The sequence below is a fragment of the Molothrus aeneus genome, chromosome 1 (assembly GCF_037042795.1).
Source record: "Molothrus aeneus isolate 106 chromosome 1, BPBGC_Maene_1.0, whole genome shotgun sequence".
In the NCBI taxonomy this organism is placed as follows: Eukaryota; Metazoa; Chordata; class Aves; order Passeriformes; family Icteridae; genus Molothrus; species Molothrus aeneus.
This window is the reverse complement of record NC_089646.1, coordinates 15347967-15404061: the sequence shown is the minus strand read 5'-3', so window position 1 is coordinate 15404061 and position 56095 is coordinate 15347967. Positions and strand designations below refer to the sequence as shown.

Here is a 56095-nt window from a genome sequence, read left to right as displayed (position 1 = left end):
TGGTGCTAAGCCCTGCTTTGTGCAGGAGGCTGGCCCAGCATCCCCTGCAACCTGTTTTCCTGACACATTCTGCAAAGCAGTGGTCAGAGCTACCCAGTCCCAGGGTTTGGATGATGAAGAAGAGGGGCAGGGCAGGGCAGGGCGAGGTGAGGCCAGGTGAGATCTCAGTCACTGTGTGTCTGTACTGCTGCTTTATGCCATCACATCTGTGTGAGACACTTTCATGGAACTTCTCTGATTCCATTCTTCAATTCTAAACAGGTGACAGGACATTATAGTCTTTTACAATGGCACATAAATACCCCAAATCCCATTCAGCAGCTGTTTTTTCTTATAGCAACACTTCACTTTTTTTACCCTGCTACTTATCAGTGTTGCAAACTGCAGGAAACTCAGTGAACCATTTTCCTACTTTTTAAAGCACAGATACAGCTTTTGATTTCATGTTTATGGACTAAAGCTAAAAGATGTTTTCCTCAGAAAGCTCAACAACCACATTGCATATCTGGCAGCAGCTGGTCTCAGCAGCCAGCACGTGGCTCACCCAACTACCAGCAAGTCCCTGAGACACCAAAAGAAGAGGACATTGGCAAAGGAATCTGTGCCATTTGGAAAAGCTCATGCCTAAGGCAGCTGAGGGTGCTCCAGACTGAGGTACCTCACATGGAAGCAGAGTCTGGAATGATGGAACAAAGGGGGTGGAATGGAGAAGTTTAAGGCTCCAGGACACTTCCACCAAAGGCCAGTCACACAGAAGCTTGAACTTACATTCAAAACATTGTGCCAGCCTCCATCACCACTCCTTCCCTCACACATTCCCTTCCCTTTCCTCCACTGAAATCTGCTCTAAAGCCCCTAGAAAGTGCTTGAATGTCTTCATGGCTTGGACCACAATCTGGATTGGTACAACGGCAGAAATACTTAGCAGAAAAATTCAAGTCAAAAAGAAGGCATGGACGTTTTTAAATTCTTATTTCCCTTGGCCAAGCTAAGTAACTCTAGATAAGAACAAACTGTTTGTACCATCAGTAGAAGACCTGTCCTCTATAAACATCACCCACAGCAGTGTAAGTGTGCAGAGCAAGCCTCATATGGAACACTTTGCTCACGTATCTCTTTCCTATAGAACTTGCTTTTTCTGGTTTCTTCTGTTATTCTAGATGAAAATGGGAGGTTTCTGCAAAGTAGCTTCAGAATGGTGTTTCTGGGTTTGTCAGCAGCAAAAATCATAATTCATCCCATCATTTTTAATGCTTACACAGAAAAGTCAGTAACATTTTAAAAAAAGAATGAAAGGGAGAAAGCTTCCTTTGTACTCGACAGCATCAGCATTATCATATTTTACAACACCTCTGGTACCACCACGTCCAAAAAATTGCCTCACAAAGCACAAATAGAGAAGTATGTTATTGCCATTTTTCAGGATTTCTTGAAGGTTTGTCAATAAGATACTAGAAATTCACCCAAGTCTGAAAACCGAGTTATTTTTACACTGAAATTTCTAGTTCCTGAGAACTTGAAAACTGCAGAATGCTTGCTCAGCCTCATGGAGTCATACACTGAACCCCAAACCTTGCATGTTTCCCCACATTTTGCATATATACGTGCATATGTGTGAAAATATATATATATATATATATATATATATATATATATATATATATATGTGTGTGTGTGTGTGTGTGTGTGTGTATATGTATGTATGTATGTAATCCCACCAAGACTTTTGAGTCATGGAACATGTCTGCTTGTTTAGAACAAAGGGAACACATTTTTCACTGAAACTTGCTTGCAGACTCAGGTCTTCTTCAGTACTCCTCACCAAGAAAAGTCATGGCAATTTAATAAAAAGTGGAGAAAATCCTGCAATGTGACAGATCAGCTATAAAAGTGCACACTGAAATGAGGACAACCTTTAAGCCATTAGACTTTTCTTCATGAGACCAGATTTTTTCTGTGTCATACTCAGCACACAGAGATTTTCATTTTTCAGAGCTATAGGAATTTGACAAGTAAACCTACTAGAGTTAATAGCATTTTAATCTTTATGCATAACAATCCCAAACCTGCATTGCACAGGTTGGATAATAGTAACTGACAGCTGAATTTGAAGTACACATTTCGTTCCAAAATAGATGCACGTGTAGGTGGATGTGTTGTAGAAATACAATGTACTACAGGGCTGAGCCCAGATAAGCTGGTGATCCTCAAACATCAGCATCATCTGCATGAAATGGGCAGAATTCTGCTCCTTTAAATACCTGTTCATCCTTCTTATGACACCTTCTTCAAAGAGCTCAGTGAATAATAGATAAAATAAGAATCTAATGAGGTATGACAGAAACTCCAACTGAGCTAAGAAGCAGCAAGCTGAATTCTAATAAATAAATGAAGCAAAACATTTACTGCCAGCAACTATGTCAGGTTAGACATAGGAAACTGTAGCTCTGCAGCTGGAGAAGGGCAATACTCTGCAAGCCAGAAAAGTGATGGAACTCCTCCAGCTTTGGTTATTTATGGTGTGATGATGAAGGAACAACTTTCCATGTGAGGAATGGCTTTAAAGTTGAACAGTGGAGCTGAAAGAGAGACTTAATGAAAAATCAGAGGGGAACAAAACTACAGCTACAAAAACAATGACATTCGGTTTAACAATTTAAAAACATAATTTGTGTGCAAAACCAGATGTGAACTTGTCCAGCTTCAAGGTAAACAGCAAACTGTATTTATAACAATCCTTCTGCTGGACAGCAAACACACAGTACTAAATGTTGCAGTATATAAGGCTCACTTTGGGCCTCCAAATCTTACCAAAATGAACACAAATGCCAAACAAACATTTTAAACAAAGGATACATCTGTATTTAATGCAAAGCTATTTTCAAAAAGCCCAACCTTTCATAATCTACCATAATTGCAATAGCCTGAAACATAAGAATGCTTTCAGGCTCATAAAAAAAGGCTTCTAATTTTAAACATTTATGAGGACACTGAGAAGTGGCTTAGAACCATGCTTTAAAACATGTTTTCAGGTTTTAAACTGCTGAAAGCTGAGACCCCTTTACCCATTTGGCCTGGAGAAAGGGAGAGAAGTACAAAAATATGATGAGAAGACTGCACATGAAAATTTCTACTAAAGAAAATGCAACTGACTCCTTCATTCCAGCCCCTTCCTCCCATCACCACTGCACCTCCCCCTCCAGGGAAAGTGCACCTCTTGCCTGATGACCACCCCCAGACAAATCATCTACATCACTGGCTCTGATGCACCACTGTTTTAACAAATACCTTTTGAAAATAATTTTAAAGGGCCACTCTGCCATGGCTGCTGCTGTTCCTGAACAGAAGGAACTCTGTTGCAGTACTGAATTTATGTCAGCTCATTTTAAACTATACCTTGGGATGGGTGATTTAATGTTCATTCTAAAAAATATCACGATCAAAACTTTTAAATGGTTTTTCCCAACTCATAAAATGCATGCTTTATGCTGGGAATGAACCTCCCTTTGACACAGTGTAACTATGGGAAGGAGGGATTGTTCTCACATTTCTGTTTCATGGAAAACACCCTGCTGTTTGATTTTTAAAGTTTAAGTTGCAGGGGCAAAAAATGCTGCTAAATGCAGCACACTCTACTAAGTTAAATACAGCCTCAGTCTGATATGAACCACTGACTTTAAAAATAGCTGTTCCTGACCAAATATACCAGTGAAAATAAATATGAATATATTGTAACATTATAAATAATGTATAATATATTGTAACATTAAAAGATGAATGTGTCAAGAATAAATACTACTTTTAGGGTAATTCAGCATTAAAAAACCCCAATATATGAAAGCAAAGAAACAGCTACAAATCTGAATTTATAGCAACAGATAGTAGGAAGAAAGTTTTGAAAATCCATGGGAAAATACAGTTCTGTGGGTATTTTCTTTTTGTCTTTTGTTATTCTTGATTCCTACTTTACAGTTCAAATTCAGGGCAAAGCACCACACAACAAGAAATCACATTCAAAACTATTAGGTAATCAAAATTGCCTTTACTGTTTAAAAACAAAACACATACACAAAATATTGCAGCAGCTTATGGAATCCCACTCAGAAAGCTCAACACTTTTAGACCTCTTCTTATGTTTTCATCACCATAATTTTTGCAAAACTGTGAGAGGCAACCCAGGCCATTTTAGGAATTACTCTTTTATCACTGCAATCCCTCCATGACAGCTGAGCACAAGAAGGAATGAGTAGAGTGGTACTGCAGGGACACTACTGCTGTATCTTTCAGCTTGTGCTCCTCTGACGTGCTCTGACTTCTGCTGGAGAATGATGTGGTGATTCTTTAGACTTGCCTCCATTATTGCTCCCAAAATAATTCAGAGGAACATAAGGCTTTAAGCAGTTTAAACATCAATTTCAATTTGGATTCAGTGGTTTCAAGGACCTTTTCAGCAAAACCAAGCTCCAGAACTCCACCCTCTCACAGCCTGACAGGACCTGCCCCTTGGAGATGCGCTGGGCTCCATCTCAATGGGTGGCAACTCACACTCAACCCAAAAAGCTACAGGCATATAAATACATGTGAAGCTTTTACTTCTAAAATACAAATATCTTTGCTGTTACCAGGACAGAACTGAACACCAAAAACACCTGCAAGCAATGAACATGTTTGAAGACACTGAAATCAAGAAAACAAGAATCAGAAGTTCTTAAATTATAGACTACAAAGCTCCTGAGTGCTGGCTGCATGAATGCACATTTAAGTGATTGAGAGAACTGCATGGAAATATTAATTTACCACAAAATCTGGGAGCACTGTCGGAACCTGAATTCCAGTCAAGTTTTTAATTTCATTTAAGACTGAGATTACTTCATATAAATTGATTTATTTCTGAGTGTACAGTATATTTTAACTTGCAAATATATTTCAGTGAGGTTAATAATTAGTATTGAGTATTTGCTGTTATAAAGTTCCTTAAGCATGAATTTTAAGTACAAGGATTCATAATCAGCTTCCGTGTACCCATCTGGAATGATACAGAATAAACACATTTTCTAGTCACCAAAATAAAGGTTAATATGGCTTTGTAAAAAATCCCCTACAAACCCAACTAACAAACCTTTTAAGTGATACATCTGTTGAGTTAGTTTAGCAAGACAGTGAAAGAACAATTTGTTAAGGTAGTTAAGGTTTTTCATAGCATAGCAGAGTCAAGCTTCAATATTCACCATTATCAGAAAGTTCAATAATTCCTTGTTTTGATACCAAAGTAAAAATTGTCCATAAAGTGGAAGGGTCTTCACAATTATGATGACTCTGCCAATGATTACAAAGATCCTCTTTTCTTCCAAATAACTGTTTGCATAAGATGCAGTTATAGCCTGCTTTAGACCAAAATTCTATTTTTTTCCTTTGTGTGCCAAACCCCACATTTTGCATCTCCTTAGAGGCTTCACTACTTCCTGACTGGGTTGGTTCACTTTTAGGTACAATATTGACATTATTTTGCTGCTGGAAGTACATCTGTCTCTTTGGTTTTGGAACATTATACAGCTCCTCCTGACGGGCACTGCACTGTGCTAAATGTCTTCTCTCTTTGTGCTGTTTCCACACATGGGTTGTATGTTTGACCAGTTTCCCCTTCGTTCCTCTGTTTTCTTGCAAAACCCCTTCCTTCACTCTTCCCTGAATCTCTTCTCCATGACAGCACAATAAATGAAATTTCATTTCACCAAAAGACTCTGCAATAAACTGGCATCGACCACATTTGACCTGTAATTTCACTCCTCCTGGGTTATGGAACAGGTCCTCAAAATTGCACTTATTCCCCCTGTTAAAAAAAGCAAATACAAACTATATAAGTATTAGCCAGGCAGAGAAGAGGGATGGCAATTTCTGTCCTTACAAGTTCCAAGAGATGACAGTCATGAAACACTTCTAATTAAAAAAGGGCATTGCTTCTACAGTATCTAATTCATTTGGAAGAGGAAAAAAAAATAAATAAATAAATACTAGCAAGGCTGATTAGTAAAAAACTGAAAACAAATGACACTTCTGAGTTTAAGAATTGCCTCCAAAATTAGCTTTGGTAGAAATAACCTTTCAATAACCCTTTAATAAAAGGCTGATAATTTTTGTTAAAGTTCTGATTCAGGGAGGTCAATCCAAATACTTCTAGTGCTGTGCTAGAAAAGTGAAAATTACTATTACCTGCAATGTACAAGTAAGGGAAACCTACTTGTTAACAGTGAGTGATCTAGGTCAATTTGAGACAAAACCACCTCCCTTTCCAAGATGGAAACTGAAATTTCAAAGTTTCTTGCCTTTTTTTTTTTCTACAAGTGGGTAACATGGTTAGGAATAGTTTAAATACCTAATAGGCAATTGGACAGCCCCTCCCCTGATTTAGGACAGCTCTGTAGTATAAAGGATACACAGGCAGTCCTCGGTTAACACAATGAAAACAAGATCTCCAAACACATCCTCTCACAACATCTACAATTAGGACCTCACAACACTGTATTTATACATATTAGACTGATTGCCAACAAAACAGATAAACTGAATGATTCACTGTGTGACAGCTACTAAGACTGACAGAAAAGGACTGGTGTTTCTTAGTCTCAAACCATAGAAGTTTCTGACTGCTGCTCCAGAGAGTGGAGCTATGAAAAGTAAAATGAGCAGAATGGAACTGCAGCGTTGCAGTGAGCAGTTACATTGAAGCCCCGAGTGTTCTTCAGTAAAAATAAATGCACTGGAGCAAACAAAAAAGGCAACATTTATACTGTATCAAGAGATTTCACCTCAAAATCATAATACAAACATAAAGGTATGTTCTACCCATCTTAATATAATGCATGTTAACTTTTCTACTTGGCTGAGTGATTGCAAAAGCAGCAGTAAACTCAGGTCAGATTAGCTCACAGCATTCCCAGAAAGGAAGTGGGATAATGATATTTAACAGAGAAAGCAAACTACAGGCTAATACTGAAATATTGTTTTTTCCTTACTGCAATTGGTTCCCTTATCTTCTAGGGAAAACCCCAAAGTGGGTAGGACAGAAGACAGAGCACTAGCTACAAGAAACCAACTGACCAAATATGGCAGGATATCGGGTGTTACTAGATTATATGCAAATTTATTTTGGATATTCAGGTGTCAATAATGATTTATAGTCAGTAAATCAGCTAAAATACACTAGTTTGTCTAATGGATTGACTAGATTCAAATGGAATATTTAAACCATTAGGAATCTCACTTGGTGGAAAAAAGCAACAATTTTCATAGTGGTGAGGTTTATTAATTTCCACTGACAACCTGAAATCCAGTTTTCATTAGCATTTAATTAGTGAAAACTCTCACCTCTCTGCAGCTTCTTCTGCCTCTTTTATATTCCTGTCTCTCTTCTTTAAAGTATCTTGCACCTGCTGCTCACTGGTGTGGGGCTCTGTGCTGATAACAACCCTGTGGACTTCTCTGAGGTGCCCAAAGTACACTTTCGCATGGCCAAACACTTTAGCACAGAATTCACAGCACACCAGCTTTTTCGATTTGCCTTCATTGTGATGAAGCTTCATATGGGTGCTCAGGCTCCCAGAGTGGATATATGCCTTCCTGCAGATCCTGCAGCTGTAGGGCCTCCTGCTCGTGTGCGTGTTCATGTGGTCCTGGAGGTGGTGCTTGAAGCGGAATGTACGGTTACAAACATGGCACCTGTGCAGCCCCTTAGGGACAGCTGAGTGTGTGTTTCTGCTTAGATCACTTGATTTAGCTGCTGGAGCACCACTGTGCTTGGAACTCACACATTTACTGGTGAGTGAACCATTTAAAAGTGAGTCCTGCCCACGAGACGGCGTCTCCACGATTGCTGCAGGAGTCAGCGGCGCGAGCGCCTGCACGACCACCACGGGTTTTGGTCTGATACTGCGGTACCGTTTCACTGCTCCTGCTTTATTATCTTCAGGTGTCTCACTACCAACCTTTGCCCTCTCTCTTCCTTCTCTAAACTTATTAATGATGCATTTCCTTCGCTTGGCCTGAAAAGCCAATAAATCTTCCGGGGCTCTTTTTTTCCTGCCTCTTCTTTTAGAGGTTGCACTGCCCAATTTTTTACAACTGTCGACATCATCCTCTTTGCTGGAGGGAGAGAAGGTGTTTTCTCCAATGGATTGTTTGGGGACTTGTGTAAATGATACACTTAATTGCTTATCAAAGGCTCTGGTTTTCATCAGAGATGGTATCTTTTCACATTCAGATTTTAGTGAATGACCAGGTATGTCCATAACATTAATATTCTGCTTAGATTTACAGAACACTGAATTTTTCATTCTGGAGTAAGGCAAAATAGGAAGTTTTCCTTTTGGTGCTGCTGGAGTCATCTGAATTGTACTGCCAAAAACCGCTGGTGACAAGACAGCAACAGGATTTGCAGAATTTGTGGGTTTCTCCTTTAGTTTCTCAGATGTCAGGAGTGACTCTCTTGTGGTTTCCTGTGCTGTCTTCACAGAGTGTAGACTTAGTTTCATGGGATTAGTTGTACTTGCTGGCTTGGATAGAGAGTTTTCAAATACAGATGGTCCAGAAGTACTATTGCTAACAATTTTAGTTTTGTTCATTAAAAGAGATCTAGACTCCACACAATTGCTTTTATTCATTAATGTGACAACTCCAATTTCAGCTAAGTCACAGTCTGCTATCATCCCTTGCTCAGCTGAATCTGAACTACAATGAGCTTCAGGACAGTCTTCAGGTAGAGCAGTCACGGGGGAAGTCTGTGATGAGATCAGTGTTTTGGTAAGAATCTTGTTACGTGCACTCAACCCAGAGATTTGCGCTGGTTTTTTGTCACTCAGCAATTTATTTCTTACAGATTGGTACCTGGGGATGGGCAGCTTTAGATTTTCAGAGGGGGCCACAGTCGACTGCTGAACTTGCTGTGTTAGGGCAGGTGCAACACATGGCACAGCCAACAGGGAAAATGTGCCCTTGTGAGCAGCCACCTGCATGACAGCATAGTTCTGAGCTGGCACCACCAGGGGCTTAGAGCCTGAAGCTGAAATTGGTGTCATTGGCTCAGGCAAAGATGACTGAAGGCAAGAAACCACTCCAGATGTTAAAATTTTTGGTACCATTTTTGGAGCAATGGTCCTAAACTGACTTTTCTTCTGAAAACTTTGTATTATATCCGAAGGGGATTTGTGTTTATCTGTAAGAATAACATAACACAGATGTAAAATGATACACTGTATTTTTAAAAAATTACTCTGTCAAAAATAAAACTGCTTATGAAGGACACTATTACACCCAAGCTTACTAAAAATAAGCTTGACCACTAAATGACCACCAAATTAAATCTAGAATTGCTAAAGTTTCATAGACAAAAGTACTGTCTGAAGCAATGTACTTGAACAGAGATTTGCAAAATAAACTTCTCTTAATCCAATCTTCATTGGATGTTTCATTCTAGGTTAGAAACTACAGACATTTCAGAACAAATACACCCATAAGCCTCTTCAGCCCTGGAAAAACTGTGAGAGCATGCTGGCAATATTCTGCTGGAAAAGCAGGGACAGGATTTAAGCTCCATGACACAGAACTTCTCTGAGCACCGAACATGTACCTCAAAAAGAATCATGCCATCTTTCACACATTCTCTACTATTTAGAATTTGTGGGTTTTATAGGATACAGACCAAAGTTTGCCTGATGAAGTCTTAGAAAAATTCCTGCTACAAAACATGCAAATAATGTATAATAAAATCAAAAGGACTTGAAAAAATAGGTGAATATTAACTACTGTTAAATACCCAATCACAAAAATTACTCAGGTGGCACTAATGCACAACAAAACTACTGCAGTTAATTGTTTAAACACTTCCTTGAAAGATGCAATTTATCAAGGTTATATAACAATTTCTTCCTGTTTCTGTTTGTGCTCATAAAAGTCACAAATGTTTTTAGTAAAAAATGTGAGGATAATTAAAACAAACAAAAGGAAAATTACAAAATCCATATGATATAATATGCACTAGGTAGCAAAGACACCTGCTGACCTTTCAGACTCCCCAGAAAAGGAGTTGATACATAGTTAATTTTACCAATACCATTTCATCTATCAGTCTCATTACCCACTCTCAAATTCAATTATTGACGCCTCCAGTTATCCAAACCTGAAACAGGTTTCCTGGAAAAATGGAAATTGCAACCACTGAAAATTCAGCTACAAAGATTCCAGGCAGAAAGGCAATTTGGACATAAGCAAAAACCATTTGAGAGAGGAATCACATTTGAATTGAATACGTGAAACTAAATGCTGCAACCTTGAAATATTGTAGTACGATAATTCCATAGGAAAGTTTCCATTCCTTGCCATTTTAAAGACTTGTATTACAAATGCATTTATAGGTGATTCTGGACTTAAAAACATAACTGTGAATTAGTACCAACATGGCAAACTCCAGTAAATTTATCTTAATCCTGGATGTTCTTCTCAGATGTCACACACTTTGCAACAAACACCACAAGCTACAGACCTATCATGTTTCATGACCAGAACTCCTGGACACATACATATGCATATTCATGGTGTGCACATGTGCAGTAAAGCCACTGCCTTCAGGACATGCTGGATTCACTGAGCAATCACATATAAACTGAACTGTTCATATTTAGTGGATCTGATGCTTTTCAAAACTCTTTGATCAGCAGATTCATAGAGCAATAACTATGCAGGGCATAAGCCTTTGATCCTTTTATTGCCTTCTGTTGCATCAAACCCCAAGTCCATTATGCACTTTATACTCCAGTTAAGTGAAACTACTGGGCACCACTGTAACTTTCTCTCTGCTCAATGGCTGTAGAGACCTTTTGAATTTCTAGACATTCTGTGCAGACTGGGTTACTGTACACCGGGAAGTCCTACATAAATAGAGATCCCTGCACACAGGGCTAAATCCAGGTTTGTGCAACCTAAAAAAAGGAGAGACATGATATGTTTAAAATTATTTCCCTACAGCGTTTTTAGTCTCAATTTTTATTTTTTTTAAAATCTAGTCACTAAATATATAGAAATCTTTACATTTTCAGCTACTAAGATTTCTGCTAGTCAGATGATGATTTGTTTCCTACAAGGTATCTTCCTGCTGCTTTTGAGTAAACAATTTAAGTACCTGTGAGAAGAAAAATAAAATTATGTGAAGTATTGTAATCACTAACCAAACTAGCCCTGATCTTTAATGATAGTTACAGGTCAAACCATATAGCTTAAATACAGCAGACAACAGAATAAGAGTACTTTCCTTTTAGGGGACAGAATCAGTTCTTATTTATCCAGATTATGCTTGTGACAATAAAGACTTTCTCCAAATCAGCAGCTATTCAGCTTGCCACAATATTCAACATGAAGCTGTTTCAATTCTCTTTCATTTCTCTTTTTCCTCTCCTTTTTTATTTCAAAATTTCATTCATTGTTTTGCATAAACCTTTTAGGAATGCTGGAGTTTCAGCAGATTACTACCCCTGCTACTTCAAGTTACAAGGCACCCACTCCTCAAGCAATGGTAACAGGAAAAGGTGGAAGGTTTGCTGTGGACATGTCATCTCTACAAATGGCAGCCATAAAAGCAAGGTTAATTTGAAGTTAGGAGGAAATATGTGTAGAAATAATGTATGGCATTAACTTTAAAAAGAACCATATGTTTCTCAAATGCATTGACTTGCCTAATGCAGAATTAAGCAGTAAAATCACTTTTCTATAAAGAAAGTATCTCCACTTATTTTCTCAGCATTCCACAGGAGAGTGTTGCTCTAAAAGCCAAGACCTTCACCGATATCAAACACAAGATTCTCTTTGAAACAAGGTCTGTTTAGATCAATACCCTTCTTACACAGGTAACACAATACTAAGAATGGATAAAACTGCTTGAGAAGGGATTTTTATACAAACACTTTTTCCAACTAGTGTAATTTTATCATAAGTTTTCCAGGCAAACTGTGTTTGGTACCAACCTTCAGTACATTTTTTTTTTTTCCCCTCCTCTTTCACAAGTTTACATTAGACATTTTAGTGCACAAATATTCATTGCAGTGCTTCTGGTAAGCAAAGGAATACTCAGCTCTGCATTTCCCTCCCCTCCAACACAGCTACTGTAGTTAAGCTGCTTAGCCAGTGACTAAATATAGAGCAGGGCTAGCTGATCAGACTAGCTGCCTGATGATGCTCCAGGCTCTGATAACATTTTGCCTGCAGACTGGGAAAGCTAATTGGAAGAACTGGTGCAAGATGACTTAGCATCCTGGATCAGGAGAAAGCAGCCAGTCAATTCACAGACTGGAGGTCCTACTGACCCCACCCAGAGCATGCAAGTATCATCAGTGACTAAAATTCTGTTTTCAGTTTATGGTTGGTGAAAAGTTTCCTTTGCACACAACTCCCTTTGCACACAGCAAGAGCTATGGCAATTCATGTCTTCACCACACTGAAGGACTTGAATATGCTCTGGCTGGCTGGCTTGTGCAAAGGCAGCTTGGAAACCTCATATGCATCTCTCAGGAGCTTTCCATTTCTTCCAAATTATTTCTGTCTCTGACTCAAAGGACTCATTTTGACTTGTCATCTGTGAGCTGAGGAAAAGCCTTTGTGCCTATGCAATCCCATGAAGTCTTTCACCTAAGAAGGGGAAGTTTCAGTTAAGGGAGGCTCTGCAATGGCATTTATGAGGATGGTCCTTCATTTTAGACAACATTCTTTACACTAGAAAATCTGCAAATCCTTCCCTGGAAGGCAACAATCTTTATACTTTCTTTAAAATTTTCATTAATAACAAAGGAAATAAATGAAAGCATTAGATTTAGTATCTGAAGGATGTGAAGCTCATTTTTAACTGCTGTGTCCTCAGTCTTTCAGATGAGTGTGAAGGTGGGGCAACAGGTAGACACTTTTACATAATTACACACAAGGCTAAACCAAATGCAGTTCAACCTATTTACTTTAAAAGTCTCTGTTAAAAAATTAATGGTTACCATGCTAGGACCTGCAAGTATCAAATCCCTCAGATACTTGCAGGATGTCATAAGCTTTCATCCCTTCTAAATAACCTTAAAATTGTGTAGAAGTGGACAGTGACACACCAACACAAAAATCAATGATGCATTAAATTCTCTGACAGGTCCATGCTGGGAAGACTCCTCTGGAGGAAATGGAGTTTCCATGGGTTGCTGCTTCTTCATGGTTCCCCTGTCTTCCCAAATCATCCAAGTCTGGTCTACCTCAGCCTAGTCTGCCTTATTTTGTGAACTGCCTTTAGTCTGTTCCTATGTAAAGCACACAACATTGCTGAACTCAGATGCCATAGAATGTATCAGAAGAAATTTAATTTTCAGTACTATCGCTTCAATTTTGAAAATAACCACCAAATAGCCACCACAGAAACCAGTGAGTAATAGTGTTCATTTTTTAAATGATCCTTGTAGGTCCACCTCAGCTGTGCACGTATGTACTTCATTTATGTATGAATTGACATATGAGAGAAAATAAAACTAAAAAAAGAATAATCTTGTTTTGAAGGACAAGGCAGAATACTGATGAAGATTAATGAGTATTCAATGAATATTAATGCTGCTGAGTCTTTTGCTGACTTTGAAAGGAAGAGTATCTTTTCTGTGGGAAAGAAAAAAATGCACAACTGTCTAACACACAACATTAGATCTTTTTCTGCCAATGATAGTTAATCATTCATTTTGCCAAATCTCCATACACACTAAATACCTGTGGATACTGTCTTTCCAGCACAAGTTTCTTGCTTTTGCTGACCCAGCATACTTTGTTGGACACAATGTTTCTCTGCAGGATTAGCATGCAAAAAAACACCACCTGCAAAAGTGCTTCAGTTATAAATAGATCCCAGGACAAAAAACCCAAAACAACCAAACCCCCAAAACCAACAAAATCCAGAAAAGACAATATAAAATGTTAATAAAACATTAACTTAGCGTTAATGCATTAAGAAAACTATGGCTTTTTGCTCTTTGCCATTTTTCTCTCCTCAAAATACACTTTAAAATCTAATATGTTACATGCCAAATGCAAGGTGATAGCTTAATAACTGAGTAAAGCTGGTTAATGTGGCAAACAGATGGGATGGTTTAGCTTCAGTGTCATGGCAGACAGTCAACAGCAGCAAAACAAAATGCTTAAAAAAATGAAGATCCAGTAGCTTTACTGAGTAGCTTTAACACAGAGGCTAAATTCTATGCTCATTTACACTTTCCACAATTCCATACAAATAAACTGCAGATTTTACAGAAAACAGAATTTGGACTTTATTCAAAACCAGTCTTCCCAAACACCTGTACAAAGTAAGATCAGTAATAAAGCCTACAAACCATGAGTTTCCAGGTCTATACATTACAGCAATTAATTTGTAGTTGTTTCTACCTTTGCTAGTAATAACTACCTGGGTAGAATGTTCTGGGTATTTGCATCAGAAAATTTTCTAAAATTAATTTCAGCAGAAAATACCAGCCATTCTCAGTATGTCTGCATTAAAAAAAAAAATTAAAAAGAAAGAAAAAAAATAATCTAGTGACACATCTGTGCATCAGGTGAAGATTTTCATATGTGACACATCAATGTCTCTTTGATCTGTGAAAAGCTACCCAAATTAGGCAAAGCTGTAGACTCTGGGCATGTGTTCAGTAGATACTTCAAGCAGCTAACTTTTCCAAGGATTACATTCTATTGAATGTGCTCCTGCTTCAGCCTGGGCCGTATTTTCCCTGAACTATGGCTTTAGGTCCAAGCACCCAAGCTGGGAAAAGGAAATGGCCTCTCCTTATCTCTGAACTGCAGAGCTGTCAGTGTGGAAGAGAAACAGGAGAATATACAGGGCAAGCAGAAAAAGGACAAGACTAGAAATGAGACTTGAAAGGCCAAAGAGTCAGGGTGGGATATGGGAATTAAATGCAGACTTAAGACAGGTAACCAACATTACACATGAGGTGGAAAGGAGAAGCATTTAGGCCAAAAGAGGAATCTCACATTTCTTAACTTTTCAGTACTTGATTTTTTAAAGAGTATTATAACTGTGTTTACATAAGAGTGTTTTTGTTTAATTTAAACTGGCATAGAAAAATAAACAATACAACAAAGTATTTTAATGCAAGATTGGAAAAGCTTTGTAGATCATTCACATAAACACTAAGATACAGAATGTGCAAATACACTTAGAAAACTTATTCTGGTATTCCAAAGGAGGAACAAAATAATTTGTTAAAATTCTAGAAGCTTTAAGCTGTATCTTTAAAGCTATATATAATTAAATCTGATTTAAGCATAATGTGATTTGCTAGTTGAGCAGTAAGCATTTTATAATTTAGAAAAGTCCTCTTTACAGACTGTGCAAGTTTATTATTTTAAGGGATTAGGATTATAGGGCATTTCAAGAAATTCTGTGAGCAGTGGGATGCTTTCTGGATTCCTTAAATGGTCTCCAAAAGACTCTCCTTAGCAGAAGAGCACATTGAAATAACAAAGGTTCACTTTTTTTTTTTACATTAATTGGACTCCATTGAAGAGGATATTCAACGTTAAAATTTCTAGTGGCGTTTTTCAGCATGGGGATAAGCTACCACTATTTTTAGCACAAAGTGTCACCTTGCAGAGGTAAGTCGTACAGTAATCCAAGATCATGGGTATATAGTTTGCATTTAAGAAGTTCTCCAGTTTCCTCTCTAATTCACTCTTTTGTTTTTGCCTGAAACATCCTTTCTGCACTATTAACCATATATGCCAAAGTTTATACAGATCTAATATAACTTAAGAAAAAAAAATTAGATTACACTACTTTCTCAGCTCCCAGAATTGATTTCCTCTGTTGCTTGAAAGTGTACATAGGAGAGGCCTTTCTCTAAATTGGAGAGGTATAGACTCTGTTGATAGCTGGACTATTGGATGGATAAGGAACTGGCTGATGCTCATGGAGAACAGCTCAATGCCCTTATGGAGATGGATGACACGTGGTGTCCCTTGGGTCCATACTGGGTCCAGTGCTGTTCCATATCAGTGACACAGACAATGGGATTCAGTGCACACTCAGCAAGTCTGCAGGCAAAACCAAGCTGAGAGGTGCAGCTGGCACACCTGGAGGATGGGATGCCCGAGGCACCTGGACAAGATCAAGAAGTGGCCCCATGAGAAGCTCATGAGTTCCTGCACGTGGCTCAGGACAGTCCCTGGTATCAATACAGGCAGGGCCAAAGTGATTCAGAGCAGCTCTGCCAAGAACTTGGGGGTGGATGAAAAGCTGACTGTGAGCTGCAAACGTGCACTCCCAGCCCAGAAACCAAAGCCCAGTGCCCTGGGCTGCATCCAGAGCACCATGGGCAGCAGGGGAGGGAGGGGATTCTGCCCCTCTGCTCTGACCTGGTGAGATCCACCTGGAGCACTGCAACAGCCTTGTGGTCCTCAGCACAGGAAAGACATGGACCTGCTGCAGCAAGTAGAGTAGGGCCACAAAAATGATGAGAAGGATAGAACACCTCTTGTATGAGGAAAGGCTGAGAGAGAGATGGGGTTATTTAGTCTGGGGAAGGCTCCAAGAAGACCTAATTGGGGCCTTACAATACCTGAAAGGGGCTGAAAAGAAAGAAAGTGACACTTTTTTATAGTGCTTGCAGAAACAAGACAAGGCATAATGGTTTTAAACTAAAACAAAGTCGATTCAGACTAGATCCAAGGAAGAAATTTTTTACCTGCCCATCACTCTCACCAGCATCTTGGCTCCAGTATCTCCGCCCCCAGAGAAAAGTATAACATAAAAAGTACCCATACTAAAGCAGACTTGTTAAATACAAGTTAACACATTGTGAGATATTTAGTCACTATATTAGCAGCATTAGCAACAGGAATAATTAAGATATAATTTTTGATTTCTCATAGATTTAGATTTCATGGATCTCTGTACTGTCCCACCACAAATAACTTTTAAAATATGTATGAAATACTATTTCTGCAGGGAACCACAAGTGGCCAACAGCTTTGAGGCAATCTTTTGAGTTGAGACCTGAAATGTATTAGCCACACTATTCAAAAATCACTATAGGTAAATTACTTTGGGTAAATCACTATAGTAAATCACTATTCAAAAGCAGCTTCCTATATATAATGTGGGCAATGCATGGCTTAACACAGCCTCCTATTATAAATAGCCTTTTTTGTGCTACTGTATAAAGGAAGAAAGTCTTCAAAGTCTTTCCTAAGAGTCAGAATACATATACATAGAAGATTTTTAGACATTTTTGCAGTGATTTTAAAATACATTTACTAGCAGATCTAAATGCTTTTTTAGCATCTCTCAAGCAGTGTTTGTGAACTTTAAAAGCTTTCCATTTTTTTGAAGGCACAGCCTTTCAAGTTATAAGCTACTCATTTCATATTAAGGTCAACAAAATTAATAGGTCTTAAGCAGATCAAAATATTTTCATATCAAGAAATGAAAACTGGCATAAAGAAAGCTAGATATAAAGTATCTGTAATTACTAGTAACCTTTTCCACCTTTACAGCTGAAGAAACTACACAGACTTTTTACACTATGGCAGTATAAGAACTAAGGGCTCAAAATGGTGCCTGGCCTATGCAACCACACAAATAAATGATTGAATTTAATTCCTATTTAAGCACAGAACTTCTTTTTGAGAGCCACTGTTAGATACATCATCAAAGACCGTATTTCAGCTTCTTTATGCCTCTGCTAGTTTCAGCAACCAACCATGTCAGCCTCAAAGTGGGCATCATCTAGAAGCCCTGGTGATCTGACAGGATGCAATTGAGTGGAATGGAAATTATTTTGCTATAACCACTGCAAGTCCAGAGCTTATCTTTGTTAGTTTTGCCCAGTCATTCTGTTCCATAGAGGACACCATCCCTGAAGATTTGCAAAGCAAGGCTGCAGTGATGCAGCCACTTGGGGGAACTAATTGTTCAGAAAATAGTTAAAGGAGGTGATGGAAGCATTGGTCGTAAACCAGTAATTCATAACCCCCCAACAGCATTGCAAATATAAATTAGGTATTTTAGAAAGTGGGGATAAACACCTGTAATTGGATTTTTCAAAATTCCTGAGAGAATTGTCAGTGGAAATTTCTTTTAGTGAGCTTCAGGAAAGATATGGACCTAAATAATAATTCATCCCCTGTAAAGTCAATGTAAAGTTATTTTTAAAGGGTCTAACAAGATCAAATCAACATGGACAAAATTTCAATATGCCTAATATAAGTAGTAATTAATGGACTTATTTTCTCTTAAATACCAGAAACAGTAACTACCAAAACTGCTACAAAAATCAAGGAAAAATTCTTCAAGAACTATGCAGCATGAAAAGGTCAAGTAGAACCATTTAATGTATAAAATCATAAAATAGTTTCTGATTAGATTTTTGCTCTTCTTCCAAAAAAAGATAACATACATCTTACTGAGAGTTCAACAACACTCTTTGGGACAGAAAACATGTATGTCTTACTTCAGGAAGGGAATTAGGCCTCTTACTCCCAAAATTTAATCTTTTTAAATACTGAAGTGCAAAGAAAAGAGAACACAAGAAAAAAGCAAAAGTTTTATTCCTGTTAAAGAGTACTTTTTCTTTTTTGTGAGAATCAGTGCACTTTCTTCTAAAGAAAGACTATATGCAAGAGAAAACAATTAATTTGCCACTTTGCCTCAATATAGCAACCATATTTTACTTGAGGCATTAAAAACATCTGCATGGTGACTTCTGTAGTACAAACGTCAAAAACATTCCCTCATGAACAGAGGATCAAAAGACTGCCAGTCTTGCCTTGGACTATTCTGAGTCCTCTGTTATAAATTATACACAAATTTATCAATCTCCAAGGAAAGGAAAAACTGTTAAACTCCAAGAATAGCCAGAGAGTATCTTCTGGGGGATTTCTTAAAATTGATAATTTCACTGAAAATTACCTAAGTGGTCTAAGTTTTGAATGGGAAATCCCTATCTAAGGTTTTTGTTTGCTCTAATTGTGCCCCCTTTTCTTTCTTCAGGAGCCAGATTCCTTCAGAAAAACTCTCCAGCTCTGGCTGAGATACACATAACATTGCTACCTGTAGTTAATTCCACTGAAGATTAAAACTAAATTAAAGGATCTCCACAGTGCTTCAAATAGGTATGTGTATTTTTTCAAAGACAGACATGACTCTGCATAGCACAAGAAAACTAAAACATCTTCTGAAATACTATGGTCCTAGCTAGGCAAATATAAGTCTTCGTAATATAAAAAATTATCACTTGCTGCTGAACTTGAACACAGCTAGACCTTACTGGCAGTAGGATGCAGCAGAAAACAATTTAAATTACAGTATCTGACTGGTTTTCCTCCCCCAGTGCATAATTACAATAATTTGCAATGCTTATTGACATTGCTAGCTCGCCCGTGCCAGCCACCATGCTGTTTAAAGGCAGAGCTGGCTCTCCAGAGAAGGGGCTGGATGTGCTGTAAAGGAAGGGTGGAATACACACACTGCTGACAGGTGATAATGTTGAGAAGGCCTGGCAGTGGGAGGATGGAAAGGAGAGGATGAAGCCCTTAGCCGGCCGTGTGCCGCAGCCCGGCCCGGTGCTGCCGTGGCCGTGTCGGTGTCGGTGTCGGCGCACGAGGAGCCCGGAGCGGAGCCAGCAGAGGGAGACGGTGCCCGTCCTGCCGCTGCCAGCCTGGCTCAGACCGCGGCTCACAGTGGGCCACTGCCCCACTGGCAGTTTCCAACAACACACAGGCCTAATAATTTGCCCAATAATCTTGTAATGTTAAATACAGCTTGTCCTGAAAAATCCCCCGAGACACAGAATCAGGTACAGAACCGCACCCAACCTCCGAACAACTTCATGATGAGTTAGCTTGGTTTTTCAAAACATTCCACCTCTGCAAACTCTTCAGTCAATTCATTGTTTTGTATAACTTGAGAGCAGCCTAAAGCTAAGCAGTTGAACCTTCCCATTTGAAAGTAATAACTTCAATTAGCATCTTCTATAACTGCAGTACAATTATTGTGCCTGAGGTTAAAAAAAAAATCCTTTACTAACCTTGTGTTAATCTGGTCAATGGCTGAAATGGCACGTCCATGTTACTAGAACCACCACTATTTACACTAGATGTTCTTCTTTCATTACACATATGAAAACAAAGCACTGCTACCAACAGATTTTCCCATCCCAAGGAATACCCTGAAATCTTTGTCAAACTTTCTCGCTTTCATCATTGCTCAGCTCATCACACAAACCATCTGCATAAATAAAGATGCAAGCATCTGCTGTATGGCAAATGGTCTCAGGGGCAGATGTTTTTATCCTTGCATTCATGTCACTGGCTTGGATACATTATTTGAACAGATGTACACAATCTGAAAGTGTCGTGTCCCACAGTGAAACGTCTCCAACTGCTTTCTATCAAAGTATATAAATGCTATTTGCACCTGCATTTATGTTAATGATACAAAGGCAGCAGGGGTTCCAGCAAAGTGAGAGCTGATGCTAAGAAACACATTTACAAGGCTAATGGAAGTTTGAGATCTCCCAGCACTGAACAACCATACTAACATGGATACAAAATGTGCAGAACCACACTTGACCTATGATTCTAAAAAAGTTAAAATAAACATACTTGAAGGAAAAAACTATTATTTTAGCATGTGATACTCTTTTTTAATGGATATTTTAAAAAGACAAAACCTATTAGATAAATAAACCAGGACAGCCTTATATTTTGCAAAATATTTGTCTAAGATACACAATTCTTTCATGTTTGAGTCATTTAACAAAAATATTTTATAAATCTGACGATGCCAAGGGTATTTCAGTTCACTAAGTCACAGTGGTATTGTATGCCATGGTGGCGCATTATAAAAAATACCAACACTTGCTCAATGGTAAATATTTAACATGAGTGTGAATAGTCAAATATAATGCTTCAGTGTTTGTTGTCATGTCATATGTTGTCATATGAAGGAAATGATAATTTCATAATCCTGAGGAAGAAAAAAAATTTGACAAGTTCGATATTTATTGTTCAGGAAAGTGCACTAATTGAACATGGTGTTACAATTGCTTGCTACTTAAAAGATAGTCACGCTTCTTATAAAATATTTTAAAACTGAGAAAAATACAGATGTCTTGAAGGAGTACGGATTAAATTACAGAACACCTGCTATTACATGACAAATGGCAGCAGTGAAGTGTTTAGCTGTCACTCAAGGAACTTGCACTAATCATTACTTCCATACTTAACTGAAAAATAATACGCATACCCAAAGTACAGAAACACTGACAAATATGCCACATTGAATGTAACTGATGGACAGGTTCTATTTCCAATCTAATCTATTTCCAAAAGTTTTATTTGTAAGAAATTTACCAACATAAGAGCTGTACATAAATCATCACAAATTACTAATACCCTGCATGTTTTCAAAGTGCTACATTTAAGAAACAAGTGGAGCTTGATAAAAAGACAAAAAAGTATCAGAGTAAAAAATATACAGAGACTAATGTATTTGTAGAGTATCATCATTTTACACTGATATCGCTCCTGGTCATGATCTAGGGAGGCCCAGCAGAGAAATCTTGACAGATTAGAGGTCTGGGTAACCACCAGCCACATGAAGGTCAACAGGCAAAGTGCTGGATTCTGTTCCTGGGATGGGGCAACCCTGGATGTAGAGACTGGGCAATGGGAGCCTGGAGAGCAGTGCCGTGGAAAGGGACCTGGGGGTCCTGGTCCATGGCAAGGTGAACCTGAGCCAGCAGTGCCCTGGCAGCCAGGAGGGCCAACCCTGTCCTGGGGGGCATCAGGCACAGCATGGCCAGCAGGGCAAGGGAGGGATTGTCCTGCTCTGCTCTGCACTGGGGCGGCCTCACCTCGAGTGCTGGGGGCAGGTCTGGGTGCCACAATATAATAAGAATATAAGGCTCCCCAGAGCAGTGGTCACAACACCAAGCCCAATGGAATGCAAAAAGTGTTTGTGCATTGCTCTCATACACATGATGGGACTCTTGGGGGTGGTGCTGTGCAAGGCCAGGAGCTGGACTTTGTGATCCTTGTGAGACCCTTCCAACTCAGCTTATTGTTATTCTGTGACTTCTAACATGGAAGCTCACTTCCAAGTGATCTTTACCATTCCCTCTGGGTACAAGTCAGTACCAGGATACTGACTGGAATGGATTTTGATTTAGGAGGAAAAAGAAAAAGCCTTCAAAAAATTTTCAAAGCAAATGCTTAATCAATCTGAAGTTTACATACAGCTTCACAGTCTCTATTCTCCTATTACTATTCAAAAATGGCTTTAATGTAAGACTATAACCAGGGGCAAATTCCTGTTACTTAAAGAAAAAATTGAATTAATGCTTTTAAGTATTAGAATTGAGTACTTCAGTCACAAGCATGGGAATGTAGAGCACACTCTGGGGTGGGCAGCTTTACCCAACAGGAAGTACTGTCTTCCTTGAAAGAACAGTCCCAAGAGACACAGAACTCATCAACTAAGATCAATCAGAATGACATGCTTCTGCAACAGCTTCTCAGAATTATTACAGCATCATAAAAATACTCAGTCTTCACAAAACAGGTAAAGTATAAACTTACATGACAGTAAAAGCTCAAGGCTTCAAATAAAGTAATAGATAGTGCTATTCCTAATTAACATAAGTACTAACAATGGAAACTTAACTGACAACCAGCAATGGTTCTGAAAGGTCCATTAGAGCTGATGTCATACCCATCAAACATTCACTCACATTTAAGTATCATTAAAAATGACATTCATGTTAAAAATCATACTTAAACATTAGCATTGAGACACAGATCAAAAGAGAAAGGAAACTGAAGTTACAGCTACACATTTAGAGGCTTGAGAATACATAAATACCCTTACTAATAACAGAGGGAAAAAATCAAGACATCAACCCTAGTGAAAACTAAATCATATGAAAGACAACTTTTGAAGAAACCACATAGAAGAAAGAACTAAACACACAAAAAAATTTGTAAGGATGGGAATGCTGAAGAAAAGGCATTTAAAAAAAATCCAAGTTAATGCTTCTTCCTGTTTCTGCTAACTGTGTAGCATAATTTGCAGATAGATTTAACCCCATTTAATATGAAGATCAAATATAGCAGGGATTTTCAAATATATGAAGATTAAAAAAAATTAATAAAACCTGAATACTTAATTCTGCTGAATCAAAGAAGAAGTAGATTTATGCACTTCAGGTGTTAACAGTAATTAGCAATGCCCTAAAGAAGAATACAATTTTAGCTATTGTAATTGTTTAAAGTGATAAATGCTGCAGTAATGGCTTTTTTTTTTCAAATCATACCACAGCAGAATACTAGACACAAGTAATACAGTGGTTAATAATGATGATATTTCTTCCACATTGTGAACCACAAGCATCTAATTTCTAAATAAAGTATAGAAAGCATACTATACCTGCAGAAACTGTTAACGGATTCTGCATTATGCCCTTTAACAGTTACGACAATGTTCCTAGAAAGAAATACAGATACTTAGAAGCTCTGATAATTTCTTACAAACTAACAAAAAAATGAACAGGACAATGGCAATAGTTTCCAGACTTGTATTTCAGAATGGATCCCAATATGCCCATAGCTCTCAAGAAAACACCACCAGAGATTTAAACCAAGGGTTTCTCTGGACCCCTATATGTGCTCTCCATATTTCAACACTACTAACTTAGGCTTCTTGTGATTGAACAACCTTCTTAAAGCCAGGAAAGAGCACAGTCATGAATCCCAACGTGGCAATACATTCTGAAGAATCACAGACAATACAGGGTAAAGCAATCATTTCCCTTCAAACATGTGGACCTGTCGGGGAGGATCCAGAGGAGAGCCCCAGTGTTGATCACAGGGCTAAAGCACCTCTCTATGAAGACAGAACTGGGGCTGATCAGCCTGAAGAATGGAAGGCTCCTAGGAGACCTTATAGCACCATCCAGGACCTAAAGGCAGCCAGCAGAAAAGCTGGAGTGGACTTTTTACAAGTGTATCTGCAGATAGGACAGGGGGTATTGGTGTTAAACTGAAAGAGAATAGGTTTAGATTAGATACTAGGAAGAAATTCTTTACTGTAAGGGTGGTGAGGCACTGGAACAGTTTTCCTAGAGAAGCCATGAATGCCTCCCCAAGGCCAAGCTGGATGCAGCTTTGAACAATGTGATCTAGCAGGTTACCTGCCCAGGCAGGGCTGTTGGGACTCAGTGGGGCCTTTAAGGTCCCTCCCAACACAAATCATTGTCATCCTATGTGACTGCATGGATCCCACATAACTGTCTGACCAGCAGAATCCTTCATGGATGCTACAATGAAGATACTACCTTGCTCTTGTGAACCAAACATTACACTGCCACCTGTCCTGAATGTGCTGTGCTGTTGGTAATTACAAGATGTGATGCACTGCATTTGAAAAAATGGCTTTACATCAAATGGCCACCCAGTAAATGAAGAGTTGGCTACTTCTTTCCAGTGCAGCTGAGTGTGCTGTTCAAGCTCTGCTGAAGTGGGATTCAACAGCCAGGGAGGAAAGACACAGGATAACACAATGACAACATAAAACTGTTGTTATCCACTTAGATTTATTTTTCATAAAATGGCGTAGCTTTTGGAATGGCTGCATCATAGTTTGGTTCAAATGAACACCAGTAACATGTTAGGCATCACAAAGGGTATGAAGCTCTTGTTCTGATGCAGCCAGAGGCTTTGGGAAGGTAACAGAAAAGTCCATTGACCGACACAGATGGAACTAAAACTTCTTGGGGGTTTACTCAGATCTTGGCTTTCATACTAATGAACATCTACAACATTTCCACAAACAAAGCCAGCTGCACAGATGTGGAGATTGCTGATTTTCCTGACCAATTTAACAGCCAGGAGAACCTTACATAAAGAACACGCCAGACATGTACTCAAGACACATCTTCTGAGCACATGAAGTATCAAAGATTAGTTTTGCTTAAATACAGAATGCATAGGACAAATAGTGATGCAAATACCAAACAAAATGAGCCTTGAACATGTTTCTTTACTGTCATGCAATTGACTCTCAAAAAGCAATGGTGAGGTTCTGGAAGACAATGGTTCTGTAGGTAGCAGTAAAGTAAAAGGAAAACCAATTCCACTTTCCGAAAGCTCAACATAAAGCACAGAAGAACACCAAGCATGGCTGCTGTGAGGAGACCTCTCACACAGCAAAAAGGTGAAGCTCTCTGGTAGCTGTACCTTCTGTTCTGAGCCATGGTAACATGCATGCTGGTACATCAACCAGCACCTCCTGGCAGTGGCTTCCTGATGCCCATCAGCAGATCCCCAACTGCCTCAAAGAGCCTCTGTCCGTGGTACTTGAGCAGCCAAGCCATGAGCTGTCAGGCCCAGCACTCAAACACACACTGGCTCATCTAAATGCAGTTTGATGTTGTGGGAACATACAGACAGCTCCCTCTGCACATCCAAGAATGGAACACATTGGCCACATTGATGTAATTCTGGAATGGCGAGATATGTCCAGAAATCAGTGTGGGTTTCCAACTTCTGTCACCCACATTGTAGGACATCCTTCTTTAACGCCATATTGATCAATAACAGCTTTGCAGAGAAACAAAGTCTGAAGTTTTTCTCCCCCCTCAGTATTTACAGGACTCCAATACACACTGAAACATTTAAAGCAACACATATTCTTGTAAAAACAATTTGAGAAATTATATTCAAATAAAGCTTCTCAAAATTATTATTTCAAAGTCACTTTTTTTTTTTTAGGTTTCCGTGGTTTTCCCTGTGTATGGGAGCATTAAATAATGTTAAGAGGGTGCCTCATCTATAGTTACTATCTACTTTTAGAATTACAACAAACCAGACGTCAGGATACAGATCAACAATTCTTAGAATACTATGTGGAAATAGAAGCTCCAGACATTTTTCCAATGTTCCTCCCAGACACATTCACAAACCCTAACACTACAACACAAAATTTGATCATATAAATCCAAACATTTTCCAGAGGCATCTCTGATTTGAATCAAACTCTAACTGCAGCAAGGTAATGGTATTAACCTAGAAAATCAGTGCTAATTTGACAGACATTGATCACCTGCTCTTAATAATAATCATAATAATTTTAAAAGAGTACAATTTCGCCAATTAACATTGATAATTTCTTTTAGCAATTCATGAATAGTATTTTTATTATTGTTGTCATATGAAAGAACCTTTCACTACACTTTATTTTTGGAGATATTTAATCAAGTAACCTCCCTTTTTGGAAAAACTGAAGAGCTCAAGATTCTGAAATCAGGACAAATTCTAATCCCTTCATTTTTTTCTATCCATCCTTATATGTATTATGTGTTAAAGCATGTTTTCTTTGACTACATATAGTTTACAAAGCAAACCATAAACATTGTGCATTGGTCCCATCTGTGTTTTACACTGTTTTCAAATACATCAATTGTGATTCTGTCTTTTTGATCCTTTCTCTGACAGTTTTTGACACTTTTCTGCTAGGCTCTAACATGTTTAACAGATATTTATTGTCTACACACATTTTATGCATGTCCTAAACAGAAAATGCAGGCTAACTAAAAAGTTCTGTATAGTACATTGATTCAAACTTTTAGAATTTGAAAATTATAACCACAAAAGTACTTATGCCTGCCCTGAGCAGGTTTGGAAGTTTTTTTCCCATTTCACTATAAATCTGGTTTGGTATGACTACTTCCCATTAAAAAAAAAAAAAAAACAAACCATGCTGATGTTCAAAAAAAGCTATGCTTAGAACTAAAATTATTAATTAAATTTTGCACCTCTTTTACATTCTTATATCCAGAAAAAGATTTAGGCTGGTCAGCAACTAGTAATTCAGTATATCCCGATGCTTTCATTGAGTACTGAAGAGGCAAATGTTTTTCACTCTTCTCTGGTTATATTTGAATCCAATACTGGCTCTTTCCAAATACATGAATTTCTATCTGCCAATATCATAAATTCTTCTCCACCTGAGAGCTTATCAAAATGATAAAGATTTTTAAAATTCTATATAATCTTAAAATTTGTTTTGCTCAGTTTATAACTCTACCATAAGGCCCTAAATAAAATCATTCAAGTCTCAGTGTTCCAGAACTCAAATTAGTTTTCTGGAAATCTGCTGCTGACTACTCAGAGATGAAAAGAAATCTATTATAAGAATTTCAAGTGAAGTGGAGTTGAAGCTGGACAGAATTAGAAAGTAAGTTCTCTCTTAATGCCATAAAATAAGCTCTATCATGCCTGTACTATTCCTCATGTTACCAGAGAATGAAAGAATAAACTTCATTATTCCTAAGAGGTAAAAATAGCAAGCAAACTGGAAAAAAAATCCCATACTGTAACTCAGTCTTTAACAACCAAAGGAAGCAGAGCATATACATGTAATAATTTCAAAGCAATTTTCACAGGAAGATACCCACAGGTCTTTTATAGGAAACAGGTGTCCTGATAGACACACCGAATATGAATATCAGTTGAACCCAATTAACCTAATTCAATGCTTGTCCATACTAAGACATTTATCTTAGATGTTACACAAAATCCTTCAGGATATTACAGAGAAGCGATAAATAGGCTGTAAAGGTTATGACATTAATTTTACTGTCATCCTCATGCTTTAAGCAGACATCAAAACTAAAAACCTCATCCTCTGGGAAGGAAGAACTACCTGAAAGTAATTATAGGACTTATTATCATAACAGTATTAAACTAGACCACTATGACCCGAACCAAATTTATTTTTGGTACCTTTTGTTAAAAGAACAAAGCGTCTCAATGACGACTGTACCTTCTAATACAGTGTACATTAGTACAGGCACTAGAAGAAAGCATTAAATCAAATCTTGTAACTTCAAATTAGGCTTAATTATGAATTTTAATTTAAACTAAGCATGTGAAGAAATATTATGTAATTTAATTTCAGAAGGAAAGCATCCAGCTAAAAAGAAATATTAAATACTTATTACAGTTTAGAAAAGACATTGTCCTGACAGAAGCCCATGAAATGCCCATTTGTATTTCAAAAGCAATTTTATTCACTTCATTTTTCACACCTGTTCTTTCACATACCATGCCATCTTGTAAATGAGTGACATGCAAACAGTATTTCCCATAATTTAGAAACTTTTCAACTGAAACCAAGTTCCCCAAAAAGCCTGAAAGTATTGAATCAGCACAGCTTCCAGCAAAGTTGGCAAAAATCTTTGTTATATAAAGGCCAAGTTAGCCTTGAAATAAAAGATTAAAACATTGAAGCTATGAAAAAACAGAGAGAAAGATAAAAATGACAGACACAATGACTGACTAGCGTAACACACAAAAGCATTTGTTCAAGCAAGTGTATTTGCCAAAAGCCTGCAGTGCTTGGCTACTTTATAAAAATCAAGCACAAGGCATTAAGCCAATTTGTTTAAAAAAATAAAAACCCCTCCAAAATTCTAAACCCCAATAACCAAGCAACAGCTGATTTGCATTTCTGAAAACCTGCAAAATATTCTGCATTTCGCTATTCGCATCTTCAGTCTCAAATGTCTGATTTACTCCATGTTTTCTATTTTTCATATTTTTACAGCAGGAGTTAATCCTGTTTCAGATCCTAGTCTTCCTATTCTATACCCAAAGAGATATGCATGTAGTCACAAACAACAGCGTGTGAAATTGCTCACTGCTTATGTTTCCATACTTAGATAATTCATCACGGAGAAATGTGTGTCCATGGCAGAATTCTTTTGGCTGAGCCCATTAGATGACTTCAGCAGAACCACAAAAAGAAAGAGAACAGTACAAACCCAGCAGAACCTAAAACCCAGGCTATTTTTAAACTTTTGGTCATCCTGTGAGATGGACCAGCCCGAGCGCATTTCCTGAACTTCAAGCCTTACATGCACTGAATGCCACAGTGGCAATCCTGGACAAAAATGCTTCCCTTCATACTCTGCTGGGTGATGTGGGGAATGGTTGGCTGGCAAGCCTACACTCTGCCCATCTGTCAGAGTGGAACTGTGCCTACACGACAGGTTCTATGCCACTTTCAGTAACATGTTGCTGAGAATAAAAGCTTATTTATGAAACAACATAGGGCAACATCAACATTCGGCTTAAAATAGCAGGCAAATGAAAAATGATTGCTTTTCTTGAGGAGATAAGTCTTTTGAAATCAGCTTGGAGGTTTTTCACTTGCATGAATAAAGACTAGCACATACACTGCAAGAAATGAGGCTGTTCCACACATTTTCTCCTATTGTGGCCAAACTAGCATACAGTCTCGCCAATTATTATTTTATAACTATAACTATCTCCAAAAAAGCAAATTCAAGGACCTGAAAAAAATGTATTAAAGTGAAATTTCTCAAAAAGACACTGGGAGAAGAGAAGGCTAAAGAAGGTGCAATATTGAGTCTTCATTTTATGAAATGTATGTGTATTAAAATAAAGTGTACTGGAACAGTTTTTATGACTATAAATAACCCCAACTATTTTCCATTTAAGAAAACAACTCCATTCTGAAAAAATTCAAAAGAGCCTGGTCACTATTATGCCTAATATTAACCAATTCATTGAATGTCAAAAAATAACATCTTTTTTTTCCAAATTTCCAATTTAAAAGGACAGATTGTCATATTATGTTTTCCTTAGTAAATTCCTTCTTGGTAGGAGTGCTCTGGAGAGCACTGGAGACCCATGTAAGTTCCATGTCTGGGTCAGACATCTTTGCTATTTCCTTGTATTAAAAGGACAAATCAATCTTGGTTATTACTGGTGTAAATGTAACTGTGAAACGATGAATCAATACAAACGGATAGATTTTGTTCTTGACTCTTAGGACAGCTAAAAAATTAGTTCTGGAAAATACAAATTTCATTTTTATAACATACTACATGAAATCTATGCTGCCCACAGTTCTTACAATTTAAATTCAAATTAACTTAGTATTTAAAACAAAACAAGAAACAGAAATATGCACCATTCTTAGTAGGTAATGACTAATCTAGAATTCACTTTATAATTCAAACAGCACAATTCCTTCTACTCCTGTTCCTCCCCACCACCATATTATCTTGGTTCTTAATTAAGCACTCATTTATTGCTTGGGTCCAAACTGCTTAGAAGCTTTGCTGGGATTCTCAACAATGCAGTTTCCTAAGACACAATCTGTGTATCTTACACTTCTGTTAGCAATATATTATGTCATTCATAGCGGAACTGCAGCACACCACTATGGTTTTCAGTTTGTAATACCTAATTAAACTCTGAGACTTTTTGGCTTTTGATCGTAATTAATTACTGATTTGACCTATTTTATCTCTCACTGTGCTGTACATTAGCTTTCTTTTCAGATAAACAATATCACAAACACTAAAACAGCAATTTCATTGGAGTTACACTAAAACTTCACAGAACCAGACAAACATCTGTGGCTGTGTAAACAGCTACTCACAAAATCATTCAGGTTGGCAGAAACTGCACAAGGTCATCCTGTCCAACTTCCCTGCTGAAAACAGGGTCAACACTGGCCTTACAGCTTTGTTTGGATGAGTCTTAAAAACATCAACAACTGCCTCTCAGAAATCAAATTGTATTTACTAACTGACAGGAAAGGGTAGCCTGAAAATGACAGCAAAATTTGGTCTACATACATAGGACAGATTGTTCCATCAATTCCTATGGCAATGCTCTTACCATACTTCAGAATTACCTAAGCCTCCCATATTTATTATTTAGTTATGCTGATGGATTAAAGAGAACTTCAGATTGATTGGCAGAGAATAAAGACATTTTGTAATAAAATGCCATATATACTTTTTATTTACCTGATGAATAACTAGTTTTTATACTAGAGAAGTCCAGATTATTTCAAAGAGCAGAAGGAGGTTAACATACAAAGGTACTAACCAAAATAATTAAAGAGGACTACAGGAAAGATCAAAAAGACAAATTAGTTGTATTTTACCTGGTTTTTTTTATCTTCCTCTACTTTAACATTTGAAGAATAAGCTATTACTAGTAGTGTTACAACTTCCAGTGAAAGCTTTAGGTTTCTGTTGATTTTAGACTACAGAAAGAACAAGGTCTGCAATGCTGAAAGGAGAGCAAGTTGTGTTTAATTTGATAGTCCTAACATATTTTAGAGCTACTTGATACTTCAAAACATAACCACATGTACAAAAAATTTATTTGAATGTGTCAGATAACACAGACCTAAAAATTCCACTAATAATCAGAGGATTAAGAGCAACATTCATCCGCACCATTTTGACTGATTTAAGTTTGAAATGTGATACTGAATTCTTCACAGAATCACAGATGGCCCTGAAGTTTTGTAGATACTAAAAAAGAAATAGTCAATCACTTCTTCTGACTGAAGTATTTTGGATTACTTCAACACCAAGCTGCATCTTTCTGATAAAACTTCCTGTGTCATTCAAGAAGGATTTTCTACAGGGTTTCATTATTTTCATATACTCTGGGTATGTTGTTAATGTTCTACTTAGAAGAAAAAACAACAGCTGACAAAAAGCAAAAAAACACTTCAGGCTTTGCAAGGTGAATTGCTTTTGCAATTCTCACTAAAATAATGGAATTATTTCTGATTTTACAGCTGCAAACTTGAACAAAGTACTCCATTTTGCTATGGTACCAAATAGCAGCATCATCTACAGCTCTTTCTATAAGAATTTCCATTACAAGTTTCTTAAAAGGCCAAGAAAACTACATTGTGGCTTTTATAAAGTTTGTGTAGCAATATCCTCTATACTTCATAAAATGCAGTGTATGTTTTTTAAGTTCAATATATTGTATTCACAGACCTAAGCAAAACAAGCATTCAAGAACTAATATATAAAAATTAAAAATAAAAATAAAATTAAAATAACATCCATTTACTATGACTGTGCCCAATCAAGCAATAAATCACCTATACCAAGATGGGATGTACTTCCAAGAAGTTAAAATTCAGACTGCCTACCAAATGATGACTTTCTGTTTAAATTCCCTCTCAAAAGGGCTCATCTCTAACACAAATTCAAACTCAAATTCAAACAAAAATTCAACAGACAAAAGTTGAAACAAAGAACAGGAAAATGGTATTAGCATCAAAAAAAACTAACGCTACCACATGCTTAAGACCATTAAAGCAAACTAAATTCTAAGGCCTAACAAACAAAAAAAGCTCTTAATTTGAATTATACACTGAACTATTTAGTGATTTATGTTGAGGGAAGAAGCCTGTTTTCTTCAGCTGAACTCAAATGCAAATTTAAGTTCTACTGAAGAAGCAGAATTCATTTCAGCACATGTAACTGTTGTGAGGCACAACTGGTCCTTCAGACAGCCCTGTAGTAAAAAATATTCCAGGTAAGGAATCAGATGTTGTACTAAGAACTGGTTCAACTGTTTTGGTGTTACACTGATTCTGCCCCCAAACTCTGCCTGTAATACTGCTAGCCCAGACTGTGCCAGGGCTAAGGATGGGTTTTTTCTGGATAACTGAGTGTTCAGTACACTTCAAGAACACATATGCTTTTAAAACTAGAGATGCAAATACAATAGTAGGATTTTTTTTAATACCCAACATTAAAAACATTGCTCAACTGCGAGTTGTATCTTATGTTTCCCAAACACTATCCTACTCACCAGAAAGGAGTATGTGTTTAACAGGTCATATCTAAAAATCCTGTAAATATCTAATGACTAGCATAAGCAGCTTCCACCTTTACTGCCTCTCAAGCACATAATGAACTGTTCTGCATTAAAAGAATCATCAAACAGTAAGCTGACAAATTAGAATATAATCTCACTGAATCACCCTCATAAAACCCAGAGTTCCAAATTTAGTGCAAAAATTAAAAGGTCACATTTTATATAAGTTCTGTCACAGCTGGTGCTTAAAGTGTTAAAGAATATTGTGTAAATTTTATATTTGTAGATAAAAAGAATTCCCAACATGCAACCAATTCACTCAAAATTATGTTGCATAATTAAGGGCAGTTCAACATCCACAGTTGAAGATGTGAACTACAGCTCTGGAACCCTCACGAGAGCTGCAGCCAGGGAAGTGACAGCGCAGCTGAGAGCTGAGCACAGGCAGCAGAGGCAGCATCTGCCCTCCCTGCTGCTGCTGTGCCCAGACTAATTCATACAGACCCCAGCAGAGAGGTTCAGCTGCTCACCCACATTCTTTGCTTGGCCACAGCCCTCTCACTCTCTGGGAGAGGACTGTCACCACTTCGACGGATTCTCCTGCATGGAATGTCCCAGTTCCCTGGCTGGGAGCTCCCAGAGCTCTGACCCAACTGAAAAAGCAACTGCTGGGCTGAAGTGACTAATGTGTCATTTACTTTAAGGACAATCAGAACATAATAGAGTGTATTTTCTCATCAATCTGGTATACATACATTTTTTAATACAAATAGTAGAAGTTAAATAGACACAAACATTCCAGATGTAGCTAGTTTTGGTGACAAGCTTTATTGAATAGCATCAAGGAGCACACAAAATATCAAATGTTGTTCAAAACTGGTACGCCATTCCTACAAAATACACAGGACAACATATTCTGTAATTTATTTAAATGATTCTCTTTCTTAGTGTCTATTATTGTCTATCAGCACTGTGTTACAGATGAACCATACTTACTACAAAAACTTTCACACAGTTAAAAATACAAAAAAGAATAAATCAAAATCCAACCTGACCTAGTTTACTGCCTTCACTCAGCTTGTGTTGTTCTCATTGTGCAAATAGTCCTTGCCAAAATAATTTTCGTTTTTGTATCCACCACCCTGTTTGTTGTCTGAAAAACGTTAAAGGCACAGAGCTTCAAAGACTATCGGACATTTTTAATGAAGTGTCCTTAAAACATGTTCACGGAGAAAAAATGTGAAATAAACATGTCAAAATTATTCCTGGATGCTGTCCAGCAACCAGCTGTGGCGTGCAGTCTATGCTAACCCTGGGAACATTCTTCTTTCTCTATGGGCCTCCAGCTTTGTCTTCTGTTCCTACGGATATTTGTATTCCAAATGCATTCAGTTAAATCTCAAACTAAGCAAGACCAAACTGAATTAGTACTTCAAGAGGAAAACAATTAAGCATGACCAAGCTTTTAAATCAGCTAGGTTTTTTTGGTTTGACACACAGTACCTTTTCATTAATTTACCATAAAAGCCATGCTGTGGGACACCTACACTGCTCGAGTCATGTCAAGCCTTCAAATTCTAACACTCAAGTTCTGCTGACTTAGGGCAATTAAATAACCAAACATCTATTTTTTGAATAGCAGTACTAATTCCTACTTTATGTCCAAATCCAAACTTTGCTAGTCATGCTCAGTGTCTTACAGCAGAGTTCTAATTATTTAAGACACTACTCAAGCATACACATAGAGAGTGAAAAAAAGGCAAAGGTCACAAAAGAAAGGCTAAGGAAAAAGTGTCTAATGCTTAGCAGAGAAGGTGAATGAAGCCATGGAAGAGGCTGAGGCACTGATATAACATTACCAAGAGTAGATGAAGGTGCAGTGGTACAAATCCACAGGATCAGAAGCATGCTTTCAGCAGTGTGGAGAGAGCTGATCAGTGTCACCACAAGGATGCACTCTATCATCTTCCAAAAATCATGGCATCAAGGGAGATCCCCTGAGACTGGAAAAAGGCACATAGCCATCTTCAAGAAAGGCAAGAGAGAGGATCTGGGGAACTACAGGCCAGTCAGTCTAATATCAGTTTAGAGAAAGAGTAACCCCATGGAGCAGTACAATGTAGGTCTGACTTGCCCATTCTCATCAGCATTAATTATGTAATTCTCCTTTAAATCTTTACTGACAGCATACTACTATCAGCCTTTTCAAGGTGGACTTATTATACTTTCTAAATTTGGGCACATTAGTTCCCCTTCACCTCCAGCCTTCTAAAATTTCTCCACTGTTCCATGATTTGTTAAAACTCAAAATGAATAATTCATACAGCTTCTAAGCTTTTTTTTCTTTTTTAGTATCTGTAGGTGTCAGTGCAGCAGATTTAAAAACATTTAACATTAATAGTTGCTGGTACAGTGATAATACATTCTTCCCATCACTAATGATGGAGGTGGTGAGATGTAAAAGCATCATCCAGCCTCTTTCTGAATACAGAACAAAATATTTATTGAATATTTATGCCTTTCTCTGCACAGCAGAAATTTATCATCCTTGCCAGTATTGGACTTCTATCACTACTAAGCTTCTGTACCCTTCAAGAACATCCTCTATATTTAAAGAACTCCATTGTACTCCACTGCCCACAGATTTTTATTAATAACTTTACCTCCTTAATCTCCTGTCTCCAAGCCATACAGTGCTTGCCATCATCAGCTCCCCATTCTTTAAAACTGTATTGCTTCACTCCCTTCCTTACCTTGTTTCAACCAAACAAATCATGTTTCCTGAAAGAAGAATTGTTCTGGGGGTAATAACAAAATGAACAAGTAGGTGTCAAGCAAGTCACATTTTTATGCTCAAGTACTCTTGTTTTTTAAGCCTGCTCTTCTTTTAAAGATTAAAGCAGGAGGTATGTGCATGCAGAACTTGTTCTTGGCTCCCAACCTGCAAAATTAGATCACAGCTCCTAACACACCTGCTCTATTTATTCTACAAGCCTCAGAAAGAAAAACCTGTACAGAAGACAACAGAGTGGCTTTCATTTGTTTGAAAACTGTCAGATAGATGTAAAGAATTATTTTCAAAGCTTCAAAAATTGATTAGTGGCCAAGTGATTTATCAGCATAAACTCTCAATACCTGCAACAGGCTGAATTTCTCATCATTTTTCTTTACTGAATACAGAATGACTTTAAGAAACTGCTCATCTTTCTAGGATCTGTATTACATTAAAAAGTCTCCAATAAATTTTTTCAGAAAAAAACACTGTCACAGTTCTGCTCTACTTGTCTTCTGAATGGTGAGAACTGTTCAAGCAGGCAACAGAACATTTAATACACAAAACCACAGAAAAGTCTGTAAGGTTTTGCTGTGACATTTCATTTTTTAGAGGTTCTCTAGTGAACACTCATTAAACATGGGTAACATACAAATTATTTCAGTCAGCTATAGTTTTCTTTACACAGCTGTGCTTTGATTTTTTAATCTATCATTTTGCTTTATCTCAAAAACTGGCACTAAATAGCAAAATATACAAGCCTGGACACAGAACATGGTATCTTTTAAGATTTAGATAAGGGTTTTAATATGGAAAGAACATTGCCAAATGTATTTCTGTAAAACCAAAAATCAATGCCTCCCTTGCATCAAAGCAGAAAACCCTGCGTATTATTTCTACCACATTCACTTCTGCTCTTCAAAGTCATTCACCTTTCACTAGTAGTGAAATAATGCAAGATCTGTGTTGTAAACTTTGTAGTTTTGAACTGTGTACTGGGTGAATGCCAACAATCTGCATCATCCTCTGTATCAAACATGGATTCATCCAGCTCAACTACTTCTTTTTAGGGCACTGGAAGGGAGGAGGGGAGATTAAAAATAATGGTGATAAGCGCCAAAGACATTTTGCACTTTTCTTCTAAGCTATTTCTGATCTGTGTGAATTCACTTGCTGCATGCAGGCCTCATGGCCCATACCATGTAAATGTCAATGATCATGCCACAAGTCAGAACTGAATTAACCTTAAAAATGAAACACAAACTTGCAATGACAAAGGGTTCCCTTCAAACCCACAGTCCTGTGATGAATCTAAAAAATTAGGTATTTCCATTGATGACAGTTACCTTCAAAGATAAATAAGTACGTATTTCTTTCAAGATTTCTGGCTATATATGTATTTAATTTGCAAGTTTCTTTAAAACTGTTTACTGCAATAGCTGTAGCACCTACAGTATTCAAGTACCACGAAAATTCACAGACTGGAAGCCAAATTCATTTTATACAGATGTAAGAATTGAGCTTAAGTTTCTGAAATGTAAAGTTTTGGATGGGAATTTTAGAAGAAGCCTCCCATAAGTAAAAAATTTAGACAATATATATACATTTACCAGATGACAAAACATAAAATTACTTCAAGCATGAGAGCAGACGACAAGAACAGAACTCTTTCTCTACAAGACAAACACATAATAAGGATAATAAGGATATAGTGTATTCTGTTTCCTAACATCTTTCAAATTGCTAAATACCTTGTAAGGTTCTCTGTTTTCCTGACTGTTAATCTAAAACCATAAAATTAACAGGACTTAAAAAATAAGAATCACAGAATAAGCCCCTGAGTTGGAAGGGACCCACAATGAGCATGGAGTCCAACTCCTGGCCCTGCACAGCATCACCCCCAAGAGTCACCCGCTGTGCATGAGAGCGTTGCACAAACACTTCTTGAATTCCATTGGCCTTGGTGCTGTGACCACTGCCCTGGGGAGCCAGTCCCAGTGACCAACCACCCTCTGGGTGAAGAACCTCTTCCAGATATCCAACCTAAAACTATCCTGACGCAACTTCAGGCCGTTCCCTCATGTCCTGTCACTGGTCACCAGAGAACAGATCAGTGCTTGTCCCTCCTCTTTGCCTCACCAGACTGCAATGAGGTCTCCCCTCAGACTCCTCTCACCCAGGCTGAACAGACCAAGTGATCTCAGCTGCTCCTCACACGGCTTCCCCTCAAGGCCCTGCACCATCTTTGTGGCTCTCCTTTTCATGCTTTCTAACAGTTTAATCTCTTTCTTATATTGTGGCACCCAGACCTGCCCCCAGCACTCGAGGTGAGGCCGCCCTAGAGCAGAGCAGAGCAGGACAATGCCCTCCCTTGCCCTGCTGGCCATGCTGTGCCTGATGCCCCCCAGGACAGGGTTGGCCCTCCTGGCTGCCAGGGCACTGCTGGCTCAGGTTCACCTTGCCATGGACCAGGACCCCCAGGTCCCTTTCAGTGGCACTACTCACCACCCTCCCATTGCCCAGTCTCTACATCCAGGGTTGCCCCATCCCAGGAACAGAATCCAGCACTTTGCCTGTTGAACTTCATGTGGTTGGTGGTTGCCCAGACCTCTAATCTGTCAAGATCTCTCTGCTGGGCCTCCCAAGGGTGCATCAGGCACAGCATGGCCAGCCAGGCAAGGGAGGGGACTGTCCCACTCTGCTCTGCACAGGCACAGCCTGCCCTTGAGGCCTCTGTGCAGTTTTGGGCACCACAAGGAAAGAAAGACAAAGCTGTCAGAAAGTGTAAAAAGAATCCTTCACCAAAATGGTGCAGGGCCTTGAGGGGAAGCTGTGTGAGGAGTGGCTGAGGTCACTTGGTCAGGAGGAGACTGAAGGGAGACCTCATTGCAGTCTACAGCTTCCTCGTGAAGATAAGGGGAGGGACTGGCACTGATCTCTTCTCTCTGGTCAGGACAGGACCTTAGGGAATGGCCTGAGGCTGCATCATGGAAGGTTTAGGCTGAATATTAGTAAAGGTTCTTCACCCAGAGGGTGGTTGGGCACGGTAACAGGCTCCCCAGGGAAATGTTCACCGAGTCTAACAGAGGTGAAGAAGTGTTTGGACAATGCTCTCAGGCACAGGGTGTGACTCTTGGGGCTGCCCTGTGAAGGCCCAGGAGCTGGACTTTGATGATCCTTGTGGGACCCTCCCAACTCAGGATATTCTGTGATTTTTTTCTACGCACCAATGGCAAACATTTTAGCAGTACTTAAGACTCTGTCATATAGAGTTCAAGTCAAGAAAGCCATGGAGATAAATGTGCCCTTAAAAATCCAGTGAAGAGGAGCTCTGTGACTGAACAGCTTGTGAACACTGAAAGTGAGAAACCACTGCATTTGAAAACAAAGCGCTCTCAGTTCTACTAAACGTGCTGTGACACCGGATGTGTGTTAAATTTGTTTACATGTTACTTTTTATAGCCAGTTCCAAACTGAGGCACTTAATCTATCCTTAGATAAGTAAAATGAATTAATTACTATCAAATCCTAGACACATTTATGCATTTTGTCACAACAGTAATTTACATGTCCTCCCTAAGAGAGAACAACTCTGAATATGAAAATACATTTGACTACATTGTCTGAAAGCTTAAAAGCTCCCCTAATACAAATCATTCCTTATTTCTATAGCAGCATGTTAAAACCTGAGTTACTTTCTCTGCATTAAATACACTTAAGGTTAGGTCCAATTCTTCCCTGCATCACAGCTATCTGCATCACCCTACCTCTAGTACATTACAGACACCAAAGTCCACAAGAGTTTTATGTTAAATCACTAGATCAACATGGACACACACACAGAGGATAAACAGAACCAGCTAACATCCTGTAACATGACTTCTACACAAAAAGCAAGAGGCAATTCACATAGACTCTGAAACCACAAATTTTTCATGGAAGAAAATTCATTACCACTCAGGGTACTTTCCACCATGAAGGTGAAATTCATAATAGAGAGTCTGGTTGGTTACATTCTAAGTATTTTACAAAACAAATTCAAAACAGGGTAGCTTTAATTACAAAATAGTGAGTAATTCTTCTCTGCCTTCATCTAAGCAGATGCAAAATTAAACAGGTAAAGTGAATGGTAAGATGAACTATACATCCTGTGAGATGGAAAACAGGCCTCAGGAGGGTCTGCCTCTCAACTAACTCTAAATTCATCCGTGTTTTCATAATTTATAGTCAAAAGCAAGCTGTTTTGGAAAAAAAACTTTAAACAAAGTATTACCCTGCTGTACAGAAGCCTATCATGCTTGCAATATGTTGAACACATACCCAAGTGGATATGCAAAGGTAAACCCACTTCATACAAAGTGTTCTAACAAATCTCAAGCATCTGAGGATGACAAGCAGTCCACAATAAAATGACTGTGTAAATGGAAATTACAAGCAGCATCCTTTTCTGACCAGTTATACTCACCTAGTGCTTCATTGTTTTTTTCACGTAACTACTGTACAAATACTTTATGCCAGGACTGGATTTCTCTATGTTGAATAATACCCCATAAGAACACCAGGTTCAACAACAAAACCAGATAGATCTGACAGCCATGTTCCCAGTTACATGATGGAGTATGCAATTAACAACTGGGCAGCATACTGACTGCATTCCAATTGTAACTAAGGCGTCAAATTTAAGACTTCCTGAAAAGATTAAAGACATTTTCATTAAAATATATTTTTCCTATCATTCACTAGCATTGCTGCACAGTCAACAACACACATGCCAGCTGTTTTAATCTCTATTTATATAGTAAATCACAGGCATTGGAGTGCATGAGAATTAAATTAAGAAAAGGGCTCAAACCAATACCATTTATTACCTACAAACCATTTTCTTCCAGGTATAATCATATAATCCCCATTGAGCTCACAGTTATACATTCACAACACTTCAGTCAGTCGGTTACTGGGAACACTGCTGAGTATCTGTGCTGCAAGTACAATAATACAGCTAAACAAAATAGAATTACTTACAGTCTGAGAATTTCACAAAGCAGCCAATTAAATGCATGAGTAAGTAAGACTAGGATTATGACAGAAAAGTTATCTATAACAGAATAATAAGGTAATGAGATTGCTCTTAACTGAAGTATCAAAATTCAGGCTACTTCTTGAACCAATAGAGCACAGAACTTCCAACTACTTTCTCTGACATTGTCAGTAAAAAAAAAAAACCACAAAACTAACCCAACATTCACCAGTGTCAATGTATCAGCACATTACAACTCCTCACACCCTAAAAAAACCCTGCCATCACAACCTTTCATCTTTCTTGGCACTGTGAGAAAACAGCATAAAGGTCATGGAAAACAAACTTCACTCACATTCTTACAGGTGTCTCCTCCACATTAAAGCTGAAGAGCAGCACAGAAAACCTTTTGGTGCCTTTGCAGAACAGAACACTTCAGTTCCCACACCTCTGAAGTCAACATTTTTCAGTAGTACACAGTCACTTCTATTTAAAAACAAAATAATACCTTGGGTTTAGTGTTTATATACTAAAATTGAAAATCAGAAGAAACACAGGATAACTGAACTATGTAAGAAAGACAGAACTGAGTAAGATTCTGGGCTTTTTCTTTTTTTTTTTTTTTTAATATGCTGCTACTGCAAAGAATTCAAAAGATTCCTGAAGGCTCAGCTAAGTAGTTCTACATTCAAACAAGCTTAAAAAGATTGGCCAATTATATGGTCAAAAGTAAGAAGCTACAGTCAAAAATCTGTCTTTTTTATATCATAACCTATTTTCCAAATGTATTAAGAAAAAATAATCTTCAATGTGAACTCGCAGTCATTCAACCAAGATTCAGCAAATTCTTAACCCACACAGTTGATTTGTGATGTATTTTGGCTGCTAAGTCTGACTCTAAAAGAGTGATGTGCTACCTTATTATTATTTTTTAAAAGATTTCTCTTGGGATTGCACAGCAAAGCAATGAGTATGTAGCCTATCTTACACAGGAAGGAGAGATTTTTATCCTCAAAAACAGGAGGTTCGCCCACATGTTCACCTGGGACAAACTTGGCCAGTGCAAGCAGGCTAGAAGGTTATAGGAGCCTGGGAATGTTTAACATCAAGAAAGTAATTACAGCCCAGCAAGATCAGAAGGAATTACACAGGAAATGTGAACAGTAACCCTTTCCTGCCAAAAAAAATCATGAAAAAGTGAGCTCTCAGCTGCCAGACTATAAGGCTGCATAAACCAATTGCAAAATGCAGGAATGGAAAATACACTATATATTACTAGGCTATAAATTCCCAACGATGTGGTAAAGCTACACCTCCATGAAAAGAACAAAACCCCTGGTCTTTCTTCTTGCCATGTAGATGCAGTATAATTAAAGCCCAGAAGAAACATGAAAAAGTTGCAAACATCACACAAGAATGGTCAGTTGTCTCTTCTGGAATTTTCTTTTAAGTTTACGCTGACCAAACAGTGCCCCCTTTAGAAGATGGTCAAATCTCTTGTTCTCATTTAGTCAAGAAAATCTCTGTCCAAAATATATAGGGCATTATTCAAGCAAGAATGCTAACTCTCTCAGTTACCTGTTCCATAAAAATTAATCTCCCAAATTCTGAAATAAACACCGTAACTCAGCAGAATGGGCTCAAAGTATGTGATGTATTTGCTGGTGAAACAATCTCTATTCTTTAGGGACATGGGGGAATTTGAGTGACCTGACTGTAGTTCAGTCGACTTAGAAAGCCTTCAAGTGTGATATTGGAAAGTGAACAGTGATCACATGCCTGTCCTTCACACAGAACTGGGATCCATTTTAGTGAGACGAGATTTTTTCTTAAGCTACTCAATAAGGAAAATAGCATTCTTTCAAATCTACCAAGACATAATGCTGTACATAACCCCAGTCAGATACGAGATAAGCAATAAAGCAATCAAGCACTACTGTTTTTATTAATTTATTGATTAAAATTACCATAAACCTATCCTCATTAAACAAAAATATGCTCCCCTAAAATGACTCCTAGTGTGTATCTGCTCTATTGAAAAATGGGATTAAAAGATACTTTTACAATTTAAAAAAAATCAGTGAATTACCTTATTTAAGCAACACACCTCTTTAGCTATTCTTAAAATTACAAATCAGAACAGTATCATGACAGATTGCGGTACCAAAACCAGTGTATCACTTTAGCTTCTTTTCTTCCAACCTTGTGACTCAGGTGTTCCCCTCTACCTTCCTTTACTACCAAAGCCTTTCTTTTCTCATCTCATCTGTTGGATTATGTTATGTTTCCTTTTCCTTGCCTTCGCATCTAAGGTGGGTGGGATTTTGCCATCACTAAAGCCACATGCACAACCAATTCCTGCACGGCTGAAGTCTACTCAGCTACCTGCTCAGTGGAATCTCTAAATAAATAAAATCAAGGGGCAAAAAAAGAAGAAAATACAAAGGCAGCACATGAGAATTTCAACTACAGGTATGCAAATAGGGCAGGGACAGCGCAGTAAAGAAGCAACAAGGACAAGAAGTAATTGCTGACATTACGGCCTGCACAAGTAACCATAACTCCCATTCTTCAGGAGATAAAACTGAAGCATGAAACTATTATATTTTCTATTATTTTACTGAGATGGAAGCTGAAAAGAGACAAGCACTGTGACCTCACTCTGGAGACAAAGGGAAAAGTTCCATCTTCTCCTGCACTAAACTTAATCCCACTTCTAAGGGTTGGTGATTTGCAAAAATAAACTGAACTAGCTTTCCCAGTCAATACACGTTCTTCAAAGATTAAAGTCACTGCTCCTAAATTTGTCTGTCTCCACAGCAGATTAAAGATTTAGCAGTACAGTATTCAAACAAGATGTTAGCCAAAAAAGCTGCAGTAGTGGATGAGCCACTAGTTTTTCAATAGCTATAAATGCAACATGAATCCATCCACAGCAGATAACACTGTGTTCTGTTTGTTCATCAGTCAGAGAAAACCATTTCAATATTGTTGCAAGATACTCTGTTTTCAAAGGACTTGTACATGTGAAGCAAAAATACTCCCAGTGATAGAGTGTGGTTTTTTTCAGTTCAGTGTGTTTAAAACCACAGCCTATTTTCAGCCAGGTGAGCTGACTGCAGTCTGTCAGAAGGCAGGAGCTGCCTACAAGGGCTATTACTGTGCAAAGGCGTTGGTGGCAGCAGCCACGGGAAGGGTTCCCTGCACCTCCCAAGCGTAGGCAGCACATCAGAATCTGAGCATTCCTCTCATGAGGAATTTGCAACTGACTCATCTGCTGCACCCTGAAGCAGCACTGTGGCTCACAACACTGGGCACTGCACAGGATTCCTTTGCAAATCAACATTTTCCACCTAGCCACATCTGCTCTTTGTGAAACTTCTGCAGAATTTGTATCTGAAAACTTGTAGGAGTTGAACCCAGTGATCCTTGTAAGCCCTTCCAACTCAGGATATTCCACAATTCTAGTGTACTGCTGCAAATAATGCTCTTTAATTGGGAGGTTACTGGCATTCACCTTATTTCTAGAAAGAAATGTAATCAACTTTAAAATCCTTAATATGTCATATTTTGGGCCTGTGAAACCACTTTGTAATGAAAAAGTGAATTCCAAAGATACTAGCTTTGAAAATTACTATGCTTCTAAATACAGTTATTTGTAATATGACTAGAAATAGAATAGAAATTTAAAACTTCCTCTTCTGGGGACATCTACAATCAGCCAACCTAACATGAATTAATATTCCCACCCATTGCCTTCCACACTGCAAATATACACATTAAACATTTTATCCTTCCCAATCCAGAGCAGCTTTCTAAAGATAATTACCAAAAACTGAATTATCAGTTAACTACACCAGTGACACACAAGTCTTGGAGAGAGAGAGGCCAGTAGAGAAAACCTGAAACCATTCTCTGTAAATATCCTCCATCAGGCAAGCATGGTTCTATTCTCTCTCAACCATTACTAACATCTATGAACTCTTTAGGTTTATCTATTAATTCTGCAATTATTAATAAATATTTTGGAAATGGTCTTTCTAGTGTTTCATGTTTGAAATAATATGAAGAGAATTCAAATAAATAGTTTTCATTATTGAACACTTTAAAACTTAATTCCACTTTGACAAAAAAAAGGCTCACATGCCCAAGTTAATTACATCTCTCATCACTGAAATCCCTCAGGGTTAAATAAGGCTCAGGATACTTAGCCTGTCCTATTCTCCTGATAGAATACTTGCAATAGTCTATAGGTACAGACCACTTCACAAATTATTTTTTTACATTTTGTTTTCTAGGAGAAAGATGCTTTACGAATTTGTAGATATTACCATCAATACATTATTCTTTTTCCTTGACTTGCATTTTTGATGATGGTCAAATTAAAACACATTATTCCACAACTATGGGAATAACAGTTGCAGAATAATGGGTTTTAACTAACTATATAACTAAGATTTTATATTGTTTATTTTTTTGCTTTTCCAAAATGAACAGCTTCCTAGAACAGGAAGAGACTTAACCAGAGCAAACCAGTTGTATATTCAGGAGTTTCCATCAATTTTGTTAGCGTTATTATTAATCTAAGGAATTTTTATGGTTCTCAAAAGCTGATCAGCTAAATCTTTCAAAAGGTATCTACATTTCTGTAAGTGTAGAATAATTTTAAAATTGAAAAAGAAGAGCAAGTTTGGTCCACTTTTATCTTGAACATGAACAAAGCTTTCTGTTAAAATCAAACAGAAATTTCACTTTCCAATAAACAGCAATATTTTATACCAAATATTTGAAGATTTGCAAGATGCAAAAAACACCTTCAAAAAGATTTCAAAACTTTTGCAGTGAATTAGATCAATTATACCTTAATAACACCCTAGACCAGCTCTCCTCACAATACCTAGCTATCTTCAAACCATGCTAGTACATTTCTGTAGGTTTGACGCTTGCATGAAATCATTAAAAGAGAAATAAAACAGGTAAAACCTTGATCTAGCCTAAACACTCTACAGTTTCATGCTTCTTTTGAAGCAAAACCTTATCATGTAAAAGAAACCTTACAAATACTTAATTACTTAAATCCTGTAGAACACAGTCTTTAAATACAGAATCCAAAACATAATCATTTTTCTAACTTTTTTAATGTGGTCATGAAGTCCTCCTGACACAAAGAAATTTGACAACAAGGTGAAAAATAGCTGTAGGAAATTAACTTCAGGGCAAACATAAATGATGCTAATCAAAACACCAAAACTGTTAAGTTTCACCAGCTCACCTTAGGCAGTACATGCTCTAAACTGGTCAGAGGTGAAACATCCTGCACTGGACTAGACTAACTGAGTGTGTGAAAAACCCTCCCAGCAGCTGTTGATCAAACCTGCTTCCTTATCTTTAAGGAAATCCAGAAGGCTTCACTCAATCCTCTTGGAGCAGCTCAGACCACAATTATCCCCAGGCCTGTCACTTTCAAGTCACTGAAATTAGCTGTCTAACCAAGAAACTCAACATGTTACAGCCAACAGGCAAGTTAGACCTGTGTTCTTTTAGTAGTGCACTGACATTTTTCTTCAACAAAAGACATGGGAGGGTTTGTTCTCAAACCTGAACAGCAGCACACTCTGCCCAGCACTTTGTAGAGGAGAACAGAGCATGTACATTATATACCTTACACATATGATGCTTCTGTCAAGCGACCCCACTATACCAATTGCTTTTTAAAATTAAGTCAGACTTCATATCCTTACTAAATGCACAATAGCATACATTCCTTTTATTTCAAATTCCATCTCCCCAGCAAATTATAAGAGCTAGACAAGATTTCAGCTTCAGCACCAGAATAGAAGACCCAAAGCAGGAGTCAACGTGGTTTACTAAAACACTAATACAGGATCAGTGAGTACCATCTCAAGGAAAAGTACATTTATTACTGTCCTCCCCTCTAGATCACTGTGTAAATAAAACTTTTTCTCACAGAAAAAAAAAAAAATTCCTCCAGAAATTATCAAGTACATCATTCTACACATACAACAACAGAGAATTGGCACAATTTTCAAATACAGCAACATGCAATCAAAATTATGTAAATATGACATAAATTACATCATGTTTATGTTTCTATAAACTATACTGTGGCAATATATACTCTTGCAGTGCAAGTAGGTGGTGAATGAAAAACAAAGATGTGAGAAAGAAAGACAAACAAGCAATCAGGCTGCTACCTAACAAACTACATCAAGTATTTTCAGAAATGGCCCTTAATGAGGTAAGATTTAAAGAAAGAAGAAGCCACCACTGACTTTCAGAGCATTATGTTAATCTACAAAAGTGAAAAGAAAAAACCCAAAGCAAGAAATTTCTCCAGATCCCACATACATCTGGGACCCACCTGATTATGCAAAGAATGGCAACATGCAGCAGTGGCTTTTAAATGTATATTTTTCGAGTAGTGAAAATCCAGAATAGCAAAGTTTACTTTTCAGATGTTCCAACCCTAAATAACATGTAAAAGTTGACTGTTACTTTAGACTTATCATCCCTGGCAGAGTACCTCTCAGTTACTGAAGTTTTTCTGCCTTGACAGGGGAATTCCATTTCTAGGATTCACGCAGAGAAAATGTTTCAGTATAAATCGTGGCTATTCTAAGCCAGGAAAATGTCCCACGGATTGCTAAGTTACCATCCTTCAGGCAAGTTCCCTGTAATTAAGGTATCAATTATAATTTCACAGGCATGTTTTATTTTATAAATAAACTCTGTTTCCATAATTTGAGCTGTGGGAAAGAATGTCTGCGTCAGTGCATCAACCCTTGCAGCACGGCAAGTTTTGAACTGCATGCCAGCTCTAAATGTTATAATACGGATTCTAGCATGGAAAAAATAGGAGGAAGACTTCCCTCTCACCCCCAAATTCCCACAAGCCTTCTGAATTTTTTTATTCCTGTCATGGCACCTCCATGACATCTGCTCTTTGCTGCTCTAGAGCCAAATACAACAAATTTAACTCAATCTGCTGCTAAACACACCAAAAGTAAAAACTGCAGCCTGCACTAAACAGAGAGAAAAGGGCATTTAAGTGGGAATGAGAAAAAGCCGATTCTGCAGTCTTTTCATGTTGAACACTGCTCCTGATGCTTTTATCACAGAGTTTTATATTTGAGTTTGATAGAGACTGAAAGCAAACAGTTTCTAGGATTTGAACCATGCCAAGAGAAAAGACTGGCAAAGCGACAAGCATGCTCATTTAATTAAGATACCCCCACTGCTATTTTTATGACTTTTTACATACTTGCTGGGAGTTGGCAGGCTGACACAGAAGGCCAGCGTTAGCTCATTTCATCCTCCCAAAATATTCCATCACTCTAGGTACAGAACAAACTTGTGTACTGACTCGAATTAAATTACTGCAGGAACACCAACTTCATGCACGAGCCCAGGCAATAGAAAAATCAAAGCTGAACAGAGCAGTGTCTCACAAGTAGCAAGTCACACAAACAACTGGCCTAGGTAAATTCTTGCCAACTTCATGAGGACCCTGATGTTAATCCCCAAAACCTCTTCTCCAATATCCACATCTACAAGAGAAACAAAGTAAATCAGTGCATCCTACCAAGAGAACTAGACATATTGCCTAGTGGGTATCTCCCCTAGATATAACCCAATACAGGGAAAGAGAGCAAACAAATTACAGATGCTGCAATTCTTTCTCCCATAAACAAACTAGGGATAGACTTAATTCCTTCACTCACACCATCAACACATGGTTTTTAGATGAGCTTTATTAAAACTCATGATGGAAAAAATAATTTTGCAAGTGACAAAAAGATGAGGGATTATATTATTTTAGAAGAAAAGGTAACCTGAGCCTGTGTAAATACTCTTGCACTCTAACTCATTTAATTCCATTAGAATTTTTCTAAATCAAAATTATCCCTAGACTGAAGAGCTCACTCTCACCTGTTTATTAAGAAATAGATCCTTTCTCAAGTTTCCTTTCTCACTTTGTCACCCAAATTTTACAGAATGTCCCCTTATTCTTAGAGCATGAACCAAAAAATCAACAGCTTTTGAGTTACTTCTCAAACACAATTCATCTTTCTGTGTACTTGTGTTATACTTCTTCATATTCACTGCCTTTCAAAGGCTGAACAATCTCTTCTTTTTCTTCCAATTTATCTTTATAAAAGCAAATTTCCATCCCCACAGATTCCTTTTTTAGACTCTTCACTGATTCCCTTCTTCTCTACATCCTTTTTAGAGGCATCCAGCACCACATCCACTGTGATGACATGCTGTATGACAGTAAGACACTGATTTTTACCACAGCATTTTATACTCCATCACACTTTGTTTAGTTTGATTGCAAGTATGAACACAGGTATCAGAAGTAAAGAGAAAAAACAAGATTTTTAACACACAGTCCCCTACTTTGAGTATATGGCATTAGTAATATGCCAAGACATCATTTGGGGCCAGGCAGTGCTTGCTTTTTTGTCCTTCAGCATAATTTATTCTTTGTAACTCACCAATTACAGACTGCAAATCTTTGTCATTTGCCTATCAGGGTACCCTCCCAGAAAGAAAATCGCTGGTTTACAGGAGAACACAAACATACACTAAGCAAAGGTAACTGCCCAGGACTGTTTGCTTTTAGGTCTTCAATGAGGAACCAAGTGTGCTTTGGCACAAAAACAAGTCAATTTTTCAAAGGGTAGGTCAGCTGTATTTTTTACTAAGACTGTAATAGAAAAGATAAATCATACTATGGAGGACAAGAATATTCTGCATCCTACTTATTCTACCAGAACTATGGAAAATATATAACATCTCTGAATTAACTTGCTAAATTCCATAAAATCTAATAGATACTATATTGGCCCTTACAAGGTACAATCCAGCCAAAACTACAAAAAGTTTCCAAAAACACAGTGCATTACATTTATAATCTGAAGATTTGAAATCACAACAGCCTATCACTATTTTTCTCTGGAAGCTAAAAAAAACAAGAGAATCTATAAGACTTTTTTTTCTCAATGATGAACAATATTTTAAAGTTTGCTTAATATTGCTGTTTAGGGAAAATCATAATAGAGCAATTGACCTGACTCTCTGTTCTTAAACACTCTGCTAAAAGAACAAACTATTTGTGAAAATAACAAAAACCAGCTGAAGGCATTTGGGTGGTCTCCATTTGAGTCCTGTAATATAGAACAGTTTCCTTTTTTCTAAATCCAATACTGATTTGTTTTCCTGCTTTGGTAAAGCCTCAAGACCTGTTGATGACAAAAGCAACGCAACCCACTGAACATCCATATTAATTTACTGGCAGGCTGCTAACTTCCAAGTGCTTGATTCATCACACACAGAGTACTACACTTACTTACACAACAGGACTATGCAGGTTTCTATAGACTGATCCTTTTCAATTCCCTAACAGTATTTAGAGGGGTTGTATAGTTTTATCTTTAGGACACTGCACATGATTAGCAGAGACCAACATTGGGTAGTTCAGCTTTACTGCCCTGCTTCCTAAAAACATGGATCTATCTTATTTCTCCACCAGCAGTTCTGTTTTGATTGAGCTAAGGAAGAGCAAAAACTGTCAAAACTTCATGTCTTGGTGTACGTAGCACTCTTTAAAAGGACAGCCTGATATAAATCTGAGATCACACACCCTCACAATCAGCAGACTGCAGTCTCCCTTAGGAGGCCAACCAGTCATGGCCAAAAAAATCCACCAGAATTTAAGTTCTACGTCACTCAGCAGAAGACTGAAGTGTGCTCAAAACTATAAAAATCAGTAAAATTTTTTGTAAAATCCCTATTTTCTACAGTTCATCCCAAATAACCACAAACATACATATAAGAGAAGTGGCAAAGAAGCACAGGTGTAACAGCAATGACATCAGTCTAAGCTGTAATTTGGCACCATACACCATTTTCACAGTGCTAACCCAAGAGAAAGATCCTTTGAAGAAGAGACAAAGTCCCTTGCAATCGTCCTTCACAGCTGAATAGTGCACCTTTGAGGGGATTTTTGATTTGGTTTCTGCTTTGAGGTCATGTAAAACCATTAAATAATTCCTACATACATTTCAGCATTCAGCTACTGGCAACAAAGGGCTTCATGAAAAAGACTGAGTATGGGAACACAGCTCTGACTGCTCTGCCACTCACACTTGAACAGCAAAAATATTCCCTGGAACTATAACTTACAACCAAGCTAATATCCCAAACCAATTTCAGTGATAGATCCTAGTAAGCCTCCCAGAAGTTGTTTCTTTCCCCATAACTCCTTTACCCATCCAACAAATTTTCCAAGCTGCTTTTCCATCTCTTTAGCACCTGCAAATACCCAAGTGAACCACAAGAATACTCCTGTCTCCCCAGTGACTTGCTGTGACTGAGGCTCTTCAGCAGGGCTGAAACAGCCCAGCTCTGAAGCTCAGCACATGACCTCTTCTTGGCATTAACCATGACACTTCTTCTAAACCAACAATCCTGGATTTAGACTTTCTAAAAAACAATAAACTGCTAAGCCACAGAATGAAACATGATGCATACACAGAAATGAACGTCCTATAGCAGCCTCTAAAAGTAAAAGTCACACTTCAAAAAAAAAGCATGTTTATGATTCAATACTCCATAATTTTACTCTTTATATGATTCCATGAAAAAAAAAAATCTCATTATTCTGCAAAAATAAAAGTTTAACCACAAATGAACTGACCACAATGTATTACAATTCTGAAAGATGGACTGAGTTGATTACATTCTTTCCTTTCCATCTGTGCAACAATTCAAGGTGAACTAACAGCTAAGTACTGAACTTCTTCTGGCATGAGGACACCAGCCAGCTCCCTTCAAACAAGGCTTTCAGTATTGCATAGCCTTCAAAAAGATGCAAGAAAAGAACCAAAGAGAAAAAGGACAGTGCACAGTTTAGGTGAGGAAAACATTCCTTCCTAAAATGGTAAAAGACTGAAGTGACAAAGCAAAGACAGTCTTTCCTTAATTGATGCCCTTTCACATCCTTGTTCAATACACAGTACAGTTCTACCACAGTGAGGTTTATGGTGTTTTGATTATGTTCTTGATATTGACTGGAAGAGTTATCAGACTACAATGTATTGCTACACAAACCACGCTAACTTTCCTACAACATCCAATTACACTATAAATACCCATGAAATCTTTAAGAAAGTAATGCTTGAATACCACTGACACTAGGTTTAACCAGCCAATTAGGGACAAACTAATACCAGAAAATACAGTACTATAATACAATAAGTCAAAGACACAATTAGCAAATATCACACTTCGTGATATTTTAATAGAATGGTTTTGACCCAGTTGTTCTGTGGTTTCATGAGGTCACAAGACCAACAGTTACAGAGCAAATACAATACAAAGACAACAGCATTCTCAAAATGCCATTTTAAGCTGGCAGCAAGAATCTCTTTATTATATCAGCACAAGAAAAAAAAGAAATTTAAAAAACAACCCACAACTTTTTATTTTTAAAATTAAAAAAAAATTAAAAAATAAAGATCTCTGTCATATAATTTAATGGTGGTTACATTGTGAAGAAGTCTGTAATTCATTTAATTTTGACAAAAACATGCAAATATACTCCATGAGAAAAAGCTCAATTATTACTCAATCAGCACTGTTTCTCTTATTTGCCAATGTTGTCTTGTAAAAATATGTGGTCATGTTTTAAATTTGTTTTTAAAAAAATCTTTTTAAGTAAAACGTGTTCTGGATCTCTGTAAGTGAATTAAAACACCAACATGGAGTATTAAGTCTTAGCAAATAAGGCCCATGTCTTGTCTTGACTGCAAGTAAGGATGAGCATCAAAACATACTTTCCTGCTGCTGAACAACTAATATCTTTTATGGAAATTATAAAAACAATCAGTTTCACTGGAGTACAAGCCCAATGGAATATACCCTCAATGACCTTAAAGAATTTCAAATGGGCAGAGAAACAGCAACTCAAACACAGAGGCAAAAACTGTCTTTGTGTTCAGATGGACACAGAATCAAAATCTAAAACACTCTGTAAAGATATTACTGTAATCTTTCAACATACCCACCTTATTTGTCCTGCTGCTGCTATGACCAATGAAACATTTCATCCATCTTAATTCCTATTTCAAGGAAATAAAAAACAAACAAAACCAGAAAGTTCCAATATCTCAGGAAATATATTAGCAAAGGACAGAAAATCATATTTAATAGAAAAGATAAACATTTTAAGAAACAGTGAATAAAATTCTAATAAAACATGTTTACCCACAATACAACAGCATCTCCTCTGAGGTATACCATACATTAACAGGACATTAGACTAGAGATTACAATAATAAATATCTGAATAAATATTGCTAAAATAACTGATGAGAGTTCATACATTTCTGATTTTTCCATGCACTTTTAAAGCTCTGAATTTTCTTTATTTGCAACTGCAGCAATATTTCCAGTCAACTTCCAATTCAAGTTCTACATTCAACACTTGGCTATTTCACTTTGACCTGATACCATCTACCTCCTTAGGCGCAATTAAATACATAAAACCATCACCAGTTTCATACAGACATTTAAAACATTAAACCACTTCTATAAATGTTTTACCTGTGCACATAAAAATGCTTGAAACAGTCCAAGTCACTGATGAAGAACACTCCTCCCACCTAGCACAACATAATCCTTGAACCTGTACATCAAAAACATATGTGTGACAATCACTACACATTTCTAAGGCTTCAGTGAGAAAGTCAGAAATATCTCATATATGCTCTCCCCATCATTGCTAGTTCTGATATTCTCACTCACAAATAAGATGCAGGAAACATAAGAAACCAGTATTTTCTTCATTAAATGCTTTGAAAAACACTTCAATTACAACTTCAGCTATCCCAATCTATTTCTTTAATAGCCTGCTCAAAAGCTAAAAGCATTTGCATAGTGCTGGTTTTCTTCTGATCTTCCAGTTATCATTACCCAAAAATATCTTTAGAATTAAATGCTAAGAACAATAGATCATTATGAAAAATATTTTAAATATATGACTTGTCATACACTTTATTTCTCCCTTTTCCTTTCTGTCCTTTGACAAACTCTAAGATGGAAAATATCCAATTCTTCTAGCTACTGAAGCAGACAAAAATGCACTCATCCCTGATGTATTTTGCTTTACAAAAAAGTAACTTTGAAAAAGATTAGGTTAAACTATTACTAAAAATAACTAGCTACAATCAAGTTATTGAAAAAACAAACACAAGAACAACAGCTCAGTATTTTGATTGCTGAAAAGTTCTGTGAGGAAAGAAACTGCAATAAACTACTGTGATCCAAGGAAGCTGTGCGTTTACCCAATGTTATCCTCCTCTTTCCTTTTTATTAAGGAATAATAACATGAAAGACCACTTTTAATGGCATATTACAGGTTCAAATAAATTAGTACGAGAAAACTCAAGACTATAATTAGCTTAACTATACAGCATTTAAGAGCTAGGCTGTTGACTGAGACCTTAATACACAGTAAAAAGCTTCAACAACAGTTATGTTGGAGAAGAAAGGAAGCGAGCACAAGACATACCACATCAATTTTAGTTTAGGTATAGAAGTATGTAAACCTTTTAATAGAGCATGACTTTTGGGCAAAATAAATTGAAACAAGTCTCTCTTTCATATTGTTTCAAATTTGCACGCTGTAGACATTCACACATCTTCTGAAAACTCTTTTATGCGGCTTTAAAATGCTTCCCTCCTTGTATTATCTATGCCAGACACATCTGATTACTTGGAACCTGGGATTTGTTCCTGATGTCATTATTAAAAGTTCCAAAGGATTCATAAGCCGACAGGCCTCAGCAAGTTGCACACAAACACTACACCCATTTACTGCATCCATTTCTGCAACCACAGGACAAAACGCCTTTTGCCGTCAGTCCCTTCCAAACCGTAAGGAGCCCGAGAGGGCTGCGCATCGTATTTGTACTTTTATGGAAGCAGCAGCACGGTTATGAAACATCGCTCAGGCCTGCAGTCAAGAGCTGGGCGCACAGCTCTGACTCACGCTGGCAGGGACAGCAGGGGAGCCAAACGCTGCCCCAGAACCTGGAGGCACTCACTGCCACCCCTCACCGAGCTCACGCTCTATGGCCACCACTGCAAAAGCGTGAGCTGTACAAGCAACCATCGTGACCCGTAGGAAGCGGTCACACGCGGCCTTTCTGCAGGTCTTTATTACAACATGAGAACCGGCAACAGCAGTCACGCCCTCTCGCAGTTTCCGCACCCGCGGGGCTGATACCCCGGGCCGGGCTGTGGCACCCCCCGGCCGGGCTGTGGCACCCCTGGGCCGGGGCTCGGGTGGCCGCGCTGGCTCCGGGCTCGCACGGCGCCCCCGGCCGAGCGCCGCAGGCCCCGCACCGCCGCTCCCGGGCTCCGGCGGCGGGAGCCGGGCGGGCCCCGCACACACCTCGGCGGCCGGGGGACGCTGCCGAGCCCGCCGCGCCCCTCGGCCGAGCAGCGGGACCAGCCGTGTCGTACCAGGGCGAGCCACGGGCCCCGCAGGCGCGGAGCTTCGGAGATAAACCCCTCGGGCTCACCGAGTGAGGGCCGGAGGAGGCGCCCGCCCCGCCGGGAGCCGCCACCCCTCCGCCTCTTGCTTCCCGGCCCCGCGCCGCCAGCCGGCTCCGCAGGCGGGCAGGGAGCGGGACAGCCGCACCCCGACGCCGCCCGCCCCCAGCCCGGGCCGCGGCCCCACTGCCGCGGGGGGAAGGAACTTACGAACACCCGCCGTGCCCGGGTCCCGCCTCCGCGGCGCGGGGCGGCGGCGTCACCCCGCGGGAAGGCGCAGGGGCGGGGCCGCCGGCGGGCGGGCGCTGTCGGACCGAATGGGGCGGCGGACCGAATGGGGCGGCGGGGCCGGGGCTGGTTCTGCGCTCGGGCCTCGGCGGTGCTGCCCCGGGGATGCGGGGTTGCGGCCTCGGGCAGCGCTGTGCTGAGTGAGGCCTTCCCTCCCCGTTCCGGGCAGCCGCTGGCGGGGGGAGCTGCGCTCCCAGCCGCTCCCCGAAAGTGATGGTTGTCAGGCAGTGGGATGGGGGGTTTTGTGGGGCAAGGCTGAAAAAGGAATCTCTAAAAAGTACAGGAATTGTGCTGGAAAATAAGCGTAAGAGACTTGAAAGCACTGGGTCAGAGGGGGCGCAGATGTTTGAACATCAGCTGCCTTGAAGGGCAGTGGCATCCAGGCTTGTATCAGCAATAGTGTGGCCAGCAAGATGAGGACAGTGATTGTGCTTCTGTACTTGGCAGCAGTGAGGCCGTGTCTCAAGTACCAGGCTTGGGTTTGGGGCCCTCATTTTAAAGCAAACATTGAGGTGCTGGAGTGTGTCCAGGGAAAGGCAGGGAAGCTGGTGAAGCATCTGAAGGACAAGTCTGATGAGGAGCAGCTAAAGGGAGCTGCGGATGTGTAGTCTGGAGTAAAGGAGGAACAGGGAGGACCTTACTGCTCTTCAGAGCTACCTAAAAGGAGGTTGGAGTGAGGTGGGGGCCAGTCTCAC

General features: G+C 38.5%; 1 protein-coding gene across 4 annotated transcripts; it reads right to left on the bottom strand.

Moving 5' to 3' along the window:
- Positions 1-4571: 4571 nt before the first annotated feature.
- On the bottom strand, positions 4572-55373 carry ZNF438 (zinc finger protein 438). 4 transcript variants are annotated; one of them, XM_066551820.1, is made up of 6 exons: positions 55323-55373; positions 53160-53241; positions 52622-52675; positions 23495-23551; positions 7366-9208; positions 4572-5830 (listed from the first exon to the last, which is right to left on the bottom strand). In XM_066551820.1, exons 4-6 carry the CDS (start codon positions 23520-23522, stop codon positions 5218-5220), a joined length of 2484 nt encoding a protein of 827 aa, XP_066407917.1. In that variant the 5' UTR covers positions 23523-23551; positions 52622-52675; positions 53160-53241; positions 55323-55373; the 3' UTR covers positions 4572-5217. The 4 variants fall into 4 exon arrangements, with proteins under 4 accessions (XP_066407917.1, XP_066407926.1, XP_066407943.1 ...); XM_066551829.1 differs by lacking the exon at positions 55323-55373 and adding an exon at positions 55142-55165; XM_066551846.1 differs by lacking the exon at positions 23495-23551.
- Between the last annotated feature and the right edge of the window lie 722 nt (positions 55374-56095).

Excerpts from the sequence above, each read along its gene's own strand:
- ZNF438 (XM_066551820.1), bottom strand. The coding sequence starts at position 23,522 with ATGCAGAATCCGTTAACAGTTTCTGCAG. Across the intron at positions 9,209-23,494 it reads TCCGTTAACAGTTTCTGCAG|ATAAACACAAATCCCCTTCG; the intron begins GTATAGTATGCT and ends TTATTCTTACAG. Across the intron at positions 5,831-7,365 it reads GCAGAAGAAGCTGCAGAGAG|GGGGAATAAGTGCAATTTTG; the intron begins GTGAGAGTTTTC and ends TTTTTTTAACAG.